We start from the raw sequence: 70,916 nt of genomic DNA on the forward strand, positions 1-70,916 counted from the left end.
CCAGTTAAGGGCTTCGAAAGGAACTGCAAATATACTCGTTTCTGACCTTATTTATAGTATCAACTTGCACGAATATGTTTGAAGGCAATCTGCAAAGTGGTGCAATTCATGTTTTCTGTGTTAATTTTACTTTGAAAATGCTTAGAACTGCTGCTGTACAGGGGTCATATTAGATAAATATTTATATAATTTAAATTTTTTTTTACTAAAAAAATATATTAACAAATTTTTTTACGTTAAAAATTTCATCCTCTGTATACACAATTGAACCATATTAATATATATATATAAAAAATAAAAATTAAATAGATAAAGAATATGAGCATTACAAATTAGTAATTACAGTAATCCAATTGTATTGCTTTAGCATTATCATATTAATTGTGCATGAACTGAATAAAAAATAGACCTTTAATTAATGAATAGTTTTATATTAATTAAATTCAATAATTCAGCTTAATTGGATTAAATTATATTATATTTTACAGAGGCTAATTTTGATCAGATCTTTTTTACAGGGGGTAATTTGAGGAATTGATAAAAGTACAGGGGCAATTATGACCATCCAAATCTAAATCCAATCCAATAACCCTAAAATCGAAACCCAGCCGCCGCCTCCTGTTTCTATATTTACACTGATGAAACAAAAACACAATCCAAGTTCAGGCAGTCTCTCTCTCCTGCCAATCCACGGCCGCAGCTTCCAACCACCAGGGCTTGTTGCCAACTCTATTCTACCCTATTTACGGCGTCAGTGACCATTCTACTTCCATCTCTTTTATCGGCCTACAGTTTCTCTTTATCTTTTGTTTGCTATACGAATTGCTCCATCTCCCTTTTCAGGTTCGTCATGCCACCAGTTTTCTTGTTTTCATTTTCTCGGCAACCATGGATTCATGCAATTAAGTTTTAAAAAAAAAAAAAATCTAGGTTTAATTAAAGTAAAAAATTTGCGCGAATGATTTTCACTGTCTTCACGCCATCGAGTACGGAGGTCACCATATTCATTAGGACGAGATTTATTTTCTTACATTGTGCATTATTCATCTTTTTAATCCAAAAATCAACTCAGGGTTAGTAAGATCTATGTTAGGGTCCTATCTCTATGTTAAATGTAGGGTAATAGAATTGATTGATGCATGACTCTTAAGGATGTCCCATGCGACATTCTTCTTAAGGATTGGATATTTATCATGGATTTTGTCTTTAAATTTGAATGATATTTGAGGTTGAAATATGATTTTTGGTGCGTATGGTTAATTGGAAAACCAAACCAGAACCTGCAAGTTCATTGATTGCCAGGTTTAGGTTCAGACTTGCAGAAATGCCTAGCCTGATTCCAGGTTCAGGGTATTGTCAGGGTACCAAACTCTGAACACTTCTACAGGCAGCAAATACTATAAAACTAGTTAGTGAAGCCAATAAACCCTAATCTGATTGTTAATTAGATTGTGAATTTTGGATTGAGTGTAGATCCGAAATAAAAAAGATGCCAGATGATGTTTGGGAAAATTGCGCAAGGGCTATGAGTTCCCCACTTTCACGTTGGGACTTTGATATAAACCAAAATCATATCTCCCTTCCTGATGGCAAAAGTCTGATCTAATATTTATTTAGTTTAATATCTTGTCTGTGTCTTCCAAAGACTCCTTTTTTAATTTACGTGAAAGCTTTGTTTGTTTGTTTTTTTCTTGGAGGATAGTGGAGGTCTTAGATGATGGCCATGGTCGCAGCGACTAAAATGATGGTCACTGTTATAACTTAATTTTGGTTATTCGTGAAATTTTTTTTTTTTAAAATAAAAATAAAAAAATAAAGGCTGGAAAATGTGGAGAAAACTGATAAAAAAAACTGTAAAAATAGATAAAAATCGAAGGTCAAATTAAATGCAAATTTGAAGGTCAAATGAAATGATTATTGGATGAACTTGCATAAAAATTAAGTCCAATTAAGTCCAATGATATAATTAAAATTTTTTAATCATGGGTCAAATTAAATTTTAATTATGTTTAAGAATTAATTTAGGTCCAATTAAAGGATTTAATTAAGTGCAAGGACTTAATTATACTTTAAACGGGTCAAATTAATTTGAGGGCTTAATTGGTGAAAAATTAAGGTTGAGAACCTAATATGGACTTAATTGAAAAGATTGAAATTTTAAAAGATCAAATTTAATTTTTACCAAGTGAATTGATTGAAATTAGAGGTCAAACACAAAAATTAAGGGACTAATTTTGAGGCTTGAAAAATATTTTGCCTATAAATATTAGCTTACAACTTAAATTATTTAGGGGTAATTTTAACAAATAAAAAAGAGGAAAAGAAACCTTAAACCTAACTCTTCTCCTTAACCCAGCCGCCGCCATCCATCAGAGAAATTTTTCTTCTCCGCACATAGCTTTCAGTGGTCTTTATTTTTCAGAAGAAGAAATGGTGGAACCAGCCGGGTCTGAAAAATGAAGACCATCGAGGGCTGTGTGCAGAGAAGAAAAAATTTCTCTGATGGGTGGCGGCGACTGGGTTAAGGAGAAGAAAGAGTTAGGTTTAGGGTTTTTTTTTTTTATTATTTGTCAAAATTACCCCCATTGATTTGAGTTGTAGGCTAATATTTATAGGACAAAGTATTTTTCGGACCTCAAAAATTAGTCCCTTAATTATTGGCCCATTAAAAATTTAATTATGTCATTGGACTTAATTTTTATGCAAATTCGTCCAATAATCATTTAATTTGACCTTCGATTTTTGTCTATTTTTGCAGTATTTTTTATTAGCTTTCTTCACTTTGCCAGCTTTTATTTTATTTTGAAAAAAAAAAAGAATTTTGGGGAATAACACAATGGCCATGGTCACAGCTGCTAAAATGATGATTGGGATATTGTGCAAGGGCTTTGAGTTCCATTTTAATGGAATTGATGAAATAATTCATGTTATACCCTCTGATTACCAGCAGCCAGCAGTTTGATGGGTCTTTACAGTGTATCCAATTACCTGTACTAACTTGGCTCTTTTGCCACTTCTTTGATCTATGATCTTATACATGCTCTTATTAATTCCCGGAATTTGCATCTTAGGATTGAAGATGACCCATTTGCCAGATTAACATTCTTATAACTATAAGAAACTAGAACAATTAACTCGTGGAGTAAACAACGTAGGTCTTATTGTTCAACTATCTATTTAGATTTGTTAAAAGAATGAGTTATTTTTTTCGTTATCTTCCTCAGAAACAGGAGTTTATGCTCGATACCCATCTAATGAAAGCATCTTGTGAGGATTGTGGCCATTTCCGCCTGCTGGACTGGGCTCTTGCAAACCAGCTTATTTTGGATTGGGCATATTGTGAAGATTATTCTTTTGCTTCCAATTTAATAAACCTCAATTTTTTTTTTCATGAATTTCTTTTATTGGGTTCTTTTATTTTCAATTTGATAATAGTAGAAATGAAAAATGAAAGAAATATTAAAAAGATGAAAATATAATATAAGAGAAACAATTCATCGTGGGTTCATGTTTTGTTTTGTTTTCGATTGGTTTTATACAAGCTTTTGCGATGTTGAGTTAGTGTATAATTTATTTCAGCTTTGGTATTTAATTTTAAACTCAAATAAATATATATTTTTATAAAATATATATTTATCTTCTTAATTTTTAGTTTTTTTATTTAATTGAAAGCATGTATAAAAATTTGTGTTTGCAATAATGTATTTTATGGCATTAACAATGCCATTTTATTTTATTTTTGCGCTGAAAGAAAAATCCATTCCACAGCTTGGCGCCGAAAAAAAAAAAAAAAAAAAAAAAAAAAAAAAAAAAAAAAAAACTACCATCTATCAAGGCATCAATATGTCAAGGTCGATGCTTTGTGGCTCATCCATCTCTCCACAAAAAACAACAAGACCTCCACTCTGCATGCTGTTGCCGAAATCAATCTCATCTCTCCATTAAAACTCGACGAGAACATCCCAGTGCATACCGTTCTCGAAATCAATCTTGGGTATTCCCATTAGATATTTATTAGATTAACAAGTTACAATAGGGGTCAATTTATCTAGCTCATTTCTCTAATTTCTGAAGGGGAAAAAAAAAAAAACAAGAGCAAGCCTCAAATTATCATTATTATTATTATTATTATTATTATTATTACAAATTACAACTACAATAACAATTTAAAAAATATATATATTGAATTTGAATCTAAGACAAATATTCAGTGTTTTCTTAATAGATTAGGGTCTCAATTGAGGGGGCAGGGAAATACCCCCTTTTCTTGGTTAGTTGAATTATATTGCTCCATTTTTTTCTTCCAATTGATTATTTCACTTTGAGTTTTTATTTTAGATTGGATTTGAAGGTTTGTTTTGATTTGCTAATCAATTTTGTAAAATAATTAAGTGTAATCAATTTAAGACAATTAAGGTTTTGGGGACAAGATTTAAGACCAAAACAAATGTTCAACCCTATTTTCTACAAGGTCAAGGGCTAAATTGAAAGGGCAAACTAAAACTTATTAGTGCGCGTAACACAAGTGCTAGCGTGTGAGGAAGGCCGTGACACTCTAGTGGAGTGTGCAGTGGCTACTGATCTCCAAATATTGTTTTTCTTGTTGGATTTGGAATCATTTTTGTGAAACCTTCATTTTTTTTAGGCTTGCATGTTGAGGAGCGGTGGTGTTGCTCCAGTCGACCACTCTTCTTCTTCTTCTTTTCTCTTCTCTATTCTCTCACCTATCCTTAATTTTCTCTCCTTACTTTGTCAAAAATATCAGAGTGGGATGTCAATTGTATTTTATGTAAAATTTAGTTTTTATTCTTTTGATTTTTATTTGTTAGGTTATTTTTTTTATCAATTTCATATTTCATCATTGAGTTAGTACGGGATAAGGTTTTTTATTTTTTATTTTTTTATAAGGTAATTTTAATCTCATGACTCGAATTGCAGGTTTGGAAGGTTGGCCCGAGTGAGCTCGGGCCATTGTTTAGGACCTTTTTTAATATTTTTTTTTTTTTTTCTAACTTGTACTGGTTGAAAATTAAATTTCATGATTTTTTTTAAATTTTTTCTATGAATTTATCCTAATTTTATGACCCGATCATAGGTTTGACAAGTTTTATCAGGTTGACTTGAGTTGTTTTTAATTTTTTTTAATTGATTTTTTGTTCTGTTGTCTTTTAATATGTAGTTGATTGGGAAGTGGATTTCATAATTTATTATGATTCACTATCTATGGAATTATCACAAGTCGAATGATTTTAGGTCATGAGTTTTACAAGTTAATTAGAATTGGCCAGTGTTGAGCTAACATATTGTCATCTCTATATTTTTTAAAAGAAGATGTTCAATATGTCATCATATCAATATTTATAAAAGATGTTGATCAATATGCATCATATTTTTCTGCTAGAAAACACGTTTGAGACGCCTTAACATTTTGTTTACATTTTAAAAAAAAAAATTAATCTCAACCATGATATAGTGTGAGTCAAGGATCTAGTTAACATACTAAACAAAGAGGTGAGTTCACTTTTCACCTCCTCACAAAAGCATTGTTCACTCAAACAATGCTTTGTTTTTTTTTTTTATTTAGTTTTTTTAAAATTTTATCATTTGATATTAGTTTACTTGGAATTGAGTTTTATAATTTATTTTATTTTTTTAATGAATTTATCCCTGTCTTATAACTCGAGTCACAAGTTTGATGAGTTAACCCATGTTGACGGGGTTTTTTATTGATTTTTTTTTTTAAAAAAAAAAATTTCATCCTTAACTTGTTGAATGGGATTTGAATATCATAATTTATTTTGATTTGTTTTCTATGGACTTATCTTAGTCTTATATTTTGAGTCATGGATGTGACGGGTTCACTCAAGTTATTCTTTGTTTTATTTTTTTTTCAAATTTTATCCTTTAACAATGAGTTGATTGATATTGAACTTTATAATATATTTTAGTTTGCTTTATATAAGATTATACTGGTCTCATGATTCAAGTTGGTGGTGTGACAAGTTAACCTATGTTGACTTAAGCTATTTTTTTTTTAATTGATTTTTTTTTAATTTTATCCTTTAACACTGGATTGATTGATAATTGAATTTCATATATGAAGTTGTCATTATCTTATGACCCGAGTTATCAATTTAACAAGTCAACTTGGGTTGACAAAAGTTAATCAAATATGTTGTCATCTCAATATTTTAAAAACAAATGTTGTCTTAAATATTTTTTTTTTAGTCAAATATGTTTTTATCGGTTGTCTGGATTGCTTTTAGACAAGCTAAGCTGGTTAGGTCATTTCAAGTCAATTTCCACATAATTTAAATTTCTTTTCTATTAGAAAAAAAATATTAGCAATACTTGGATTTTTTTATATTAAAAAAAAAAAAAATCTTGCCCACATTATAATACATTTAATTAATCTACCATACTCTAAAAAACTACGGGTTCTTCCCTAAACTTAAACCTAGAGAATTGTTTAGGGATAAAACTTAGAATACCAGTATAGTATTGGGAAATTTTTTTAAATTTGTCCTGAAAATAGACATGTAGATAGCATTTAATAGAGAGACAGGAAATAGGTGGCATGAATATCAAGACTAGACTAATTTGTGTTTGGTTTGGAGATAAGACATAATAAAATATTATAAATAAGTTTTTTAATTGTATATTGTATATGTTTCGACTATATTTTGAAGATGTGGTTTTTTTTTATTTCACCACCTCTTAATACAATTTAATTATTATTCAAATAAAAAAAATTATAATTTAAAAGTTAAAATTGAGAGCATCCACTCTATTAAAATTCTTTATAATAAATATTTTAAAAAAGTTTTTAAACTCTATTTTTTGTTCTTTTTCATTATAAAATGTTTAAACACTCCTCTAGACCTTCTAAGAGCAACTATAACCTCACAAACTCGAACTTTGATGATAAAAAATATATTCAAAAGAATGACAAATCGTTTTTCCAGACAAATGACATTTCGTTTGTTTTATTTAAAAAAACCCTTAAGAGAACGATGAGTATTTTCTGTCTTTATTGTTAATAAATAAATAATTATGCATGGATGGGATTTTCCTTTTATTGAACGGGCTTGACCTTTATTTTTTGAATTTTCATTAATTTTGTTTTTTGAATTTAATTTTTAATTAATATCTCCTCTCTCATTTTTTAAACTAATTAATTGAACTATTTTTAAATAGTAATTAATATTTTTAAATGGTTTCTATAATTTTATAATACCTTAAATTTGAGATAAATTAGTTGTATTTGCATGATGCATTTATAATAACAAAAATCTTATTTACTAAGAAGCTATAATAAACCTCCAATAAAAATAAAATAAAATATATAAAATAAAAATTATAAATAAGATAAAATAATCTATCTCTTATTTTTTACTAGAAATATCTCATGCTTTAATCTTTAATTAACATTCCCAACTATTTTTGCGATTTATCAGTTAATATAATTTTTAATGTATTGTATTGAATGCATATATTATTATTTTTATTTCTCAATTAATAAATCTTATAATACCAAATTCTTATTTTCTAGTCTTTTTTTTCTATATTAGAAACTTAAAAATTCCACTCGTAATATAGTGCGGGTAAGTTGGGTGGTGGAGATTTTTAAAGACTATTTGGCATTATAGTAGCTTTTTTTTTTTCTTAATAATAAAAAAAAACTATTTGATTAACTAAATAGATTTTATTTTTTGCACTAGACTCCATTCATAATTGCATTTCAAACCTTAATTTTGTAAAAATTAAAAATATCATACTTTTCATTCATGGATGCATTTTTTTCATTTATTTTCTTGTAAAAATAAATCTTATAAAAATTTTAATTAAAAACATATTTTTTAAAATTTATTTTTTAAAAAACAGAAATAGGAATTATTTTTTAAAACCTTTTTTTAAAAAAATGCCATCACAAAAACTACTATAATTTGAAAGTTACGTAATTTGACCAGCCTTCAACCTAATTAATAAAAGACGAAGCCCAGCCCAACAACCCGAACATGGCACTGGAAACAAAACCCTCCCTTCCAAGTTCCCATCAAACACCTAGAAAATAAAACACGCAGAACGCCACCATAGAGCAGAGAAGCTCTAAAAGGGAAACTAGCACAGGCTGAAAATCTTAAGAGAGCCAACCAAAGATGATTATCCCAGTTCGTTGTTTTACTTGCGGCAAGGTACTTACTTTATTAATTATCTTCTTTAATCACGAGGTGCTTTCTATTTCATTCAATTTCTCAGCTTATTCCTCGCCTGTCAAAATTTTATATCCGGAGAAAAAAATAATAATTTGTTTTCTTGAACAATTTTTGTTTTCTTATTGTTTAGCGTTTATGTTTTGATATTGCATTTAATTTCTTGTGATTATTTTTTGTTTGGGTTTTAGGTGATTGGAAATAAATGGGATACGTATCTTGATCTTCTTCAAGCCGATTACACTGAAGGGTGAAAAATGCTATTTATTTATTTCTTTCTTAAACTGAACAAAAATAAAATGCAAGAACCTGTGTTGTAATCTCGTATGACCCCTAGTTTTTGTATCCACATGGTCACACAGTGTACTCACTCTATTAGAAGGTAATATATATACGTTCTTGCTGGAAAATCGGTTGCAAGCTTTACTTTCCAGTAGCAGCCCCCCTCGTAATTATTCATGTTGAGTCTTCTTAAATACTTGCATGTGTATGCGAAATTCAGAATGGATGTAAAAAGTGTGTTATTCTAACATTATCAAGATGCTGTTAGTGTGGTTGTGATTTATGAGCTATGTTAGCATTTCATTGTGTAAGGTACAAAGCAGCTATCAAAATGTTGTTAGAATTGCTTTTAAATGATAGTTAACAGTCCTAATAGTCATAATATGGGATGCAAATAGTTAATTGGAACTCATAGAGAACATGTCGAATTCCAAACGTGTCTTGGTTCTTCATGCAGAGATGCTCTTGATGCTCTGGGGTTGGTTCGTTATTGCTGTAGAAGAATGCTTATGACTCATGTTGACCTCATTGAGAAGCTTCTGAACTACAATAGTAAGTCTTTCTCGTCTATGTCCCCTTTCCCCCTCTCACGTGTGCTGCCATTACACTCATGGATGAAACTGTATTTTTTTTGTTTGTGATGGTAGGGTATATTTTAGTCATTTTGCACTCCCTCCTTGGAAGAGGCCATGCTAGTTTAGTGAATTTTATTCTGTGAAAATTAACTAAAGCTCTTCCCTAATGGGTCTGGGTCATAATTCAATGTTTTTATGAGTATGTCTAGCTGAATGTGGGGGTGTTAATCTTGCTAAATGAGACAAATGGGTTCACGTTTATATTTTAATGTTGACATCAAGAAAATGAGATGGTGCTTTGTTTTATCCACAAATTGAATTTTTGAGCTGATATAATATACCAACTCTATTTGCCTCTGAATTTTTTGGTTCATTCTTCTTATCACTGACAAATTATGCCCGGCAGCTCTGGAGAAAAGTGAGGGCAGTTGAGAAGCTAATTTCATCACGGTTGACATGAAGCTGGTTATGGAAATTCATGATTAATTGTTGGATGTGTGGTGAATATGGTGAAAGTAGACATGGGACAAAGTTCAAATACTGTATAAACTTTTAACCACTCTTGCCTTGCACACTTCATTTTGGAACCTGGTCACTGTTTAAGACCACTGTTTTGGGAAGCTTATCAATCATTTTAAATGCCTGTTGTGCGATGCTGTTAGCAGTATTCTTTCAAATGTGATGCTTTCTACGATGATAAATATTTAGAGGGTGTTTGTTTAAGCAAACCACAGGAAAAAAACTATTAGGTAAAGTATAAAACATGATTTGCTGTTTGTGGGACCTAGTATATTTTACGTTTAAAACACAAGTTAATCGAAATCAGCTCCAAGCTGCTTCTCTGCTTATATGTTGTCTGTGTAGAGTGAATTAATTCACTCTACACACAAAAGTGAGCAGTAAAAATTTCTAATTTTTTTTTAATTGTGTTTTATTTGAAAAATTAGTGTTTAATATCATTCAATGACATTATATGATGGCGTAACATTTGCAGAATTTGATTGTAATTTTAATTTTATTCCTGATGATATTTTACTTAATTTTGTTGTATGGTCAAAAAACCATGAAAACTTTAGTTCTTGTCGAATGAATGTCGCATATGATGGAATTATAGATAGTTTAATGGAACAATAAAAAAATATTTATATAAAGTATTATTTATTTCATGATGTAATAGCAGTAGTTAATTTTATAATATTTAAATTAAAAACCATTAATATATATATATATATATATATATATTATATATAACCTTAATTTAAAAAGTATTCTTAACCAAACATATTAAATTATTTTTTGTTCAATTTTTATTTCAATTATAATTTTAACCAAATATATATAAATATTAAATTAATTTTAACCAATTTTTTTTTTAATTTTAACTACAAAAAATATCATAAGATCAAACACACTCATATCATAGTAGTCTGGTTGCAACCTAGTCACCGGTTACTAATAGAAGTGATGGATAGCTTTTCATGAGTATTTATAAATTGGACACTTTGATTTATAGACTAGATGTTTTGAACGATGCACTTGCTACTTTAGGTTATGATTTCTGCCAGTACAAAAAAAAAAAATAATAAAGTAAATAAAAAAGAGAGTTGATGCTATTAATATAAACAATCTAAATGTGTTTGTATTTTGTTGAATTTTTTCTATAAACATGCTAAAGAGGTCTATGATCCATATATTTTTTTTATTTATATGAGGTGTTTGAGTTAGTTTGCATATACCTTGATTAATCTCTATAAATTCTAAAGTTAAATATTTAATGTGACATGTTTAATATTACATACAAAGAAGGTTGTCAAATTCTAATACAAATTAAATCTCTTTTTTAATGATACACATATGAACTTTAATTTAATTATTATTTTCTAATTAGTTATTTTGTTGAGACTCAAAGAATATATCTTGTAGTTATACATGTTTTCTTTGATGATATTGACTTTTATTGATCACATAGTTGATTGCTCATTCAACTTTCCTAGTTCATTGATAACTCTTTCAATTCATTTGATTTTAGTTCTCTTCTTTGATTTTGTGATGCATAATCGATTATTCTTATGGATATTTGACACATGCATATTTATTTTAGGCATTAACAATAATCTAAAATTATATATCTCTTTTTTATTATTGCAAAAATCACAAGAAGCCTACTCCAGAATTTACATAGAATCTCTTATAACATTTTGATTCATACAATGATCCACCTGCTCAATTGTACTTTAATAAAAGTAAAAAAAAAAAAAACTATTTAGTAATTAATTTTTATTAATAACAACAACCAAATTAAATTATAATTAGTATTATCTAAGTGTATTAGTTGCCATGTATTTACATTATTTTCTTAGCCACGTCATTTATATATCAGTTATTAATCATTTAATATTATATTATTTCTATTCAATCCCAAATCAAGATCTTTTCAAATCTAAAAATTAAAATTGTTTCATCCTTTCATTACAAAAGCCTAAGTTTAAAAATAAAATTGGTTGTTAACTTCAGGGCTCATGAGATTAATCGAACGCGCAAGCTGGTACGAAATAGAAAGCGAATTAAAAGCAAAGAAAAGAAAGAAGAAGAGGGACTATGATGGTAATTTCTAAAATAATTTTGACATGTAAGGAAAGTGCTAGGCAGACACGTTGGCAATATTGTGATAATTAAATCATACATATATATATATATATATATATATATATATATTTTATTTTTTTTTTCCAAAACAGAATCCTCAGTTGATTGATTACAAGACCAATCTGCTGAACTGTCTGAGTTTGATGCCTACAAGTACTTGATTTCCTAATTTGCGTGTCAAATCCGTATTGGTGTAAGTTTGAGCCGAGAGGACCATGTACAAAATAAGAAATTGGTATCCCAATGCCAATGACCCATTCAATCATGAGGAGCAGCCTGGCATGGTATCCTGATCCAGGTATTATTTTTGCACGTAATCGTGGGTGCACCTGCGTAAACAAACCGTCTTGGCCGGCGGCTTTCAAAATTCATTTGCTGCACGTCACCTTCTCTTGATTTTATTGTTTTTAAATTATAGATGAGACATCTTTCTAAACCATGCTCGGGTAATAAGTATTGGTCGGGTTACCCAAATTAATCTTATTTTTTTATATAAATTAAGAGGGTATTTAGGATTATGTTTGAAAAAATATTAATTTTTTTTTGCTTTAAATTAATATATTTTTGATGTTTTTAAATCATTTTGATGTGCTGATTTTAAAAATTATTTTTTAAAAAATAAAAAATATTATTCGACATATTTTTCTAAATGAAAAACACTTTGAAAAGCAACCACAGCCACGCTCATAAACACACACTAAAACAATGTTGTTTTGATAAAAATAAAAAATAATCAACGGGTTACAACCGGGCTTGCCGGGATCAGCCTGCTAGGCGACCTGGTTTTAACTATTTCTATTTTTTTTTATAAACCCGGTCAGGTTATAGCTTTGGGTCAGCTAGATCTCGGGTCAACTTGTAAAATTGGATTGAGTTTTTAAACTATACTTAAATATATTTACGAAATTCGGTCTGGTTCGTAAGATAGATTAGTGTCTTGACTAGGTTTTAAATGGTTAAAATTTAGATTTATAATTGGTTAGGTGACTTGGGATGATAGCCAACTTTTATATTTATATATTTTAAAAAAATATATATATATAGTCTTCATTCCTATAAAAAATTTCTTAATATTTCTTTGTGTGTGTATAATATATGCAGTTTGAATACATATAGAATGTTTTTAAATTTTTTTTTACGTGGAATAATCGTGTAAAACTTACACTCACATGGAATTTTTATATTTTTTCGCGTCAATAACTATGTCTGAGAGTATATAATCTTGTAATTTATATATAGATTTTCTATTTGTATGAAATCAACGCAATGTTTATATACCTCAACCCCTGTATATTATGCTGCTGTCATCGATTCCTACGGGACTCCTTTCCCCACATGAAATTAGAGTCAAAACTACTGTACCTTTTCCAGTTCGACAAGTCACCCTCTGTAACCACAACTTCTGGTAGTTCCCACGAGCAGACACGGCATTGTCAGATCCTACTTGGTCTCATTAATGAAACCATATTGTTACTCCAAATTTAATTGTAATATTTATGCACTAAAATGTTTTTTCTGCTCTTTTTATATAGGATTAAAATAAGTACACATCTATTTCATATTCACACAGCAGTTTAATAATTTTACTGTATTTATGTTGGTGCCAATATTAAATATTAGTTACTTTTTATATTTATTTTAAAAAATTAAATATAAAGTAAAGAAATTTCAAGAAATTATTGTTCAAATTTTAAAAATCTCGATGATATATTTTAACTAATTAGATTATAAGTTTTTTTTCTAGAAGTCATCAGTTCGAGTCCCACAAATCTTAAATTATTGAAAATTTACATGATTGTTAATTTTAAAAGAGGCTGTAAAATTAGTTTAAATACATATAAATTGGACCGGAATATCCATGTTAATTCAAAAAAATAAAATTTAAGATCTCAATTGAAATAAATATATACGAGAACCGATTTTGAAGAATTATCCGGCACAATGTAGTAACCAGTAGTATTATAGTACTATTATAATATCCCATCCAATCGGCAGTATTCAATAAATTTTGAAGTATTTAAAAAGTAATTAATAATATCATATTACTTATTTTTTATACTCATTTTAAAAAAAAATAGATATAATTAAGAGATATTCTAAGTAAAGATATTTTGTACCATTTTTAACGAGTCATGGGCTTTATTTTTTATATTTGTATCTATTTTTTTTTAAGCGTGTTTGAGAAATAAGATATGACTTAGCATCATAAAGTTTTTTGTATTAAATCTCATGAAATTTATTTTATTTTTTTTCTTTGAAAATCAAAAATTGATTTTTTTTGTTTTTTTCTCTTAACTTTTAAATCATATATATCTAATGAATAACAAGTAATTTATAGCACAAGAATCACATGCACATAAATAAATATGGATGAAAAATTAGAATGGAATTTTCAGATTTGTTTTGCTTGTACAAGTTTACAACATAAAGTGATGATATAAACTGAAAAAAAAAAGAAACAATAAAAAATGTGTGGAGGTAGTAGTCATCCAAATTGTGGTTTTCATTTTTTTAATTTTTTTTTCTTTTCCATATATATATATATATTAGTTGTGTTCGTCAGAACAGCATATAAAAAAAAAAAAAAGTCAAGAATTTTTTTTTCCTTTTTTCTCTCGAAACCTCCCTGGTCTTAAATCTCTCCATTCTTCTCCGTGTCTAAGCTCGATCTTCTTCTCCTTTTCTCTCCTGCTACGCATAAGCAAATAGCTTCCTTCCTTTTGTTCTAGCTATCTCTCTCTGCCTAATTATAGCTCTTAATTAATTTAACGCTTCGATCTCTGCAATTGCGCTGTTAATATTTTGATTTGGAGATCACAAAAATCAAGATATATATTTTTCTTTGTGAATGGAAGGAGAGAAGGCGGAGGTACGGTAATAATAATAATAATTATTATAATAATTAGAGGAAGAAATGCTGTATTTGAAGCAACCAAGCTCCATTGTATGCAAAGGTTGTGATTCTTTATTTCAATAAATAAATAATTTATTTTCTGTCGTGTTGCATGTTATTGTGATAGATTCCCTGAGCCTGAGGCTCGGGGAGAGAGATCTAGAAAAAATTGGAAAATTAAAGAGAGAGATTGATTGAGAGAGTGTGTGTGATGGCATCGTCGACGGAGAATGAAGGACCGTCATACTCTCCAAGAATAAGTAAGACTGCAATTGATGATGAAGAAGCAGAAGAAGAAGAAGAGTTACTTCCGCCGCCTGACCAGGTTTCTATGCAGAAATTCAGGCTCTATAAGACTCAATCGGTAGGTGCTTTTTTCTTTTCTTTGAATTGCTTAATTTGGTTTCCGTTTCTTGATTCTGGATCGGTTGCAAGTAGATTGCATTGACTTGAAACGTTTTTGGATTTCTTGCATTGAATGATCAAATGGTGTCAGTTTAGCTTAGATGCTAACTGTACAGAGTAGAATCACTCTGTTTTCTCTTGTTGTTTAATGATTTATGCTTGTTACTATTTTTGGATGTGTGCTTGTGCTATTTGAATTGCATGAAGTCAAGGCACCTTGATCTGTTAGCAATGTTCTAGATGATTATTTGATTGATTTATCTTGTGTCTTGCAGAACTTTTACATGATAGGGAGGGACAAGAGTAGGACTTATTGGAGAGTGCTAAAGATTGACAGACTCGACCCTTCTGAGTTAAATATTCGTGAAGATTCTACCACGTATACGGAGGGGGAATGCTATGATCTGCTGAGGCGCATACATGAAGGAAACAAGGCTACCGGTGGGCTTAAATTTGTCACTACTTGTTATGGAATTGTTGGTATGTGCATTTTAGTTGCTTTGTTTTCTCTTTGTGACTGTTAGTGGTGTCGCTATTCTCATAGTCATTTTCTCTTTTTAGGGTTTATCAAATTTCTTGGGCCATACTACATGCTACTCATTACAAAAAGAAGACAGATTGGTGCAATCTGTGGTCATAATGTTTATGCAGTCTGCAAGAGTGAGATGATTCCACTTCCAAATTCTGCTGTGGAGTCCAGTATCAGTGATTCTATGAATGAGAACAGGTCTTTAGCCCATTCTTTATTGTAAATATAGCTCATTTATTCCAGTTGCTTGAGAAATCATGAACGGTAAACTAAAAGCTGCACTGGTTGTTATATTTTGTACAAGTTGTTGTGTCCTTCCTCATTATCAGACAGTTCTTTTGCACTTTATGGTTACAAGCTTGTCCTCGGATACATGTACTATTAGTGGCAATAGTAATGAATCCATAGAACACCTCTTCTTATGTTGTTCAGTTTCTTGGAACCTTTTTACGCTAGGCTTTTCACTATCTCCAGTAAGTTTTGAGTTTTCTGGAATACTTTAGAAGAGCTGCTCCTAACTGGATTTGCGTGTCTTGGTAAATCAAAAGGAGACAAAGTGTTCATGTCTCAAAAAAATGGAGGCGGATGTTGTGGAAATGTGCTCTCTTGCCATGATTTGGAATAGTATTTCACTTTCTCGTGGTGCTCTGCCAAAGAAGTTTTTAAGAGACATTTTCCAAGGAGATATGCAAAGAGACTTGAGAAATTTGGTGGTTTAGCCCTTTTCTATCTGGAGAGATTTTCGTCCTTTCACTCTGTACTTTTTCCTTATTCTAATAAAGCTTTGTTTTTTATTAGGGAAAAAAAAATGCTTGCCATTTTTAATGTGGTATCTTCATGAATTAAAAATAAGATGTAGCATTGGTCTCTGATCAACACTATTTTGCCTACAAAATTAGAAATTTCATCCTTTCCTTGTAGCAGATTAATTGTTTGAGTCTTTATTTCCTTTTCTGTATTTGTTGGTGCTGTGCTGGAGGAGTTATTTAGGATGAGAAGCATAATGCTTTTGCTTCTTATTGTTTCCTTTTATCCTTTTAGTTTTTCTCTGTGAATACTCAACTTTAGGTTTTATGGGAAAATGATATTCTTTATTCTTTCCATAGCTCATTTTCTTTTTTGTGGTTTCTTTCCTTCTGTAGCAAGAGTTTGAGCACTACTTTCTCAGAGGGTTTTGTTGTAAATTTGATTGTCTTTATTTCATTGATGATGTAGGTACAAGAAGCTTTTATGCATGGTGGACCTAACAAAGGACTTTTTTTTTAGCTACTCATACCATGTTATGCGTAGTCTTCAAAAGAACTTGTGTGATAGAGAGACAGGTCAGGTCCTGTACGAAACAATGTTTGTCTGGAATGAGTTCTTGACTCGTGGTATCCGAAATCACCTTCAAAATACTCTGTGGACAGTTGCTTTAGTGTATGGATTCTTTAAACAGGTGAATAGTGGATGGTAGCTAAGTTGCTTAGACCCTGAATTATTTTTCCCCTTTTCAGATGTATAGCTGTTCAAGCATGCTTATTTTGTGAGGTGTACTTTAATTGTGTTGTTTATTTCACTGTTGGCTTCATGCTATATAAGTGTAGGCTACACTTTTTGTATCTGGGCGAGAGTTCAAACTTACCCTTATTGCAAGACGTTCACGCCATTATGCTGGCACGAGGTAAGATAGCATGCCTATACATTTTTTTCCTCCCAAGTTTCTTTGTGCTTAGAATTGGAATCATAGGCAGCTGTGCTAAATATTATAATGGCTTCTTATATGACAGCCCTTGCTAAAAGAACTAGAGTAATAAGAATAAGAAATAGAGAAGGAAACGACTACAGGCACCAAGCCTAAAGAAGAATTAGGAATGTCTATTTTGTTCCATAGCTCACATCTGATGAAATTGATTACCATACATTGCAAAGCAAGCCTTTTCTTTTATTAGTATACAGAATAAGCTAAAATCTCAAATGGGAAAACTTCCAACTACACCATAATTCATTAAAAGACCAGGCTTCCTAAATAATATTATGCATCCTTAATAAACTGGGATTTCTCAACAGACTAATGATTTTTAGTTAGAAAAGTAACTACACAATACATAATAACTAAATGAAACAGCCCACGACTCGGGATATGCCAAAACCACTACTCTTCCCTTACAGAATTTACCCCCAGCTTCAAATTGAAATTGTACTAAGAATTTACCTTGGAAATTTATTCCTAGACCAAATACCTCGTTGTTGATAAAGAATCTACTACCTAGGTTTTTTTTTTTTCATGTTAGGTATATCTTCTTTAACCATAGATTAAGCAGGTTATAACTTTCTTTTGTTAGCATTTTTTATATAGAAATTCTGACTATTATTTGAAGAATATGGGCCATTCTGTTTTAGTGGTTACCAAGAAACCATTTTTCTCTACTGCCCTGTATTTTAATGTCATTTCAAATCCTTAATTTCCGGTAAAATAATAATCTCAATTCGGCTTATGAGGTTATGATGTTTCTCTGAATGTATGATACAACAACAAGAACACCAACCAAGTCTCAATCCCAAACTAGTTGGGTTTGGTTATGGTGTTTCTCTGAATGTACAATAATATAAAATATTGTTTGATTATCTGCTGGTTGAGTTGTTGATGGCTATCACGTGGTTACATATATTTTGCTGTTTCTTTATTAATTTTCATGTTGGTACACCTCCCATGGGTGCCTCTATATTTAGGTATTTGAAACGTGGGGTAAATGAGAAGGGCAGAGTGGCTAATGATGTTGAGACAGAGCAGATTGTTTTTGAGGATGTTCCTGAAGGATTTCCCATGCAAATAAGTTCAGTTGTCCAGAACCGTGGCTCCATCCCACTATTTTGGTCACAGGAAACCTCACGTTTGATTATTAAACCAGATATTATATGTATGTCCTTGAACATATGGTATTCATGGTGGTGCTTTATAATTTCTTACTTTCTGCATGGTTTATTGTCCTTTACCAGTGTCAAAGAAGGACCAAAATTATGAAGCAACAAGACTTCATTTCGAAAATCTTGCAAAGAGATATGGAAATCCCATTATTATATTAAACTTGATTAAGGTAAGTCTCTTATTCAGTGGTTTACATCTCTATTCTTCTTCTGCCTCAAATGTCTTGAACTAGTCTTCAAACAAGAAAGATCTCTAGATAATACTGGTTGTTTATTACAAAAAGTTGGGTGTTTCAGTTGCTTCTGTTAGTAATTTCTCAATTCAGATTTTGAATTATTTTTCTTTTTCTTTTTCTATCTACCATTGTTTCACAATCACAGAAACAAGAGAAGAAACCCCGAGAGTCAATTCTTCGTGCAGAGTTTGCTAATGCTATTGATCATATTAACAAAAATTTATCCGAGGAGAACCATCTTAGATTCCTTCACTGGGATCTACACAAACATTCTAAAAAAAGGTATCTCTTTTTAGCTTGATCATCTTAATATCATATTGATATTTTGGAGAAAAAAAATTGAATCCTTACTGCAATAAACTTGCTTTTTATTGTCCACTTTCAGGAACGCAACAAATGTTTTATTACTTCTGGGGAAAGTGGCTGCATATGCTTTGACGCTAACAGGTTTCTTTTACTGTCAAGTAACATCGGACTTGAAGCTTGAGGGGTGTACGGATTCTTCTTTTACTGAGTAAGTTGGTTCAATCACTTTTTCTGTAGCTTCCACAGTCATTCACGTTATTTTGAACAACATGACTCATACCTGAAGTTGTGGACTTAGCAATAACTTGAGTGACCATGTGCCACTGGTAAAATCCATTATTTTTGTTGTTAGCATTAACTTCTGTTATGAGGAGATCTAGTTTTAATCTTCTTTCTGTTGTCATGTATGTTGATTATGGTGCACCCTGCTTACTGAGTGCATGCTATAAAGTGAAAATCCTGGAAATGTTTGGTGTTGCACAGACCAGTGACAGTAAAAAAAAAAAAACCTATGGCTGGACCAATGACACAAACAAACCATAGTTTGGATCCGTGGATCTGGGTAGTGTATGCCAAATGGATTTCTAATCAATTTACCGTTTCACATCAGTGCTTGGGTCTCGGAAGCCATGTATAATGGGTGCTTGACAGATGTGATTTGATATGTGAAGACATTATAAAGTTTTTGCATTTATTTCTAAGTGACCTACTTTTCATGTTTTAATTATGGCAAGTTTGGGAATGCCCATGTGATGCAGGAATGCTGAGAATGGCAACTTATCTCCTCAGTATAACAGTAACGATGATAATGAGGATGGCAGCAACTTAGAGGAGAAATCTAATGGAGGGAACAGTGTTGTTAAAGGAAATCATTCTATCAAGTGCCCAATGTTCCAGATGGGTGTGCTCAGGACCAATTGCATAGATTGTCTTGATCGCACAAATGTTGCACAGTATGCATTTGGGCTGGCTGCCCTTGGACACCAGCTTAATGCTGTAGGAGTTGTAGATAACCCAAAAATAGAACTTGATGCACCTTTGGCTGATGATTTGATGGGGTTTTATGAGAGAATGGGTGACACACTTGCGCATCAGTATGGTGGCTCAGCTGCTCATAATAAGGTGATTCTTACTAGTAATGCTGATGTTATTAGTTCTAAAATTACAAAAAGTGTTCTCCTGTAGGTTTTGTTTGCTTTTCATTTTTTGTCTTGAAACTTTCAATGTAGACGTGTCAGTGGCTCAGATTTTTTGTAGAATTTAATTTATTGGTTACAAAGTTCGGAGACTTTATACTCTTGTCATTTAATTCATGAACTATGTTTTAGCCGTGTTGGAATTTGAGGAATGCAATAGGAGAGCATTCAGGGTGGAAGAGTCCTCCGTATCCTCTTTAATAAAATATTGGATTGAGAATTCATGCCTCGGCATGCAAGGAATCTTTCTTTCAAAGTGTAGATGATGCGAAGGAGTTGAGAGATCTTTGTGTATATACCATAAATTTAGAAGCTCAAGTCTGTCAAACTAGTAGATTTGTCACATGAAAAAGTAATGCTATTGAACAGTTCACTTTGGTCAGAGGTTATTAATAACAGATCTGATTGATGATGTCTGATGGTTATGTAAAGGCCACATCTTCGAAGAATTATGCTCTTCTTATGGAAGATGTTGGGGGGGGGGGGGAACTGTAGCAGAGTAATATCTCTCTTATTATTTTATTTGCATCTAGATATGCTATGGGTATGATAGTGGGCTTATGACTTTCTGTTGACTTTGTTGCTAAGCATGTACGTTTGAATCCTCCCCAACTGATAAATACTCTTACTGGTCTCCATAATTTTTATTGAAGCTGCTGCTTTGGTTCTTTATGTGATTCTTTATTTCTTAATTTTTTTTAAACTGTTGATAATATTAGATATTCTCTGAGAGAAGGGGTCAGTGGAAGGCAGCAACACAATCCCAGGAGTTCTTCAGAACCCTTCAACGGTATTACAACAATGCATACATGGACGCTGAGAAACAGGATGCAATTAATGTGTAAGTTGTACATTCTGTCTTATTCTCGTACTGCTTGATAAAAGCACAGGCTATCTTTGATAAGAGCTTATGCTGTCTTTAGTTGTACAAAATATAAAAGTTGGATAAATATGATGTGACTTTTTGAGCTAATTTAGGATTGTAATGTATTGATAAGATGGCCAATTTGTTCTCTGGCCTCTGAAATATTGTGGCTTGTGCTAGTTCATGGGAAAAGTTGGTGGGCATTGAGATAATTAGATTATTTCGTTGTCTTTATTTTCTCAGCTTGATCATCCTCAAGTGATTTGCTGCAATTGTTCTATCAATAATGACTTTAACAACTATAACTTGAGCAGATTCTTGGGGCACGTCCAACCACAACAGGGTAAACCTGCACCCTGGGAGTACAATGTTGGAAGGAATGGACAAACCAATGTGGATGGAGATGCAAGGTATTTAGCTAGCCAGACAAGACCTTGAACTTTATAAATTACACATCACACAGATGATACATGTAAACGTGTTTCTCCATTCATTGCTTCACCATTCCTGATCAATCTGACTGTATCTCAATCTGCTTGAATCATTTTTGAATGGTCAATGTTTTAAGCAAAGTATAATGCACGGGCATAGTGTTTAACAAATTTCTGCATCATTTGTGCTTGAGAGAATGCAAAAAATGCATTGATGTGTTACTCTCGTGTACATCTTTCAGATTTCACGATTCCATTTTCTTTTTTCTTTTCTTTTTATGGCCCCGGGGGATAATAATTATTTGACTAAATTTGTAGCTTTGTATTATCCTTTAGACTGTCAAATTTTATATTTAGGTCTATTTTCAAAAGGTCATTATCTGATGGAAATATTATTCGGGGAAGTGGCTCACCTTACATATTAAGTATGCAAGTTGTAGCTTTTTCTTATCCTTTTGACTGTCAAATTTTTATATGCAGGTCTATTTTCAAAAGGTCATTATCTGATGGAAATATTCTTCGGGGAAGTGGCTCGCCTTTGTCAGCCATGAATGTGAGACAGCAGAAATTTTGCAGATCAGCTTTTCCAGATCAATTTCAAGAGGAAAACAATGTTCTTTCAGAATCATCGCCTGAAATATCTACATGTGAAAGTGACATTGCATTTTCAAGGTATGATTGCTTCACCTTCTGTCTTTTTTGGAATAAATCGATTGTCTCTTAGAAGATCCATGTTTTTTTTTCCTATTAGTGATGGTACTCTGTTGAAAAGGAGGAAATCTTTCACTTGTAGTAAAAGTTGAATTTTGTTCAGTGCTTTGATTAAATGAATTCTTGGTTCTTCTTATAAACATTGTTCTTAAAGCTATTCTTGATTATGCTGCAATGAAAGTTATCTTTCACATTTAGTTTCTCTAATTTTTGCTCTTTGATGTGATGAAATATATTTAATTTGTTCTGTTTTGTGCCGCATTGAAATCCATCTTCCAAAAATGTTGATCGTGGTTTACTACAGTATTTTCCATTTCTTGTGTCATTTCTCATTGTTACATTACAACATTTAGTTACCAAAAATAATTGCATGCATGTTTGCTTGGTGAAAGTGATGCAAAGTTTTCCTTGCATGGAAAAGCCAAGGGACTGTTTAAAACAGTGTAATACTTCAATTTTCTAGAAAACTGGAGGGAAAATTGGTGTATAAGAAGGAAAATAGAAACTTTCTTTTCAAATGCAATATTTTTCTATCTAGAAAACTGGAAAACTAGTTTTCCAGTTTTTCAAATACCATGTTTGGAAAACACTTTTTAGAGGTTCTTCACATTTTTCCTTCACAAGTTTTCTACTCTTTTCAAATGAAGAAAAGACGGGAACACTCTAATTTTTTTTTTAATAGACAAGCACTTCTTAGCAACATAAAATGTTAAAATGATTTTTTTTTACATTTTAATGTTACTGTCATAAATTTAATTTTTATTATAAATCTAATGTATTTTTTTTTTCAAGTTAACAATATAACTATTATAAGTGATTTGTTTGATTTATAGTATCAATCGAGGAATAGAATTAGGCTATATGGTTTTTATTCATATCACTAAGGGGTATTTAGACATGATATACATGATATTATATCAACCATTTAGGTAAGTACATAAGTTAAAACATAGGAGTAAAAATTTAAGCTAAAAATCAGCTAATTAATCTGACAGCTGTATACATTAACTCCCCCCACAAGCTGGTACATAGATATCACACATGCCTAACTTGGATAGCGATATATGGAAGGGACCACTAGTGATAACATGTGTCATTATATCAGCCAGCTGATCCACTCTTCTACTCTTTTAATATAAGGGATCTCAACTACACTAGAGTCAGATTGTTGTTGATGTAGTTTCTGTCAAGTTTAATATGTTTGGCCACACAATGCTGAACCAGATTGTTGGCAATCTTAATAACCATTTTGCTGTCACTACATCGATTTTTTTGGACCGTAACCAAGTTCACTAAAGAGAATTTTAAGCTGAGTAAGATTTGTAATAGCTTGATAGAGGGCATGCTACTTGTACACTAGATAGTGATACCATAATTTGTTTTTAAGTCCACGTTACTGAGTTATCTCTAATAAATGACACATATCCTGAGATAGATTTTCTATTTAATGTGAATCCAGCAAAATTATAATTAGTATTTTCTATAATACCTATATGGTTATGTTAAGAGAATATAACACCTTTACCTTGAGAGGATTTTAAGCAAGTCAATTTATAACTCACTATTGTCAAAGAACCATCTCAACTCAATAGCTTAAGCTATTAAGTAAGGTTCCAGGATATGATTTATATTATTCTCTAACACACCCCTTCAAGTGAAAGCTCTTTGGGCTTGAAACTTGCACGGGTTCATACTACCTTGTGCTTAATTTTTATTAAATAAATAGGGATGGTGAGATTCGAACTTATGACCACTTAATCATTAAGGCTCTGATACCATGTCAAAGAATCATCTCAATCTAATAGTTTGACCTGTTAGGTGAGATCCCAAGATATAATTTATATTATTCTCTAACAATTACGTCTATATTTTGGTTACTTAGATTGTACACGAATTGGCTTAGAATACTAACTGCACGTGTTAGGTTTGGTATGAACTAGATAGACTAGCTTCCCTACCAACCTTTGATACCTTTTTTTATCCGTTGGAACCTCATCCAGGTAGAAAGCAACACCATGGTTTATCTCAATAGGAGTATCCACAGGTTCATAGGCAGAGTTACTAGTTTTAGTTAAAAGATTTGCATTTCCTCTAAGAGAGAAAAAGTCCTTGCTTGAATCTAGATATTTCAATGCCCAATAAATATTTTAAAGTTTCTAAGTCCATCTCAAATTTCTTGGGCAAGTAGTTTTGAAGCTTCTCTATCTCAGTTATATCATTTTATATAACAATCATGTCATCAACATAAACAATAAGCAATATAATATTGTTACCTTCCCTTTTATAGAATAAAGTGTGATTTGACAAGGCTGGTTTAAAACCATACTTATTCATTGAGTGGCTCAATCTATTGAACTAAGACCTCGATAACTACTTTTACCTCCTGTCATAAATCTTAGAAAAGGGTCCGTATACATCTCTTTCACCATATCATCATGAAGAAAGGCCTTTTTCACATCAAGTTGTTGTAATGACCAATCCAAGTTAACTACAAGAGAGAATATGACTCTTACGGGTGTTCATCTTGGCCTTATGAGCAAAAGTCTCTCAATAGTCAATCTTGTGTATCCCTTAGCAACCAGTCTAGTTTTGTACTTGTCAACTATCACATCGACTTGTACTTCACCTTAAACACTCATTTACATTCTATTGCTTTTTTTGCCTAAGGTAACCCGACCATCTCCTTGGTAGAGTTCTTCTAGAGTGCCTTCATTTCTTTTACCATAGCAGAATTCCACTTATTGTCTCTAAAAGCTTCCTAAAAATAACTAGGAATAGACATATAGGAAAACTAAATTGCAAAAGATAAGTGAGATTTAGACAAACAATGATAAATGACAAAATCATATATGAGATAAATGATGTTAAAAGATTATTTGGAGAAACAAAATCTACTATGCTCTTTATGATAATGAAAGGGATATCTCTGAATGGCGGACTCTAAATGTACATGTTATGAATTTATAGAAGAAAGGGACACATTCTCCGGGGTCAATCTCAAAAGAGTCCCGATGTCATAGTAATATCATCAAAAGGAATAATGGAGTCAGAAGTCGATTGAGCGAGTCTTTCGTCCCTACCCTCTTCAGGTTCAAGTGCAACTTCTTTTATAAGATCAAGAGATAGCTCCCTCTTATCCAAAGCAATTGAATACCCTCCTCCCTGAAATCCACCATCTCTTTTCTTCCAACCATAAGTGTTCTTCCTTACCACTAATCTCCCTTGAAAGAGGAATGAGAGACACATCCCTATAAAAATGAGACACTTGGACACAACTGAATATCCATGGACAAGTACTTGTCCGTAGAGGGATAAGGGATGAAAACTCTTGTACTTTTTTGAGAATTAGATTTTAGTAGATATACTAAGTTTATCCTAGTGCAATCATTAATAAATGGGATAAAATATTTATGACCTAAAGCAGAAGCAATAGAAAAAGAACCACGCGTGAAAAAGAATTTGAACTTTTATTGAAATCAACTTAAAAAGAACACTATGATTTTTAACATCAATGCATTGCTCATTTTGTTAACTAGAAATAGAAATCTCACTGAATAACTTAGGAAATTAACATTTTGAATAAGCAAATGAAGAACTCAATCACCAATGTCATTACAAAATAAATTTCCCTAGCATAATTCTCTTCATGTACTTCAAACCATTGGTTGGCCTAGGAATGTAATGCCCCAACTTCCTCTAAGTGGTAAAGACCTCCTCTCTCCTTATTAGTGCCAATGTAATGCCCCAACACACGGTGGATGTTTGGTGAGTTGGCTAATTAAAAGAGGGTTATTAGAAAGAGTAGGAGTAAGTAAATCAGAAGACATGGAAAGAATGGGAGAGAGTGAGGCATTCCCGACCTCAGTAATTAGCACAGGAGCCTCACTAGCAACCTCAACAAATTTGACCACATTAGCAAATGAAATAAGGAAGAATTGCAAGTTATGTGATTAGTATCCCCTAAATCAATAATCCAAGTGTTAGTAGAAAATGGGAAGCAAAAGATTAAGATGTGTCAGTAGCAGCAATCTGGGAGGACTTCCTTTTCTTTGTTCATATTGCTGAGGGTATTTATACTGGATATATATCAACCATTTAGATAAGTCAACTATACAATTGAATAGGATAAAATCTAGGAGCTAAAAGTTAGGCTAAAACTCAGCTAATCAATTTGACAGCTGTAAACTTTAACTGTATCACTTGCTGAATCCCTCCTTGACTACATTAGTGCTGCTATTATGTTAGCTGATGTTCCCTATTTGACATACTAGTTGTTCATTGCTACATGTAGGTACACTCCCTCAATGCCTCGCAGACAGCTTTTCAGATATGTGCAAAGAGATCGCTGCCTGGAAAGTGATCATGTTTTCTTCTCTGGGCATGGAGATACATTTAATTGCTCAAACTTTGTTGATATAGACTGGCTGTCTTCCTCTGGAAACTCATGTGAAGAAGAGCCACTTGAGAGGTATTTTTTTTTTATCAATCATGAGGATGGATAGTGCTGTTGTGAAATTTTATGGAACAGAAGTATGAAACTGCTGAGCATGGAAGTATTTATTTGTTAGAAAATGCCAAAAAATAGGGCTTGGTTTAACAAAAAAGGTGTTTTGTATGAGTGTGCGCTTCTGTCACATCATGCCCTAAGCTGGAACCAGTGATTATAGTTTCCTTCATCATGTTTTGATGTTTGTGCAGGTCATCATTACTCACGAACTATCCAATTGGTGGTTTGTCATCTGAAAATGTCAATGGAATAATGGGTGAAACAACCCCATCCACAATTGAATATGGATCCAGCATGAAGGTCAGTCCCCTCCGCCATTCTGTTGGTGCATCTTGCATGGTTTCTTAGTAATTCAACAATAGCTAGATATTAAGTGGAGTCAAACTCTGGCCAAACCCATAGATTAGCTCCCATGTGTGCAACAATTGATTGAGTGAGCTGTCATGTTTTTTCTTCCAGTCAAATTACAAACTTTGCCTCATTTTATTTTATAGTGTTAACTCAATTGCAATAAGTAATTGCCATTAAACTACACCACTAAGACTACTTTATAGGCTGCCTTGTTATTTTTAATTTGGCATAACAATATTGATTGCATAATAAATGATAAACTACACCAACATCAGTCTCCATTTTCAACTCTCATTGCCACAACGTTCATGTTTTTGTTTCTTTTTTATTTTGTTAACTCCTATTGATCCTCCAACCAATTCTCTCAAAATGTCATAATAGCATTTTACCATCCATTTGTAACTGCCAGTGCTCCTCCTTCACTTCACTGGCTTTACCTCCTGTTTTTGGAGTGCAAACAGAGGCCCCAACCTCATCCAACCGTACACAGGAGCTTATAAGCGTTGTTAAACCAACACTGCATCACCTCTTAGAACGACAATCATCCTCACTATCAGCTACTCAATTCCCCTATTCAGATGATGACCCGAGATATTGTCACATTCATCAATCAACATCCTAGCTCAAGAAAGACTAGTTCTTAAAATGAACCCTTTCAAATCACCAAAGCTAACGTTGCTGTCTCAAAATTGATTTCTCCCTCAAAACGTTCAAGCTTTGTGTGATTTTAAGCCTGCCAGGATTCTTTGCAAAGCAGTTTTCATCATTGATGACAACAATCGGGATTGTAGATGTAATGATGTTCAAATTGAACATGGATAGCAGAGGCCATGTTCAATACCCAGTTGAAAACATCTAACTTGTTTGTTTCTCAGTTTAAGTGGTCATAATCATTGATCTTTAGAGTTTTGGCTTGATGACGAGAAACATCCCAAACTGAATGTGCTAGAACTGAATGCATGGCTAGCAGTGTCTTTGATGACAATGCTGCTGAGGTGGGAAAATGGTGAAATCCGATGGTCGTGACAGTGCATAAATTGTTTATGAAATGTCAGAAATGGGTTTTGCAGACTATTGTGCGATGGTGTGGATGAGATTTTTTATCCAATCGAACTGCCATTCAATTTTTGTGCATAAGGTTTATGGAGGGTGCATTGCCTTGTCATCATTTCTTATAAGTGGGTCTCATGCCATCGTGTCATGTTGCCTCATTTTTGCTACATTACCTTTTTTTTCCCATTAAATATGCCACTCAGGCCAATTGGGCAAAATGTGGCCATAATTACAGTTCAACAAAGAAAATAGACAACATTGTTGAACCAACCAGTTGATGTAAAAAGAAGGGGCAATTTATATGCCCTTGCTACGATAAATAACTTGTTATTTTTAGTCAACAGAAAGTGCCGAGTTGCAAAGAAACAAGTAATGAACAGTATTTCTCCTAGCATTGCTTTTACTGAAAATTGAGTTGGAAGAACTTTGAGGTTGTAGCATTGCTTTTACTGAATGTTGAGTTGAAAAAACTGAGGTTGTCTTTCTTGGAACATTTTACGTTCTTGAAGAATTTCCATAATTTATATGATTGGCTAAACTAAATGATATATCTGCACATGACTCCTGATGATTGGCTAAACTAAATGATACATCTGAATTTCCCCTTAGGGTTCTATATGACAATTTCATAAATTAAAATTATAGAAGGTTGATGAACTTAATTTACAGAAGTTCACAATGACATGGTTAGAATATTTAAAGGATGTTAACTGCAACTGTCTGTGGTTTTTTTTTCAATTCCAGAAAAATTCAACCCTACTTTCATGTTTCCTGCTTTGTAGGAAAGTCAGCGATCAGGAATGGAGCTATCGTATAGTAATCCAGCAAATTCCAAGGAGTTTTCAGATAGCTTTGTGCAATGGGTAAACTGTGGAGAGACACTGCCATTGAAGTAGAGCTCATTTTCCCCTGAGTTATAATATATTTCAACCTCTTTAGGTTAAACCTGCTCTAAGATGCTTTTCAATTGATTTAAAGAGGTTGCTGAGAGGGCAGAAAGATAAATGAATGGCAGCTGTATCGGCATTCTTCTGTAAAATATATGAAATTTCGCTCGGCCCTTGTGCGTGACTCACGGCATGGATTCCACCGTGGAAACCTCTATGGAACCTGATACCAAAATACAAGAGAGTAAATAGCCAACAGTTGAAGGAACATTCTTTTTGGAGCTCTTCCCTCTTCTCATTCCTTACTAGCCTGTGGACCTTGTAGGTTTCTGTTCGTGTAAATATCATAACCGCGCTCAATGAGAGCTTCGTGTGTAGAAGAATTGAAGACCATCGATTCTTTATTTCCCTTCATGTTTATCCGCGGTCAGTTGTGATACTAACAACTCAGTGAAGTGTTTGGAGGAAAGTAGTACGATTATTATTGGACTGATGTTGTCTTAAGGCCATCCAGATTCTAAAGCCTCATTTCTGGTTTCTCCGGTTGATTGATTGTGAAAGAAAACATTTAGTTGAACTTGAATTTGTTTTCATCTGCAGCTCTTTTGTTGTTATTATTATTATTATTGAATTAGGGTTTTGGCATATTCTTTTGCAACCACAGCCCATTCATTGGTTCAGCTGGAAGGAATCACAAGCAGCAAAAGGATCGTTACATACTTCCTTCGCGCGCACGTCTTGCAAGGTTAGTTGTGATTGTTATTATTACGGGTAGTGCGCAAACAAGAGGATTATACAGTGAGTAAAAACTATCAAACAGCAATTAAATGAATTTGTCAATATGTGAAGTGGTTTGCAAGTGAGGGGGAAACATTCGACAGTTATCAACGATTTCTTTTCTTATATACAGACATGTCAACTCACAGGCTACAGCCACAATCAACTTCCTAACCAAACACACGGTTAGAGAGGAAATTAGTTCATTTTTCCCAATAATGATAGGCTATTATTATTGAATTTGATGGTATCAATTGGACGCCATAAGACATTGTATTTACCTAGGACCAATGGTTTTTCGTTAATTAATTGATATCAAACCATAAAGCAACAGTATTGTCTCATTTCATTGTATTTTCTAGATGGGAGTCTAATGGTGGTTTTATAAAAAATATATATTTTTGCTTTAAAATATATTAAAATAATATTTTAAAACAAAAAATTATTTTTGATATTAGTACATCAAAATAATCTGAAAATAACACAAATATTAATTTAAAATAAAAAAATTAATTTTTTTAAAATACACTTTAAAATATAAAAATTAAAACACAAACAAATATCATCAAATTCAGGTCTCACACATCACGTTTGCGTGTGAAAAATACAGATCTCGGTGCCTGCTGCCAAGATGAACATCAGACACAAACATCATATGTACATCACATACTTCTGCCTCGTGATATTTCTCCGCGACTATGCAAGCTTGAAACGAAATTTTTGGGCCTCAAAGCAGCCAACATATATGAAACGTCATGCACATTCTGGCAATGCAATGAAATGGAAGATGGATGCAAGTGGAACATTCAAAGCCAGCTTCTCAAAGTGCCAAAAGAGCCACTAAGTTGTCATCCACTCAGGTCAGATTCTAGATTTTGAATTACAATACGAGAACTGGTTGCAATTGGGTTCAAAATTGCATTGTATTGTTAACGTCTAAATCAAAGTTCTGCATCCAGGGCACACAACACATGCAAAAGAGAGAAGATTCATTACAAAGTTTATCAACTGCACGCTCCGTTGTTTGGGACTAAATCCCATATACTGAACATACAAGCCATGGGAGTGGTTACCGTAGCAACAAAATGATTTAACATCTAGTTACTGAGAGCTAGTAGTGGCTGCCCAACTTAGAGTCCCAGAGCTTTTGCTGAAAAGAGGAACCAAATAAAAAATCCCTAGCCCCTCGAAAGGGGTCAACCAAGAATGGGGAAGATGCGGGCAACATGCTCTAAAGGAATGCTATCTGCAGTGTTCTTCTTAAGCTCAGGATGATTAAATTCATTACTTGGTAGGACAATGAGCTGTCCCCGCCCATGGCTCTTCTCCAATATCCAACCACAATTGGCCACCTGCTGTTCTAGGAACTTGTCCAAGGATAGACCTTCGATGTTGATTGCCTGCCACATACATGCCCAGTTATGTAAGATTTTGGCATGGATGAGTTCAATGACAGTTTTAGCTCCTAAACTATTGAGGTTGCGGCACATAGAAACTTGTACTATTAATTTGATCATTTTTTTCCTTGAACTAATATGATTTGGACAATATTGTCTCTGTGTTTAAATTGGTTGTTGGGTCAACGGATAAAACTTTGACCTTGATCAAAACTCATCCTAAAAACTTCATATTTGAGTATTTTCAACTGAAATTTTTATAGATGATAATGAAAATTCAATCCACATTCACAAATAATTCAGGGGTAAAAAATGTCATTAAACCTGCATAGATGACATAACTAGCAGCTGGTCTAGACATAGAATATAGTTATAACTTCTTGGAATCTTTCTTATCACACAGGGCTGCCACATGTTTTCAGCCTTTTTAATAATAAAAGCTTTTCACCACCAATTTCATGCTATCAAACAAATCATACAGAGCAGACACAAAAATAGAGCAAAGTTCAACATATATATTGCATAAGAGTGCAAAGCATGAAAAAGAAGCATACCTCAGCTAGCACAGACCTAGGGACCTTTTGATAAGTCAAAGAAAGCAGGTGAATTGCATAGGCTTGGATTGCTTGCTCAAAACCTGCATTCCGACCTCTTGTAAGACAAAGCACACAGTACACAAACATACAAAAGGGAGATACAAGGTGGCATCAATAAAAATAGCAGGGGCCATATTAATCACTGACTTGGTAACAAAAGCATGGCAAGTTAAACTCCCTTTATTTCTAGAGCTGAATGAAGAGCATGACACTGTACACTAATCAACAACTACTACAACACATAATTACCAATGCAAGCACGTGTGAGCACAAACTCACTTACAAGACAGATTTTCCCCTAGCACCTGTATCTATATAGAATAGTAACCATGCCCATAAACATACTACTAAATCTGCCAATTGTTTGCTCCCGTGTGTGAATGGAATACCCCTAGTCGTATGTAAAGATGATCTAATACCTCTAAAATGTTAGTTCTTTGAACTTTACATGTCTATCTAGACAACTAAGCAACAAAAAGACAGCAAAAGGTAAACAAAAGAAACTATCAAAAAATTCATTAAAACCTGGGACAGCTTCAACTATGTGGCGACTCTTAGCAGCTTCATCCCAGAATTGACGGAACCTTCCTGTCTGCAGATGAAGAAGTAGGTGCTTTAAAATTCATCTATTTTACACAACTGTACAAGTCTAGTAACAGAATCAGAGATGTACCTCCAAATAATGTGAGAGAACAGTCAGTGTCTTGAACTGTTCCTCCATTTGCTGAAAGATACATTGCACGGATAAATTAAATTACCAGAAAACCAGCATACCAACTATATTTTCAAAGGAACTCAGAAAAAAGCCCAAAACTAACAGACCAACTTAAAAGAACATGAAAGCAAAATGATTTCGGAATCTGACATGTTATATGCTAACTCATCCAAAGATAGCAGACCGACCCAACCGTGATCACACACACACACACACAGATATATATAAGCTCATAAAAGAAAATAGTCAACAAATGTATAACTTTGAGCAATAATCCCTGATACTAAACAATTGGATGTCCTTTATAACTTGCCACATAACAAATTGAATCCCGCAATAAAGCATGCTCACATGTACTTGTATGACCCTGTGTAATATCTAAATGCATACGAGATTTCACACCTGTATAAAAAGAAGAAGAAAATAAAGTAACAGAAAGAAAGATACCACTCGCTCCGGGATCAAAAAGAGACAAAGGCTGAAATCAGGAGCTGGCATTGCCATGAGTGCCTGTTCCAAAAGGGAAGACACAAGCAAGCATTACAAATCACATGCCAATAATCTACCAAAGTCATACAAGCTTAAGGGAGGGCTTAAACGGACCTTAACGAGAATGCGAGCCACAATTTGGGTGCTCATTCTCTCCGGCTCAAACTGAAATAATTAATTAATAGATAAATAATAAAGCATCCACTCATATCAAATCTAAGTCAGGATTACTGAACCAATAAATACCTGATAGAGGCGAAGAAGGCAAAGATTTGCATCTAGGCTGTATGTTTGCGACGAAACCTGGATTTCATTTGTTTATGTTTTTAAACCAACAAAAAAAGAGGAGCGAAGAAGGAATTGAAAAGAAAAAAAAAAAAGGAGCGAAGAGAGAAAAAGAGACCTGTTCGTTAACGTAGTTTTCGAGCTCGGAGAGGATGTCAGGATTGTAGGGATTGACGGCAACCAGCTGCTCCACTGTGTATGAGATTACTTCTTTTTCTGATTTTTTTGGAACCTCTCTTTCCCTTCCCATTTTTTTTTCTTAGATAATTATTTATCAGTTATTGGATTTAATCTTTGAGACAGATATCGTAGAGCAAGAGAGATACAGAAAGAGGGATTCCGAAGACTATAATCTGAAGAAGAAGAAGAAGAGGAGGGTTTATTTAGGGTACGGTACAGAAACGTTACGCTGGCAATAATTACTCTAAAAGACCTATGTACCCCTGTCCACCACCTCTTTTTCCTTTTTATATTCCTTTTATAGGATTTCTTCTTTTACTTTTTTTTTTATTATTATTATTCTTTCTTTATTTTTTATACAAGTTACTAGTGTATTTGTGAATATATTACGTTGGGTTTTGATTTATAATTTTATTGCTGATAGCTTATCCATTTAATTATTTTTTTACTCGAGCAGGTTGGATTGAAATTTTATGAATATTTAAGGGTTGAATATATTATTTTTTTATTCTTTGCAAATCATAAAAGATACATATAAAACAAAACAAAAAATTATAGTTGAGCATTTTATTAAATAGTTAAGGTATAATATAATAAAATAGACATATAATACAAAGACAAAATAGCATGAAGAGAATATAAATTGCTTTTAGGTTTGTGATTTGGCTAATAAAATAGAACTTCAATCTGATTCTTGAAATTTTTATTTGTCTTCTCATTGTTTTTAGGTTCCTAAAATAAAATAAAAAATAAAGTTGTAAAATACATTATTACTTTACCGTAACAAACTTCAAAATCAATAGCTATAATTTATGTGATAGGGGGAAATACAGAGAATGGAAAGACAATGATAGAATAAGAGGTGGTTGTGAGTATAAAGACAAGAAAGGAAAATGAGAAAATAAGAAAATAAAAAATTTTTATTTATATAAAGAACTCACTTAATTATATTGGGTTATACAAATTAGATTGGGTTAAACAATTTTAAGTATTTATTTATTATGTTTTTTTACTCAATATCATTTATAATATTTATATTATCAAATTTTAATAAGTCGGATTGAGTAAGATAATAAAAATATTATATATGAATTATTTTTTTAACACCATGTAAGTTACAAATACATTCAAGAGAAAATACCTCACTTCCCTTTTACATTACATTTAAAAAACAAAAAACCTGAAAGAGATGGTGTTTCATTGTTCACCACTCACTAAAAAAAAATGTAAAATCTATGGTGTTTATGAAATTATCACCATAAATTTTAAAGTTATTACAGTCTTAAAAAATCATCCATATATTAGGTTATTTTAGTTTTTCCAAAAAAAACTTGGTTTTATTATTTTCAAAAGATTAAAAATGAGGGGACAAAATTAATGGTGAGAAAAAATGCAAGCTTTTTTTTTTTTACATTGTTAATTCAGCATCTTTTTAAAGACCTTTTCCTTTGGATTTTTTCAGTTACTTTTATGGTCCTTTAGCTTGACAAATATACGTATTGATTCAATACTTTATTTTGTTTATATTTTAATTTTTATATTTAAGAGAGGAGAGAAAGTCATTAAAAAAAAATACTAAAGGAAAAAAAAAAGTGATTAGTTTAGAAAACTTCATAAATAAAAAAAGTCAGATTTGATGTTAATGTGTTTCTCCTAACGATAGAAGTGTTATTAATGTATTTTTGAGTTATAATATTGTGTGAAAAATTAATCTGTATTGATAAGAATTTTTTTGTTTAATTTTATGTTTTGAATTGTGTAAGGATGTTTTAAATTGACAAATTATTTTATTGAGGTTTTAAGATTGTTTATTAAATATTTTAAGTTAAAATAGGTTAAAAATGAATTCTCAAGTTTTAAAAAACTATAACCTAATTTTTCAACCACCTAAGAAGTTGTTAGAACCTAAGAAATCAAATAATGCACCATCTTATTTATTTATTTTTAAATAGTGAATGACATATCATCCTTTCTTGTGAGTAAAAGAAAATGATGAAGGCTAAACATGTAAGCCTGATTAAGTGTCAACTTATACATGATTTTATTATTAAGTGTCAAAACAGTTTAAGTCATAACAAGTCCACTTATATATGATTTTATTAGAAAAATTAGCCAAGAAAGGAGCTGGATCAGCGGCTCTCTAGGTTGACCTGCTAAGTGAAATTAACAAAAAGTTTGATACGACAATGCATGAACAATGTATTATTTTTATAATTTTAATACATTCAATTTAAAATTATCAGAATATTTTCACATATATATAAAGAGATTATCATCATATAAATAAATAAAATTAAGAGCTCTCCATAAAATATAACCAAATATATTAATTTGCATCTATATTTCAGCTTTTTAATTTTTAGTTAGTATTGACAAGCATTCCAACTAACTGTTTTGCTATCAAGTGCCCAGTGCCACAACGGTTTTGCTGGGGAAAATGTTCGAACTTGCATTTCTTTCCAATTTCGACTTCCATGCCTGTTATCTGAATCTGATAAAATTCATACAACCCTAATTCCAAGTATAATCTCACAACCAAGAAATACAGTCCAAATACCCTGCTTATATACAGCATTTGCATGGCTAACAACTTTTCCCCAGCTCCACATTCCTTATCAATGATTTATCAAGTTCAATTTCAAAGATGAGGAATGAATGGATGAATAAATACTACCACCATGAGAAAAACTTTAAACTACAGATCTTCATTTCTGCTGCGAAAGAAAATTACAAGAGATCTGAGTTCCGAGAATTTACTTACAAAATGGTCATGTATTGATGATATCCTGTTTCTTCTTTCGCTACAGATTTAAAAGGCTAGATATCAAATTCCACCCCATCCATGTCTTCTTATCACAAGGGTTTGCAAAATTTAGCTCAAACATCTCCTTGCTGACATGTTCACCGGATTCACAAAACCCAACAAGCTTTGCGACGATTTCTGCGCTCTCTTTAATGTGTTGCATGTTAAGAGGGTCTGTCCACAATTTGTTCACCAGTTGAAGCCTCCTTTGTTTCCCTCCTTGTGGGATTTCCCATTTTACATATAGCATTTCTCTTTCATCTACTGTAAGCTTTGAATTCACCCTCTTAGCAAGATATTCTCTTTCTTGTCTCAGAGCTTTGATACTGCATAAAAACACCAAGTTACAAATGGTCAGTGGTCATATCATTTACTGAAAATAGATTGAGAAATGCAGCACGTGCATATTTGGTTAAAGACACCTGAGATACCTTGATGACACTGAGCTTGCAGGTTCATCACCTAGCAGTGCTGGGCTTGCATTGCCAAGTTCAGCCAAATGCTGCTCCAACCATGTCAACCGTCTAAGCTCAACTTCCAGATATATCTGATCACCAGGTTCCCCTCTGAATAACAAATAAAATTGTGTACGATGTATGATTGAAACATGGCACAAGTGCCATAACATAATAATTTGTTTTCTTTGATCATCAAAAACCAAGTGCCATGGCATGGGAGACTGGTCCATATTTTCTGTCTCAGTGGTTGCTTCCTCATTTGCCTCGAGCTCCAACACCTGTCAATGATAAAAATGCTTCATGTACCTCTATTTCAACATAATAACCATACCAATCATCAATGGACTGCAAACTTTTCTTTTCTTTTTTCTAGTTCTCTCTATTGCACTGCTTTGCAGGGAGAACACACCAGAAAGCTAAATATCCTTTGGTATTCTTGGCGAAATTAGAAATCAAATAAACTGTTCAATTTTAGTAGTGATGGTCATAGTACGATTATCATTTCTTCTTTCAGGATTGACATATATTATCATGCATATGGTTGGATGGCAGAAACCTAACAATAGAATGCAAAGATTAAAGAGAATTAAAGATCAAGCAATTGTTAGACCAGAGGACAGAAGGATAAAGGTTGTTTCCAATAACTAGCAGTGTCATAGTTGCAAGTAAGAAAAAATCAATGCCTTTAAAACTTGTTTGTCTTATTGGCCCAAAACTAGTATATTCATTGGCCCTAACCCATGAAAATGAAATCAAAGAACCAATTATTTCAAGAGATGTGAGATGTGAATTAAGAATAAGGAACTTCAAGGCACGCAAATAGTTTATACCTGGCAAACTAGAAGTTGCTTTTGATATTGCAACTTTGCCACCCTTTCTTTTAACTCAGTAACATAAGCTCTAATACTCCGTATGTTCTCTTCTGCAGCATTCTTGAACATCCTCTGCATTTTCTTCACATTTACCGAATTAGAACCAGATGCTGGAGTTACCTCCCTTGAAGGAGTACTGTTTCCATTTTTACCACTCTTCAGTGGAGTAGCTTCAGATGGCCTGGCTAATGAATTGCTACAAAACAATGCATTACTGTTCTCAGGGACTCTGTTCTCAATCTCATTTTCCACTACCCCACCAGAAGAGGTCAGAGGTGAGCATGGGGACCTTATTATGTTTTGCATGCTTGAACTATTGTTCAATGCAAAAGGAAAGATCTTCTTCTTTAATTGGACCTTGGAGTTTGGAGTCTCCTCAGTACTTGAAAAAGAGGAAACCAACATGTCAATGGATTTCTGAACATTATCAAGCTTCCTTTCTAGAGACACTATGGTACATTCATGGGAGTTCAACCGAGTGATCTCTTCTTTCAAGCTGGCAGCGTTGGCCTTCTCTCCATTAACAATTTCTCCTGCAAAAGTGGAAACTACTTGCATTTCCTTGATATCAGACAACATATTTGCTATGGTTTCAGCAGTTGCTTGATTACCCAGTCTGTGGGAAGTAACCTCCTTATGAAGTATTTCAAGTGCTCGATTCGCTTCCACACCCAGTTGCCTCTGTCGCTGCTCAAGCTTACGAATTTCTTGAACAAGCATGGAAGGATCTGTAGAAGTGACTGACTGTCGAACCATTGCCTGCCTTCCAACCACATTCCTCTGTTGTGCTTCTGTAGGCTTACCACCAATAACCTGTCCACTCTCAACAGGAAATGAAAGGCACCTGGCTACTTGTCCAGAGGGTCCACATTGATTTGTACCCTGGAAATGTCAAAAGTTAGAAACAAAATGGAAGCTGAAAAATAGATGCCAAGGTAGTCACTAGAACAACCTTTTGCTCCTTGCGTGCAATTCTTTCTTGTTCAAGTTGGGATTGCGCATGGTCTCTCTGCCGCTTCAGCTCTTTCATTTCTCTCTCCATCTGCATAGAAGAAGTTATTTACAAATGAACCCTATAAAGATGGGAAAGTAGCATGAGTCATTCTACAATATGAACACCTTTGGCATTTTGTTAAGTTTTCATTCCAGCTAAAACAATTTAAGAAAAAACTATTATATGCAGCTATGAATCAAAGGTGAAACAAATGAACCATTTAGTGGATGAGAGGGAAAGCACTTTAAATTAGCATTATATTTTGCATATAATAGATGTATAAATTTCCTACTCTATGCTCAAGAAATTTAAATTTAGAGAAGGATTTCACTATAGCTTAGAGATTTTTCATCAGACAGTAACAGAACATGCAAAATCAAATAATTGTTAATGTCAATGGTTCCATTCTACTAGCTGGACTAGTAATCTACTTCCAATCAGAAATCCACTATTCCCAACTAATCATTGAGATGGAAATCATTTACTTTTGCATTTTTCCAGACACTCATGTACCTGCTCAATTTGTGAATTCTTTTCTATTAGTAAAGACTGCAAATAAGAAGCTGAAGAAGGCTCTGGACTCCGCAGCACTGCTTCAAGTCTTTCCACTTTCTTCTGCAAATGCTTAACTAATTTCTTGTCTGAAACAACCTGAACCATTAGAGCACCTTTGAGATTTGCACAAAACATATAGATAAGACAATCATAGATAACACAGTATGTAAATCTTATACTTAGTAGTATGAAAATAAAAAAAACAATATTGAAAAGACACATGCACATATATGATGAAAGTAAGCTACATTATTTGAAACCACATTCAATAAAGAATGGTTTCCAAAGGGTATTTGAAATCAGCATGCTATACAGACTCATTTAATGAGACAGCAACTGATGAATAGTTGTCTGATGACAATCAGAATAATTGCTCTCTGCCTACAAAATAAACGTTAAGACTCTGTTGATAAGCAGCTCAAATTTAAGATGCTGTAGATTCATGGTGATACCAATGCTAAGCACCCAGCAAGTTAATCCACTATGGAGACAGAAAAATCTTGTGATAACTGAAGGATAGTTTGCTAATTCTCTGTAGGAGGAAACTATAATTAAAACAACATACCATATTTATTTGGGCATTGTTGGTAACTTCCTTTGCACTAGTTGCAAATGAAAGTGTATTCCTTGTTTGTTCCACATGACTTAAAGCCGGACTCATGGTGCATATAATTGCTGTTCTAGCATTACCCCCAAGTGAATGCTGCAATATCCGTGTGAGCTTTGAGTCCCTGTATGGTATATGACCACTCCTCTTTCCACCACTGCAAAAATAAATTAGACAAGAGAAAGAGTCCAGGATGCCTAAGTTTTCATCAATTCAAAATATATTTAAATTCTCTAATTGCCAATGCTCAGAACAAATGGAAAAATATTAACACTCAACTTAACTCAACAATCTCAATCAAATTGCTTCATTTTTAGTTCATTTTTAGTTATTTTAAGGTTCTAATGAATGATCTTGAAATTTGTAGTCATAGAAAATACAAAAGCGGTAGAGAGATTTGGATATTTATGGTAAGTTTGTTTATTAAATATGACCAGATACATAGTATAGAATCCGAAGTCCATGATGCATTAAGTTTGGGTCCTTAGCACTAACTGACCTTAGTTTTCTGATCACTGTTGTGAGTGTCAACAAGCTGCGGTTAATATGACTACCTTCCTTGAATCTTGCACCATCAGCGTTTGTTTGTGAGGCACGCTCACTACCAGCAAGGTCCACAAGATTCTGTAGAGCTTCCAGCACTTCAGTGAATTAATCATGCTACAATGAATCTTGATAGAGGAGAAAGTCCATAAACATACCAAACTTGCTAGGAAGGACTTCACACACCCTGATTTTTCCCTGAGACTGCTTTCTACGGTCTGTTATTCGAAACAGTCATGCATGCAATAGAAGATGTTAGTGTCATGAGTGAACATTTAAACTTTAACCAAGAAAGTAACAAATGATTACAGATACAAGGAACCTGATTCCCATGAGCTATTTGTATACTTGAAATAACAGGTAATTTGTAAAAAAAAAAAAAAAAAACCTAGTTGATTATGAGATGAACACTTGAGACTGCGAGTCTCATTAAGTAACAAAGAACAACTATAACTAAATCTAAGCACTATTAAGTAAAATTCACAATGTGATTTAAACTCACCAACCGAATTATCTGATGTGATCTAGAGCTCTTATCATTCAGAGAAGTTTCTCCTACTTGCCTTTGAGCTGCAGTGGCCAATGTTTGTTAGGATTATGTAATAATGCATCATGGGTTTCATGTTCTCATATCATGATTTAACTGCAACTTTTTCCAGAAATATGGTAAAGCCATGATGGTGGATAGTACAGGGATTGAAACATCTGAACCAAAGAGATATAACAGACATGAATAGTAAAATTACCTTCACAAATGCCAATCAAGTGTCTCAAATGATGAATGTCCTTGACAACTTCTTCAACTAGCTTTTCCACAATGATCCCTCTCTGTTTACCAGAAGAATGAAAAAATTATTAGCCATGCTAAATCCATTGGAAATATTCATCAACATTTTCCAAAAACCTGCTGCATACCTCAGGATCATCCAAAAGCCTAAGGTGACCAGATTCACGATTCAAAAGATCTATAACATTCTCATTGTAGATCTCCAACGCAGACACCTTTAGAACAAATACCCTCTCCGGAGTCTGTAGGTTGAAAAATGTCATCAGCATACAAAATGAAAAATACATTCCATTCCACTCCACCTAAAAATCTCTTAATCCCAACAATTCGTAACAATATATATATATATATATATATATTGCATAACAAAAATTAAGCAATTACAAGGCCTTTCACTTCAAGCGTGGAAATTCACTAACTATTTCACTTATAAAGCACAACTTACATTTTTTATGTGCTCAAAGATGTCCGTAACAGCTTTCTCCGTGATTCCTTTCATTGTATATGTCTTCCCACTACTAGTTTGCCCATAAGCAAAAATTGTCGCTACAAAAATCAAATTTCCTTACTAAAACTTGCCCAAATATCTCTAAAAACAGAATAATAATAATAATAATAATAATTACCGTTGATTCCGGTAAGAGCAGACAAAGCAACATTCTTAGCTCCCTCCTCATAAACCTTGAGCGTCGAACAACTCGGATCAAAAACCTTATCTATCAGAACATAATAATTAATCCACCAATTAATGCAAACTAAATTAATTACCAATTTCATCATCCAAAATCACAAAAAAACTAAATAATTATAATTACCAAATTTATAAGAAGTAGCAGGTCGCTCCTGATTAGGATTCTTGAAAAGAATAGTGTGATCATCCGGACAATCCCAAGCAATTAAATCATACAATGCTTGTTCTCTCCTGCTTAACGGCCGAACCCTAACTGTTACTAGAATCTTCTCTTCGCGAACCCTAGTTCCACCGCCTGGAGTTGTCGACGGCGTTCTCTGTATCATCTTTGATGCTGGTGTTACTGGTGTTCCTACCATCTTTCTTTAGTAACATCCAGAGAAAACTGCACCGTTTTGGTCGCAACAAGTGAGAGAATCAAGAAATGCACAGGCTTTGGTATCTGAGAATTAGAGAAATCAAGAAGTGTAGCTTATATGCTTTATTATTTCTTTTCTTTTTTTCGAAAATAGAGAAAGAAACCAACAAAAATCACATGAATTGAGAATTACAGAGGAGAAGTTGAAAGATTTGTAACCGAATTTACAAGAGAGAGAGAGATGGCAAGGGTTCTTGGGATTTGTTAGTGTTAATGGTACAAGCAAGAGAGAGGACATAACGGCTATTTTTGTTTTAGTGATTTTTGTTTTATTTATTTCCGGTTAGTGCGCGCAGAACCTGAAGACGATCAAATAAGTATAATATTTTGAATTCACAGAGGGAGCGGACCTCACCCTTATTGTTTTTTTTTTTTTTTGTCTGTGGAATGAATGTCCCCCGTTCCCTTTTCTTTTTTGTTTTCACGTGATCATGATAATGATTTTGTTTGTTTTTAAAAAATACTTAAATTTTTTATTTTTTTTATTTTAAATTAATATTTATTATAATTTTAAATTATTTTAATATGCTGATGTCAAAAATAATTTTTTAAAAATAAATAAATATATATATATATATATATTATTTTGATATACATCTGAATAAAAAAAATATTTTGAAAAGTAATCATTATCAGACTCCCAAACACTTTTAAAAATAAATATTAGGTTATAAGTAAGTAATAAAAAAATTATTTCAAAGCAAAAGAAATATTTAGGTGAAAAAAAAAGTTATTATTATTATTATTATTATTATTATTATTAAACTCTCTTAGAATGGATATTTTTTAAATCTCCGACTTCTTATTTATAATGTGTTTAGAATTAAATTGTATGGTTAATAGACAACTTCGAAGACAAGAAGAAAGCTTTATTTTGTTTTTAAAAAATCAAAATAATATATTTTTTAATATTAAAACAATAACATATTAATTTATTCAAGTTTCATGGCTTAATACGTCAAATTTATAACTCAAGTTATGGACTCCATTGAATTTGATAACTCTATTCTTTAAAAAAATTATTTTACTTAATTATACGATAATAAAAAATACACACTTGCAAAATCAATTATAAATCAAATATTAAGATGCTTATTTGAAACTATGATAGTTTTATAGAAAACAAACTAAAATAAATTAAGAAAACCAATTCAAAATTGGTAAAAATATTAAAGAATAAAAAAAAAAAAATATATGTTCAAAGATTTAATTAAAGAATTATAAAAGTTAAAGGACTATAATGTAAACTGTCTATGTCATGGTCAAATGAGATGCAATGCCTGGCCCAACCAAATAATGCACTGGACGGACAGACTGTCTAGCTTATAAATAATGCAAATTACTATTCAATATTAACCACACCCACCACCTATATACAGATTAAGAGTGTGTTTAGTATTGTGGTAGCTGTTGTGGTTATGGTTTGAAAAAAAGTTGTTTTATAAAAAATATTTTTAGTTGAGGTTAGTTTAAAAAAATATATGTTTGGTTAAAACTGTGGTTGAAATTTAAGGTTGAATAAAAAATAGTTTAATGTGTTTGGTTAAAAAAATGTTTTTCAAACTGAGATTATAAAATAATTAAATATATATATATATATATATATATATTGATGATTTTTAATTTAAATATTATAGATTTAACTATTGTTATTATATTATGAAATAAATAATATTAATATCAAATATTTTTTATTGTTCGATCAAATTCTGCAAATGTTATGTCATTAAACGATCTCCTTCTAATTTTTTCGCATAAAACACAATTAAAAAAAAATAAATTTTTTTAATTGAATTAGACCCGATTCAATGCATTTAGTTTTGAACCGGACCGGTTCAGCCAGAACAGTAGAGAGAAAAGCCAAGTATTTTGCCCTTGTGTTAACACCCCTCCCCTCCTCTCCACCAAGATATTATATGCCTCTCTTTATCTCTTCTCTTCTATTAATCATACCTCACACTGATTCGGGTTTTATTTCCTGTGATTTTTATGATTATGGCTGAGTAATATTGATTTTCAACATGGCGACCATTTTCTTTTATCTGTATGTTGATGATGATGACACCAAGCATTCAATATTCGTAAGAGGGTGGAGGAAACTCGATTGTGGCATCCATATAGCTTTTTTTTAATTACCAGTACGGAACAAAAAACACAGCAAAAAGCATGAAAAAGTTGCTTCATCAAAACCTGTGGTTAAACCTTATTTTTCATGCGTCCCATAAGCCAAACCACAGCTGCTTATTTATAACCAAATGCTAGTTTTATTGAGTTTGAAAAAAATACGGCAGTTACCACTTAGCCAAACACACTCTAATTAACACGGCTACAAACAGTTGAGGAAGGAAGATTAAGAAGAAATAATTGAGGCAAAGAAATCCATGTTACTGTTCATTAGAACAATAACATTTTTTTTTATATTTTAACATTTGATTTATTAGGAATTAAACTTTGTTATTTATTTTTATTTTTTATACAAGAATATCATGGTATCGAAAAAACATCTCGACATTGGTTTGTTGCTAGTTTTACGATAATCTACTTTTTTATGTCATACTGTTAAATGAAAAAGGGTATGTCATATTGTTAAATAAAAAAATGGTTCATAAAGAAACGTAATTATTATGAATTGAGATTCATAATTTTTTGGTTTCTTTTCTATAAGGTTATTGTGATTTTAAAAAACTATATTGATGCTGGGTTGGTGCTTGGTTTTTTTAGAATTTGTTTTTTTTAGCGTGTTATTAAATAAAAAGTGATTCTAGAAAAAAAAATTAGTGAGAATTAATCTTCATGATTTAGTTTTTATAGGGTTATCGTGGTATTAGAAAAACATCTCAATATTGAGTTGATGTTCAGTTTTGCAAGCATTTATTTTGTATCATATAATTAAATAAAAATAATTTAAGAAAAAATTATTAAACTCAATGGAGTTTGAAACCCAAGTCGCAGGTTTTGCGGATTAATCTAGGTTGACCTGAATTGATATAATGTGTCTCTGTCTCAATATATTTTTTAAGAAAAGATGTCATTTTGAAAATATTTTTAAAGTCAAAACATGTTTTTACCAGTCATCTGATTTTTTTATAACCCACCAAATTAATTGGGTCATACTAACTTCTATACAGTTTAATTTGAAACTTGAATTAAATAAAAAGTATAATTAAAAGGTTTCAAGTTTGATATGTTGAGTTCGGTTTAATGATATCATTAAAAATTTCCCTAATCTAGAAATTATTTTTTTATATATAAGAAAAATTTAGTCCCATCATAATATAGCGTGAAGAATTATCTAGTAATATGCTATATGAGATCTGGGGAAAAAAGGTTCACTAGATTATTGTAGCCTGAATTTTCAATCAAGAATTGTCATATTGTTGATGAGGGATAGGTCCTAAATAATGCAAATCAATACCGACTATCTAGACCCATCTATATGTGTTGGAAAATTTTGTTGAAGAACATATTTAATAGGTATATCTGAGGTCAAATTAAAAATAAGATTCATTAACTTTTTGGATTGTATTGGAATTTAATATCCAATAAATTAAATCAAAGAATAAAATATGAAATAAATAAAATAACAATAAAAAAAATAAAAACTAAATTTGATATAAATATCAAATAGAACAAAATGCTAAAGGATGAAATTGAAAAAAAAAATCAAGGAATCAAAACAAATTGAAAGCAATAAAAAGAATGAGGGTCGCAATTAAAATAAAAAGAAATTGGAGGACAACTTTTAATTTTGGTTGGGCTACCAAGTTTTCTGATGGAAAAGAGAGAAAACAAAAGGGAGGAAAAAAATTCAACCACCGCCTAACCACCGAGAGATGCCTTAAAAGTCTCCCTGGTGGATGCGCTTTTATGTGCATCGTTGGAAAAAATGGCAATTGCTTTTTTTTGTTCATTGGAAGGCGCTGCACACGCCACTCAAAGGACATGGGCGCCTACCACATGTTAGCGTGTGCATTACATACACCAACAATTTTTTTTTATTTAATTTATCAAAAGACCTAAGTGTCTCTAACCCCACATGATATTAACAGAAAAATAGAAAATGACCAAAAATATCATTGACCTAAGCTATAGATTTTTTTTCTTCTAAAGGTATCTTTGTAATTACACTATGCTATGAAAGATTAAAAAATAAAAACCAAAAATGCACCTAACAAAAAAGTTGAGCAAATTTAACTTGATATTTAAAACATTACAATGGGCAAATAAAAGTTCTACACCCATTCAATCTTGTAATGATAAATGATAAATGGGTTACGTGGAAAAAGAGAATTTTACCCTTGAAGCAAGTTATATAGTTTCAACTAGCTTATTGGCTTGTGCTATGCTGTAGGTCCTAGTAAAAATGATTTTGAATGTAAAAAAGAAGTTTAGGTATTGTTAATGTGTTTTCTAAAAAAAAAAAAATTAACCATGAATTGATTGATATTTCAATCAAATACTGAGATGAAAAAACATTTGATTTACTTGGGTTAATTTAGTCTAACATGTGAAACTTGTGGGAAAAATCTTAAAAAAACAAATTGAAAAACTCAATCCTTAACTAACTCAATGTTGAAGGACGAAACTAGTGAAAAACAACATTTGATTAAAAAAACCTACGTGAACATGAATTAACCAAGCAAACTCGCGATAAAAGTTGTACACGTCATAAAATTCAATAAATCTTTTATCTCATAGATTATTTTTCATTTATTTATACAACATTAAGGCGCATTATATTTTTTTGTTTGAAACAACATATTTTTTAAAAGTAAAAAACATGATAGGCACGTGGGGCTGAGATAGCAAGGTAAATCAATGCAACAAAAGGTGAAATTGCATTCTTTTAGATTCGAGTTAAATAAAAAAAAAATGTAGATCGTTTATAATAAAGTGTGAAATTGTATTATTTTTTAAAAAATTAAGGGATAGAAAAAGCATTAAATAAAAAACAAATAACAACCTGGATGTCATGGATTAACTTATTAAACCTGCTTTCTGGATAATGAATTAAATTGAGTTCAATGCTTTGTTTTTATCAATTTTTTTTAAATTCAAATATAAAATAGAAAAAAAAAAAAAGAGCCCAGTCGCGTGGGCCCGAGCATTAAAAAAAATAGCCCAAGCACATCTAGGCATGTTTTATATTTTTCCCTTTTCTTAAAAAAAAAAAAAGACAGCAAATGACACGCCATCTACTTTATGTAGATTTCGGCGACCAAGGGTCGCTGGAAAATCAGGGTTTTTTTCAATTTAAAACCTATTGTTTATTCAAAACACCCAAAAAACACCTTAAACACCTTAATAAATCTATTCATGACCACAAAAAAACCAAAATTAACTCAAAAACCAAAATTATTCTCGTGGACAGATCTATCTCCTTGAGCTAGGAGAAAGGGGGGAATTTAGGTCAAACCCCTCTCATAAAATGGAACCTATTAACACTAAAATTGACTATTTTTATGGCTAGAATCGTCATTAATGATGAATTTCTCTCTGTAATATGGAATTCAATGAGCCTCTCTCTCTCTTCTCTCACAAAAAAAAGGTTGAAAAATAAGGAGAATAAAGTTTGGTACTAAATTTGAGTTTTGGGAAACTAAAGAGATTTATCACTAAAAGGTTAAAAATAGGGGATTAAAATGAAGTTTTCAAAAAAAAAGTCTTAGACGCTACCCTTTGCACTTTAGTTTGTTGTCTTTCAATTCAACCCTTCCTTTGAAAAACAATATGCAATTGAATGCTAATTTGGGCTAAAAATGGCTTACTTGTGCAAAGAAAAAAAAATTGAGGATCAAATTAAATTTTTAAAAAATTTTAACCATTCTAATCCAATGATTTTTTAGATGATAAACAATAAAAAAGTTATAGTGTTTTGGCCACACAACTTAGCGTTTGTTAATTACAAAGGGCAAAGTGATAATTTTACTGTGTAAATTCATAACAAATTGTAAGTATATGTATAGTGAATTCCTATGTCTTTTAGCTTTTACTGGCTGTTTGACCCGTGGTTCGTAAATTTTTCTTGTAAGAAAAGCCTTGGGTATGCAGGTTGTTTTCTAAAAAAAATTAAAGTACAAATGAAAAAAAAAAAACTCATGCAGGTATTTAATCAAATAAACCAATAACTATTTAGAAAACAACTTGAAAAATTAAATAAGAATAAGAAAAACTTAAAAAAAATAAGAAATGGATATAGGTTAGGATATTTAATATCGCAATACAGGTCATTTATATGGTTGTGTTTAATGAATTTATTTATGTAAATCAATCTATAACAGAAATCGACACACACAAAAAATTTATTGAATAAATTAAAAAAACAAATTTATACAAGGCTGCATATATTAAAAATTTTGTAAAAAACAATAAATGTTTTTATTTAAAAAAAAAATTTGATCTCTATAAAAATATAAAAAAAATTTATAAATGAACCACATTAACCCCATAAAAAAAATAAATGCACTCTATATAATTAAAAAATAATTGTTATTTCAAAAAGTCTAAATAAACCCAAAAAATCACATAAAAGGGGTATTAATCAAAACACAAATGCAAAAATTATTTTGAAAAATACATATAAAAAAGTAGTAATTTTTTTAAAAAAAATTATAAAAATAAAAAATAGAAAAAAAAATAAGGTCATGCATTATGGTCCTGGTGAGCCAGGCCTTACACGCAAGCCTGCAAGTCTAGGCCCATGCGGGCCTCTTTTTTTTAAGTGAATAAGGTGGACGACACATCGTGCATCTTATTTTTTGTCCCAAAAAAAAACGACGTCATTGTCTGTTAATCTCAGAATCCAAACAATAGTGTGGCCGGAAAAATTAAGTTTTTATTTACTAAAAACCCATTTCAAACTTATTTGTTTACTAAAAATATCTAGAAAATACCTTATGAATCTTATTAAATCAACTCATGGCATATAATATAACCAGAGAAAAAGAAAGTAAAAAAAAATGCGAATAGTAATGTAATCTACAATACTAATGGGCATGGAAAAACACTATTTTCTTGTACCTTTTAGCTAATTAGCTGTATACTTAGTTCTTAATTTTAATTTTAATTTAATTATACCGCAAGTCCAGTGGTTGGTGTTTAGCTTGCCCACTCTCTGATGTTTCCACATGAATTGTCCGAGAAGGCCAGGCCGCCTACCTTAGATTTAAACTTATTTATCTCCAATGCTGCTATCCGTAGCCCATTTGTACCCAAACTGAGCCGGGGGTCCATGCATATCCTCATCAGTCCTGTAATTGTAAGCATATATTATACTACCTTGACAAGAACAAATGGTAGAGACAATACATGGTTCGTTTCACTTGAATTTTCCACGCCACCTTCCTACAGATTTCCACTTAGCTACTTGTAAATTATCATATTTTTCATTACACGGACGTGCGATGCGTAGATCAATATTTTTTTTTTTTTTGAATTCGAGAAAACTCTATCCTCCAAAAAAAACACTTTATAGGCTCAGATGAGCGAGTAAAATCCTGGCTGTCCTAAACTCTTGCAAGAGATTCATGCCCTGACTCGAACTCAAAACCTATTATGTAAATCTCAAGCACTTTATTATTATATCATGCTTTCTAGAAATGATACATAGATCAAGCAATAACTAATAACAATAAATTGAACTATTCTATATCACTAGTTTACAAATCCACCAGATTAAAATTTTTGTAAGCTTATAAAATAATATTCAAATTTTTAAAAATTATTTTGATATTATTATTCAACTAACAAAGACAATCGCTCATGAGGTTAAAAAAACAAGGAAAAAAGCAAAAGACCAGGCTCAGCACCTGGTCTCCTATTAGGCTAGATACACATGCCTGATTTATTATTTTTTTTGTCATTCATCTTTTTATTTTTTTAAAATATATTGATTTAATTTAATATTCACATGAACAATTACACCGACATGCTAGCTCCTTTAGCTTTTGTTAATAGATCCAATTTGGCGTCGAAATTCAAACAAAAAGTTTGATGAGATGAGAGTACAAGGTAACTCTTAAGCAACTAAACAAGAACTAACTCCCATTTAAATCGTGTCATTACAGGATAACTACAACCCAACAATAGTAGTAAGTTCAGCCATCTAAAGGAAGCTCACCAATCCAAGTCCCAGCTAAAAGGTAAAATCAATCAGCGGAGATGGAGGACACTTGGAGTGTAAGAAAAGTCATCTTATCAACAACCATCTAACCGCTAAGCCCATCATCACTTACGCACAGCTTGCCTATGCCCTTTTGCATCATTTTATTTTTTTAATATTATTATATTGTTTTGATTATTTACTGTTACTAGAAAAATCATAGAAATTATTTTTCAAAGAAATACTATGAAATCGTAATTGTTTTTTATTTTAAAAGTATTTTTAAAACAAAATTAAATTTTTTTTTACTTTAAATTAATATGTTTTTGATGTTTTTAAATTATTTTAATAAATTAATATTAAAAATAATTTTTAAAAATAAAAATTATTATTGTAATATATTTTTAATTAAAAAAAAGACACGTTAAAAACTATGTTTCTTTTAATAAACAACCTGATTAGGAGGGTAATTAAGAGGTCAACGACCTAACTATTTCTTAATGGCCCATCCATTCTCTTCGAATACGTACATCTTTGCGTGAAAAGCACGCGGGAAAAAATGCTCCGCCATCTTGACCTTAAAACCATCAAATACTAATCTAAAACCGCCTTTTGTTTTAATCAGTTGTTCTTCCTTTCATGCATGAGCTGGCCTTGCAGCCGTGAATCATTAAATTTCAATGCACATACTTTGAGGGCACCAATCGACTTGAAAATTAGAATCATCTTTTATCCCATCCAACATTGTCCATTTCTATTGTCACTTTCATTTCACTAGATATTTTTTTTTTATAATTAGAATGGAGAGTATTTTGATGTGTCGTTTTGAGATTATATATATATATATATATATATATATAATATATATATAATACAAACATAATGTCAACCAAATATAATTTTAAAATTTAAAATATTTTTAAATAATTAAGATTAAATAGATTTTTAACTTAAAGTAATTCAACTTAAACAAAATATCAAAATATTATAAAAGTAAAATATTTTAACACAAATAATTAAAATATAAAGTTAGGTCAATGTTATCAAAGACTAATGGGATCTAAAGCATTTATTATTTTGCTCAAATTCCTACAAAGTATAAATAAGAAAAAAAAAACATGAATATAAAACTATATATATTTGATAAATCTAATTTTAAAAAATTAATATCATTGTTAATGAAAATAATAATAATAATTTTCAATATCATATTAATATCATTGTTATTGAAAATAGTAATGAAAAAGAGCTTTTTATACTTGGATGATTTAATTAATTAAATTGAACTGGGTTCACTTTAATTTAATGGTTTTTTAAGTTTAGAACGGAACATGTGAAATGAAACCGGAATGACATGTTTTTGTTCAACTTCATCATTTGAAAATATTTAAAAAGAAAAATCAAATAAAAAAAATTAAATTTTAAAGAAACATTATTTGGACCGCGTTTCCAGAAATTGCCGGGAATCTTGAGAGCTAAAATTTAAATCTAATTAATAAATAGATAAAATACTTAGTTAAAATTGAAATTTGTTCTAATAACCAAGTAATGAAGCTCCCGCTATAGCTAGTTAATACAAATAACTATTTCGTAAAGAAGTTTTTGTGATAATATTTGGTATAATTAATGACACAGATCAATAGCTGGTTAATGCAAATATAACAGTTAGTGAACTCCTTATAAAAATACTTTAATAACTAATTAATATAGTTATAAAATTAAGAGTTGGAATCTCACTTTCTATGTCTTCATATATAATTATAGTTATTCTGAAAAAAGCTTAAATTTAAAATAAATAAAAAAATCAATGCCACAACTCTATAAAATATCATAAATTTCCTAAAGAGTTTGGCTGCAAGGCGAGACCGCTCATTTGTTCGCTATAATTGAAAAGCGTACGTTTCCACTTTTTCAGTATAAGACAAGATAGGCGAGGAAGAAATTCCAATGTTGGCTCCAGCTAGATGCAAAGAGAAGAATGCAGAGGGTTTGATCATGGAACAGAGAAATATTCGGTCACTCTTTGTTTTCCAACCGGACTTTCAATTGAATAATCTAGCAGTCTATAGCCATCCGCAAGTCCTTGTGACCTTTGCTTGTAATTGTTTTTGGAGTATTTCTGACGGTAAAGATTATGATCTAAAATATTTTTATTTAGAAATTTATTAAAATAATATTTTTGATATTAGTATATTAAAGCAATCTGAAAATATTTAAAAAATTAAATAAAAAAATTTAAATTTTTTAAAAATATGATTTTAACGGTATCCCCCATTTCATTTACAAAAGAAGACGGTATTTCCAGTAACTCGACATTGCCTATTGCTTACCACTACTAATCTAGTTGCCAAACACATGATACCATAGGAAAATGTCACATTAAAAGGAAATAAACAAGATGATGTTACTTCAATAAGGGATTTTATTTCAACTTAAAAAATAAAAAGAAGGGTGCAATATCATCACTAAATATTTGCTAGAGTTTAAGGTAGTATTTAGTTGCTATTCTAGGATAAAAAAAAAAGATAAAAATAATGAAGACATAAATGTGTTTGGATAAATAGATAAAGACAAAAACATAAAAATAATTTTATTTTTATTGTATTTCCAAGATACAAGATGCAAAAAAAAAAAAAAAAACACTTCACAAAACAATATTTATATTAACCATAACCAAACATGATATATTAAACAAAAACAATATTTTATTATATTTTATCTACCATAACCAAACATGATATAAAAACAATAATTTTATATTAAACATCACTATTAAATATAATTTTTTCCTGTTTTTTTTTTTTTTTCAATCTTATCTTTCTTGTTTTTTTTCTTTTCTATTATAAAACAATAACCAAACCCTGCCTAAAAAATCGGAGAAAAAGAAAAGGTGAAAATGTAACATCAATTTATTTTCGGCACATGCACGTATTCAGTTCTTCCCCGCAAGCACATTATTGATTTGCATGTCTGTGATCTTCCCCGCAGGCACATTATTGATTAAAACAGTTCAATAACTTACGAAGGAATGCGATAAAGAAGACAAGATTGCTTACTTTGGAGCTGGACATCATCCGCTCGACCTCATCCATGGAGATTATAGTCAATAATATCCACAATTTTGCAGTAAGTGGGACTGTGGGAGAGTTCAATCATGCCTTGACTTTACGTTAAAGAGGGGGTTGTTAGCGGACCATACCACGTCCTTAGATTGACAAAGCAAACAACCTATTAACGCACATTTTGTTTCTGATCCTTGTTTTGATTTTTTTAATATATTTTTATTTTTTAATTAAAAATTTTGATTATTTTTTATATATATATTTTTATATGTTAATATCAAAATTAAAATTTTTTAAAAAAATATTATTTTAATATATTTACAAACAAAAAATACACTTTAAAAAACAGTTACCACTAACTCATTGTCAACATTACCTAAAAATCAGATTTTAGTCCAAAAATGTCCCACCCATTTTTCTCCTTCGAACTTTACTTTTTTTCCCACCTAACCTTTTTTTGTTTATCAGCAGGGATGATAAAATATTTATGTTAACCACTTTGTCTTAGATAACTTAATTAATAATAAATAAAATATAAATGTTATTGAATTCAATTTGAAACATGGTTGAAATTGAGTGTGACTGTGTATACTCACTTAAATGTTGTCATAATACACACACATGATATTTATATTTTTATAATTCAATACAAGTACATATATCTTAAATACATATTATTATTATTATTTTATATTTAATAATAAATAACACTTGAAAAATAAATATCTAAATGGATACTCAAAATCTAATATAAAGTATAAATATTTAAAAAATTTATTTAATAAATAGAATATAAATACATACTTGACTTTCTAGATATCCCTATTTATTACATAACATGTATATGGAAAACTATATATTCTCCTCACGTGAAACTTGATAGTGCATTGGTTAGGTGGAACGTGGTTATGACGCAATTAGTGAGACATATATAATCTTTCTCATTGGATACTAGCACCTGTTTGCTTGATTTGAAACTTGGGTGGCCGTTTGGTAGAGAGTATTTACAAGTGGATCAATTTGGACTTTGTGCCAATTGCCACGGTATTTATGGTATTTTTGGAGATATTGTGAAAATTATTTTTAAAAATAATATTTGTTTGAAAATATATTCAAATAATTTTTTATTTTTAAAATTTATTTTTCATATCAATATAATACATCAAACCAAATCCAAAATCACAAAACACATTAATTTAAAACTAAAAAACAGTCAAAAAAACAAAATCAAAGAGTAGCTGGACCGATACCAAATAGAACCTTTTCAATTTCATCCCTTTTAATTGATTTAGTACATCTTGGATGGTAGGTATGCCTTTTTAATTTCATTCATTTTAATTTTATTTTTAAATTTGATTCTCTTTCTTTTAATTGATATATTTTTTATTGAAATTATTTGTTAAATTGATTTTCTTTTTACGATTTCATCCTCATTTGATTTTTTTCTCCTATCAAATTAAATTTTTATTCTTTTGATTGCAAATTCCTTTTCCTTTACAAATTTTTTAAAATTGATATTTTTAATTTGGTTCATAATAAACATTTTAACTGGACTCGGATTCAGAGTTTTATAAGTTGTAAGTTTTTAAGACTTGACTGAGTTTACGTTGTTTGCCTGAATTTTCTTGTTTTTTTTTCTTTGTCTAAGCTATTTTTTTTCTCATTCCATCTTTCAATATTTATTCTATTGAAGACTAAGTTTTTTTTTTTTTTTTATTAGCTTGATTTATGTGGAATTTTTTGTTAATCTTGAAAAAGACCAGATTATTTTAGGTCTTTTTGTTTATCATTCTTTGTTGGGGTTTTTGGGTAATTCTTGAAAAAACAATTTTCCCAGCCTTTCCTTCAATATTTAAAATGATTTTTTTTTAAAACAAGTTACAAGGTTAGAATTATTTTTTTATTTCATCCCTTTTTATTTTTTTTTTAAATTTAGTTATTATTCTTTTGATTGTTATTTATTTTATTTAAAATAAATTTTTAAATCATTGTTATTTGTTTGCTTGCTTTAAGATTTTCACTAATTTTAAAAACAACCCAGGTTTTCTATAGTTTTTTTTTTTTTTTAATTTTTGCTCTTTATTAGATTTTACTTTGATTAATCAATATTATATTTGTTAGGAATTGAGTTTCTTGATTTAACCCGAGTCTAGAATTTAATGAGCTATGAATTTAAAATCTTTGCCTAGGTTTAGAAGGTTTATCTAGGTTTTCTTCAGGTTTTTTCCTTTTTTAAAGTTAATTTTGCTTTTCAATTTTATACTCAATATTTATATAATTAGTGATGAGACTTTTTTTTTTTTAGCGTCTTCAATTTGATTTTCTTAACCACCCATTTTTATTTGATCCCCCTCTTTTTTTTTGTTTATCTATATATCAGTTTTTTTTTCCCTATCATGTCTATGACCAGAGTCATTGATTTCAAAGGTTAATGGGTTGACTTTAGTTTTTTTTGTTATTTTTAAATTTATTTATTTTAATTTTATCATTTAATATTGATGTGTTGAAAATTAATCTTAGTGCTTTTTTTGTTTACCTTTCCTTTTCAAGTGAATCTTTTTTATTGCTTTTTTTTTTTTTTTTCAATCCTATATTTTTTTTTTGAGTTAACCCAATTTAACAAAAAAAAACAATTCTTGTTTTTTTTTTTTTTTCTATAATTTTTTTCAGTTTTATCATTCATTAAGTTTTTTTATACTTTAGATAGGTTTATATCAGTTTTTTTTATATCATTTTTTTATTGTTATTATATTTTTTTAATTTATATTATTTAAATTACAAATTAGTCCAGTGACTCGATCTTATAATTTTTTTATACCAAAAACAATTAACAATCCGAAACAAATCACGAGCCACAATCTAGCTATGCCTAAAGAAATGGTAACTGTATTCGTCCCTAGGGCCTTGAAGTGGAAGAAACCTCGGCCGATTAACAACTGAAGAAAATTAAAGTGAATAACTCATTAAGATTCAAATATTTCATTAAAAGAAATTATATATATTTATTATTTATAACGAGGAATTTGATGTAACAATGAAGAAAATTATAGTCAATAACTCATTAAGATTCAAATATTTCATTAAAAAGAAATTATATATATATATATTATTATTTATAACGAGGAATTTGATGTAATGAAGAAATAGTTTTTCTTTCATTTTTCTTCCATTTACCTGGAAAATTTGCACTTGATAGTTAATTTGTAGAAAGAACATTATGCAAGCAATAGCCATGACAATATTCCGATAGGATAGAAGAAAGAAAAATATTTTTGATTATTAAGAATATTAAAAAGTAATATAAAAATATTACTAAAATAATTTTTTTATATGGTAATTAAACCTTGTTGACCAAATAATAATGAATATAAATCTCATCAACCTTTTTTTTTTTCCAATTAAAATTTAATATCAAGAACAAGATAATAGTGAATTTATGTAAATTTGAAGTATAAATGATTGCTACTTATTAAAAAGACGAATTAAAAAGTAACATAAAATCATTATAAAATGATATAAAATTATTACAAGATCTCATTTAATGTCTTTAAATTCTGATTTGATATAATTTCTTAATAAAAAAGACATTTACCTCTAATAACTATAAAAGTTAAAACTTTAGATCTAACCATACAAACAAAATAAAAATTGATGAATCCCTAAGCTCAACATTTGGTTTGTCATGAATGGGATAATAAGCTCAACATTGGAAAAAAAATTGAAGGAAAAGTCAACGATCGCGAGTCTTTTTTCTCATATAATTTCGTGTATTATGGATCAACCATGATCCTAACAAGAAAAAAAAGGGCCAGAATTTAATTAGAGATAACGGCAACGTTGAACCTACAATGCTGTGCCGAGCCTACCTGTCAAGATTTGACAACTCCAGGACACCAATGTAGAGAGCAGCATAATATCTTGTCACGTTTCCATCAGAACTGATGAACTAGTATCTCTAATGCGTTCATATTTTTTATGTGGCCTCACATTTCTCTCTCTTTCTCTTTCTGTTTTTTTTTTTTTTTTTTTTTTGTTTTTTGTGTGCTATCTCTCTGTTTCATCATTTATTTTGGATGTGGAAGGAGTTGGTTTTTTATTTTTTATTTTTATTAATATATTAAGATAATATTTTTTTTATTTTTTAAAAATTAATTTTAAATTCAAATTTTAATAAAAAAAATCAAATTTTTTTTTTTGCTGTTGTTGGCTGGCTCGGTTTCACCCTCTCTTTTTTTTGGGCGTTTGAGAATACATTATATTTTTTTTATTTTAAAAATTAATTTTTATACCAACACATAAAAATAACTCAAAAATATAAAAAATATTAAAAATATATATATATATAAAAAGAAGTTAAACTGCCCTGCCTAACACACTCTTTCATCAAATTGCAGAGGCCGATGCAGGCATGATGGCCAAAACTTGCTAACCAAAAGGAGAAAGTACACAAGTAACATGCACAAACGCCAAATAGCAACCCCCGTAGTCAATCCCAAAGCCATGGCTATAAACAAGTGTTTGTACATAGTATTACCATGGGCCGAAAACCACAAATGCGTAGCCACCAGCAGAGCCAATGGATTCTCTTAAATTTGAAGCAGCTGTGCGCTGTCTGTCACCGGGGTCGCGTCGCAGCACAACTCTTTCTCTCTCAATAGAATCATATAAAAATATATATATTTATTTTTATACATCTAACTTTAACTTTAAAAATCATCTCATAATGTACGATCTTTTAACCTCTTCAAAACAAACACTAGACATGACTGTATGGAGATGTTATGACATCCATCCATCCATCCACCAGTCATAGCTTATTACTTCTTCGTTTCTTATGTCTAAAAAAATAAAAAAACAAATCAAGGGATTTGGATAAGCTTTGTAATAAATTAAGCAATGTTGTCGGTGATGGTGCCATGTCAGACTGTTGATGTCCTAACCAATGGCGATCCAGGCCTCGCTGTCCCCCACTCTCGTCATAGGTTGACACGTGGGGGCCACACATCATCCGATAATTAGCTCAGCCTTCCGTCCGGTTCCCTCAGGTTCGAATATTAATCCAATCAGAAATTACCACGTCACAAAGTGCAGGATCTCCAGTTTTGTTTTCGTATCTTCTACTCATCCAGAGGCTTGACCCCACCAACGTACCGTAATTGGCGTACCGTTTGTTACTTTCACCTAAATATATATTAAAATGATGAAAATTTAATCCAAACACAAGACATACCCAACTTAACCTGAATAAAATACATAGATATTTTCTTTGGATAGATACTTTAGTTGACATGTAACGAATAAAATACGAGCATGGTTAAATCTATTCAAAACTCACTTGAATTTAAATCAATATATATATATATAGAGAATTGTGTCTGTGTTAAGGGACCATTTGGAATTGCATTCCAAATGACATTTTTTAAAAAATAATTTTTTATATTTTTAGATTTTTTTAATATAAAAATTAATTTTTTTAAAAATTATTATTTTAATATATATATATATATTTAAAAAAAAAAAAATTAAAAAAAACAGTTACTGCCGCTCTTTCCGTGCCATATATTGACTTGATAAAAACCAACTACAAGGGAGCAAGCACCTATGAGTCAAAGGCAACAGAGTACCACAGAAAAACAAGTTATAATATTAGAGTATTAGGTACAAATCAAATTCAGCAAGTAATTAGAAAAAAGGGGTTTTATATTCTAAGGGACTAACTTTCAACGAACAACACTAAATAATGATACATTAAAAGGAGAGCAAGTTGATACGATAAAGAAAGAAATGGAGAGAAAAAAGAGAAGCGGTTTTGTGAAAGGGACAAAGAAACCACAGGAAGGTTAAGCAGTATTGACGGAGGGTAGTTTTCACGAATAGAGAGGGAGGCGCCACCAGTAGTCTAATTATTTTTATTTTTATTTTTGTCAAATTCATGCATCACATAAACCAAGAGCGAGCGAGGGAGGGAGGGTGGAAGGTGTAGGCAGGCAAGGCCATCTTCTCGTCTCTCATCTTGTATAAAAGGGTCTAATTCTTCCCTCTTTTCTCCATCCTCACTTGCCATTGCAAGCTCCTCCCCCTTGCTTTCTTGCTTGCGTTTTTTCTGTGTATTTTTATTGTCCAAGATTTGCGCCCCTTCGTCTCGTCGAAGGCTTTGTTGTTAATTACCTACCTATACCATCTCCTTCAAGTAGTTTCAGCTTATATATATATATTATATTATATATATATATATATCGTGGCATTAAGCTCAAGGTAAAGATCCTCAACTTTCTCGAGCAAAGTATTCTGCTCTTTTCTTCTGTGTATAAGATTGTAGTGAAATTTGTTCTAAAAAGATTTTTTTGGTTTAAAAATATATTAAAATAATAATTTTTTTTATTATATATTTTTTTTATTTTTTATATTAGAATATTAAAATCAGAAAAAAACACTAAAAAAATAATATAAATTTTTTAGAACTAATATATTTTTTAAAATATATGAAAATATTTTTTTTTATTATATATTTTTTATTTTTAATATTATTATATTAAAAACAGAAAAAATATTAAAAAAATAATGTAAATTTTTTAGAACTTTATATATTTTTGAAAAACACATCAAAAATATAAACTACGGTACTCTCTAACTATCCTAAATGTTTTGATCTTGGCAGGAAATCTTAGCTGCTTCTAGTTATAAGATGTTATTTGCAACGTACTTTTCAAGTGATGTTTTATTAAATTTTGATTTTTTTATTAATTTTAGATTGTTCTGATTGGCTACGGATGAAAATAACTTTTAAAATATAAAAAATATTATTTTAATATATTTTTTAAATAATTATGTTTTTAAAAAAACCATCACTGCCACCAGATATAAAACTGAATTATTTTCTACTTGTCATTTGGACCATACTATAGAACTTTACAATATATTTTTTTAATGTGAGATTCCCTGAAAGAAAATGCAACGGCAGGTAATTAACACTAACACCTAAAAGTCTTTGGTTGATTATCAACGCCAGTAAAGCATCATTATCGTCATCATACTATGTTGTACCCACCTACTGCCAGCAGCTTTACTAGTGTCCCTACATTATAATCCCACTTCCTAATTTCCATTTTTCACTCTATTTTTTTTTATATTTATTTTAATACCTTAATATTAAAAATAAAATTTAAAAAATAAAAAATATTCATTATTCATGATTACTGAAGTGTTTGGAATTTGTTTTAAAGATATATTAAAATAATTTTTTAATAATTTTTAAAAATTATTTTTTGTATTAGTATATTAAAATAATATAAAATCATAAAAAAATTAATTGAAAATAAAAAAATTTAAAAACACAAAATTACATAAAATATCTTTCATTTGGCTTTAGCCCACGGGCTCCCTGAGTGGCATCTGCTGCATTAATGGAGAGTGAAGTATTTATAATTTTCTCCATTTATTTACTAGTAGCATAAAACGGTTAATGCCGTACAGATTAAATCACTTTATTATTTGTTATTATTTTATCTTAAGAAAAAGGTGAAAGAAATTACAAGAATGCTTGGGAGGGTGATATATATTATTTTTTAAAATATTTTTAAAATAATATTAATATATTAAAATAATAAAAAAAAACATTAAAAGAATGTTAATTTGAAGTGTTTGTAAATAAATTTAAAAAGTTTTAAAAACATGATTGAACCCTCGGTGAACAGGGTGTTTCAGAATATTTTTATTCATAGGTTCTTTTTAAAAGTATAAAAAAACATTAAATTAATTTTTTATAGTTTTGATGTTTTATATAAAAAATAAAAAATATTATAATATATTTTAAAATAAAACATTATTTTAAAAAACACTCGGTAACTTTCAAATACACACAAAATCTTATGAACTGTGAAACTTCAAAGATTTACCTCCTTCCTTTTCTTCTCAAGCTCTTTTCTCTATAAATTTGAAGCAAAGGCTAGCCTTTGCATCATTCATTCCACTTCTTTCTCTCTTGCCTTTGTTGCGTTTGGTTAGTTTATTTTTCTTCCTTCTTCTGGTCTCACAGTGTTCCCAAGTGTTTTTTTTTCCTTTCCCTTCTTTCGATACAATCTTATAGTTTTATTACAAGAAAACATTGAATTACAGCTTGGTCTTTTCTTCAGCAAAAATGTCTAGGTTTGTTTTTAGAAGAACTTGTGCAGATCATGAGTCTGCATAATGCTGAACTAGTACTGTTCATCATGATCCGATGAAAATGCAGAATAATGTTGTAAGAACTAAAAGCTGTTGTACCATGACCTCCAAAAATGAAAAGAAACTTATAATCCTGTCATGGTGCTGACAAAACTCTGCTGTGTTTTCAACGTTCGATGTCAAGAATTCAAGTTTAAATTCCCTTGTTATGTCAGAACTATTAATTTATCGATATTTGACTGAATCAAGCTTTAAATATTCCACAAGGAGAATTTTCTCTCTTTACTTTTGATGATTGATGTGTTTTGCTTCTTGCCGAATAATTTTCTCTGCTTTCTTCTTGTTGCATGAGAGCTTTCTGCTATAATCAGCAAGGTTTTTAGGAATAACCCCTTATTTGTATTTTGCACCTCCAACTTTATTCCTACTAGCTACAAGTAATATGTTCTGCTTTCTTTTATTCCTTTTGTTATGGAAACCTATTGAATTCCTTAGTCACTGGTTGATTTTTATTTTTTATGTTAATTGTTTTCTAGCATTATTTAAGATATGTGATCGTAGTTCAACCATTCACTCTTAACCCAAGTATTAAATTTTTTTTCTTAGTATAGTGGGTGAGGTGAGAGGTAGGTTTGGAAATTTCTAGTCTTCTAGAATAATGTGGTTTTTCCTCAGTTGTTCTTGACTTTATTCTTGTTGATCACCAGCTATTATAATCCTTACAAATAGTTGAGAGTTCTTGCTGATTTTTTATTCTTGTATCTGTTATTACTACCTAGTACTAAAAACTTGATTTCTGTTTTTCTTAAGGAGCTATGGCTGCACTTACTCGTGTCCAAAGCATTCGTGAACGTTTGGATGAGACCCTCAAGACTCATCGCAACGAGATTGTTGCCTTACTGACCAGGTAACCATGCTTTCTTTTTTGGTTTTGATTTATGGAGTGGTGTAAAGAGGGTCATGCTTACATTTTTGGTGCTAGCTTGTTAAGGATATAGATTTATTACAGCATATTTTGGACAATTTGTGTTCCAGGATTGAAGGCAAGGGAAAAGGAATTCTTCAACACCACCAGATTATTGCTGAGTTTGAAGCAATCCCTGAAGAGATCAGGAAGATATTGGCGGGTGGTGCTTTTTCTGAAGTTCTCAGATCCACACAGGTGACTCCCTTGATCACACATGCATTTTTTTTTCCTGTTATATCCTAAGTTTTGGGAATTTTCTGTAACTGTTTTTTTTTTTATATTATTTTTTTTATTCTGTTGTTTTAGGAAGCAATTGTTTTGCCTCCATGGGTTGCCCTTGCTGTGCGCCCAAGGCCTGGTGTCTGGGAGTACGTCAGAGTGAATGTCCAAGCACTTGTTGTTGAGGAGTTGCGTGTTGCTGAGTATCTTCATTTCAAGGAGGAACTTGTTGATGGAGGGTAAGTCAGAGTATTGATTTGACGCTAGCTTTTAATTGATTTCTCTCAATTTCTTGTTCTGTACGTGCATGCTTTGATTTTGACATTGTTAGTCGATCTGATAATGCAGCTCCAATGGCAACTTCGTGCTTGAATTGGACTTTGAACCATTCAGTGCATCTTTCCCTCGCCCAACTCTTTCAAAGTACATTGGTAACGGTGTTGAGTTCCTCAACCGCCACCTTTCAGCTAAGTTGTTCCATGACAAGGAAAGCCTGCACCCCCTGCTTGCATTTCTCAAGGTGCACTGTCACAAGGGGAAGGTATGCTTGATACAGTATCCAAGTTCCAGCTTTTAAAGTAACTCCCTAGGATAACTTGCATAGATGAAAACTTAAACTCCAAGATCTTGATTTGCTTGGATCAAACTTCAGGATATAAGCAACTGATGGCTTTACTAGGATCTTGTAATGTCTGATAATCATGTCTAGAATCTGTAATTTAAGCAAGGATAGCTTACTGCGGAATTAGATCCTGTAAAACCTGATAACATTTTGTATATTCTTGTGCAGAACATGATGCTGAATGACAGAATTCAGAACCTAGACTCTCTGCAATATGTTCTGAGAAAGGCCGAGGAGTATCTGTCTTCTCTGAAACCTGAGACTCCGTACTCTCAATTCGAACACAAGTTCCAGGAGATCGGGTTAGAGAGAGGATGGGGCAACACTGCTGAGCGTGTTCTTCAGATGATTCAACTTCTTTTGGATCTTCTTGAGGCACCAGATCCCTGCACTCTTGAATCTTTCCTTGGCCGAATTCCTATGGTCTTCAATGTTGTGATCATGTCCCCTCATGGATACTTCGCCCAAGACAATGTTTTGGGGTATCCTGATACCGGAGGCCAGGTTAATTCACAAGCCTAGTCTAATCTTTCGCTTCATGCATACTCTAATAAAACTTACCTGATCTGGCTTGCATATTACTTTCTACTAGGTTGTTTACATTTTGGATCAAGTTCGTGCCTTGGAGAATGAAATGCTTCTGCGTATCAAGCAGCAAGGACTTGATATCATCCCCCGAATTCTCATTGTAAGTTTAATTTCCAAGCTTTACGAAGTATTTTAACAGTTTTTCCTTTGTATAAAATGTTATTACATTCTTTGGTGCTTAATCTGTCTTTTTTTTTCCCGTGTTTGCAGATTACTCGACTGCTCCCTGATGCAGTAGGAACCACTTGTGGACAACGTCTGGAGAAAGTCTATGGATCGGAGCATTGTGATATTCTTCGAGTTCCCTTCAGAGATGAAAAGGGAATGGTCCGGAAATGGATCTCTCGCTTTGAAGTTTGGCCATACCTAGAAACTTACACTGAGGTATTATTTCTTTATTGTTTCCCCGAAGTAATCCTTGTTCTCAAAGTCTCACTACATTTATCTTCATGTGCTAAGATAATATCTTGTTTTTTTTTCAGGATGTTGCTGCTGAAATTGCTAAGGAGTTGCAGGGAAAGCCTGATCTGATCATTGGAAATTACAGTGATGGAAACGTTGTTGCCTCCTTGCTAGCACACAAATTAGGTGTTACAGAGGTTTGCCCTGATCTTTTCTTGTTTTTGCAGCGTTTTTTCTTCATCCTGCAGCATAACAAATTAACAATTCTCTTTGTTTTTGCTATGTTTTCTGCAGTGCACTATTGCACATGCTCTAGAAAAAACAAAGTACCCAGATTCAGATATTTACTGGAAGAAGTTTGATGAAAAGTACCACTTTTCATGCCAGTTTACAGCTGATCTTTTTGCCATGAACCATACAGATTTCATCATCACCAGCACATTCCAAGAGATTGCTGGAAGGTGACATGATGTCTCCCCTGATTATTATTATCGTGAATGATTCTTCGATTGCATCTAACATGTACTGTTCCACTATTTCAGCAAGGATACTGTTGGACAGTACGAGAGCCACACAGCTTTCACTCTCCCTGGCCTCTACAGAGTTGTTCATGGTATCGATGTATTTGATCCCAAATTCAACATTGTATCCCCTGGTGCTGACGAGAGCATATACTTCCCTTACACTGAGGAGAAACTTAGGCTGACTTCTTTCCATGAAGAAATTGAAGAACTTCTTTACAGCCCCGTTGAGAACGACGAGCACTTGTAAGTCTCAATCTCTTTCACTTTCCACATAAATTACTATGTAGTTCTTGGAAAAGTTCCTGGATAAAGAAGAGATGCAATAACTCATCACTTATTTTTATCGTTCAACAGATGTGTGCTAAAAGACCGCAACAAGCCAATTCTATTCACCATGGCGAGGCTGGACAGAGTTAAGAATTTAACTGGTCTTGTAGAATGGTATGGAAAGAATACCAAGCTGCGCGAGTTAGCTAATCTTGTTGTAGTTGGTGGTGATAGAAGAAAGGAGTCTAAAGATATAGAAGAGCAAGCTGAGATGAAGAAAATGTACAATCATATAGAGAAATACAACTTGAATGGCCAGTTCAGATGGATTTCTTCTCAGATGAACCGTGTGAGGAATGGAGAGCTCTACCGTTACATTTGTGATACCAAGGGAGCTTTCGTGCAGCCTGCTTTGTATGAGGCTTTTGGATTGACTGTTGTTGAGGCCATGACATGTGGTTTGCCAACCTTTGCTACTTGCAATGGCGGTCCTGCTGAGATCATTGTGCATGGAAAATCCGGATTCCATATTGATCCTTACCATGGAGTACAGGCTGCTGAACTCCTTGTTGACTTCTTTGAGAAGTGCAAGGCTGATCCCACTTACTGGGACAAAATCTCCCAGGGAGGCCTGCAGCGAATCCAAGAGAAGTAAGCTCACCACCACCTTCACTCTGCAACTCTGTTTCCAAGCTGTTATAATTAAGTTTGCTAAATTGTCTTTCATTACTTGCTTTTTCAGGTATACCTGGAAAATTTACTCTCAAAGGCTCCTGACTCTCACCGGAGTTTATGGCTTCTGGAAGCACGTTTCCAACCTTGATCACCGTGAGAGCCGTCGCTATCTGGAAATGTTCTATGCACTCAAATATCGCAAACTGGTAAGATTTATTCTCCAATCTCCAGGGTGTGCAAGCATTTATGATTTACCATTCACTCTTGCAGAGGTTTATTTGTTGATGATACTGATGAATATTCTTTCATTACCTTCCAGGCTGATTCTGTTCCTTTGACTATCGAGTAAATGGAACTGGAGAAATCAAGGAAACATGGGTTGGTTTGAGTCGGGTTCCGGGTCTTTAGTCGGGTTCCGGGTCCAGAATAATGGTCATTTCACGATAGTGATTGGACAAGAAAGGCTTTGATCTTCTTTTTGTTTTTTTGTTTTTCCTTTCTGTGTGCATCTTTTTTGTTTTCCCTTTTCTTTTCATCTTGCAGCCTCTTGAATTTCAGTAAAAGATTGTGTCTTTTGAGTTCATCATCCCTTATCTGATCTCTATCCATTTCTTGCAAATTCTCTTTTCCAACATCAATTCCTGTATTTCTCCTCAGTACTCGAGATTGGAAGTTGATGGCTATTCTTCATCATTATATAAAGACAAATCTGCACTGTTCTTTACAAATCCTCCAAGGCTCAAAGGCCAAGATCTCTAAGGAAGGCCAAGGGCTCAAAGGAATGACTAGGACCTATTAATTGGCTAAATTTAATTATTTTTTAAAAATAAAAAATATTATTTTAATTTATTTTCAAATAAAAGATACTTTAAAAAATAACTAATTATTATTATATTTTTAAATACATTTTTAAATATTATTTTTTAAAAATAATATTATCATATTTTCAATAAGTTGGGTGCTATAAATGAGAAATGCCTTTCACTCAGTAAGTTGGGTGCTATAAATAGAAAATGCGTTTCTTATTGTCTTTATCATATTTTCAATAAGTTGGGTGCTATAAATAGAAAATGCCTTTCACTCAGTAAGTTGGGTGCTATAAATAGAAAATGCGTTTCTTGTTGTCTCAAGATATAACTGTATTGTCAAAAACAATTTAAAAAAGAAGACGAGGGAATTCTTTTCAGCTGTTTTCTGCTGAGAATATTTAAATCTAAAATCTATTTGCCATTTTCTTTTTCTTTGAAATAATCACCAAAGACATTCTTTCCAATAGATGGAAACCAATTTCAGCAAGTGCTGAAGCCTGAGACTGTTAAGCAACAACAGATCATGAACCAAAAAATTATCATGTATAAATAATGATTTCAAAAATGTTTGCAAGGATGACGGTAACAAACCCATCTACCTGTTTATTGATGACGCCCTCAGGGTAGAAGTCAAAACTTTTATATACAAGCTACTTGGAAAAATGCATTGCTTTTTACCTTTTGAGATTTACAAGCTGTACGCCGTATACAGCAATGCCTCCTGCCTTTTGTGTTCTCTTTTTCATGGGCAGTATCTTGCTACTAGGTTTAGTGGTATTTATTTATAAACAACATGGGAACCGAGCCTTTTTTGCTCTTCCGCATGCTGGCTAGCATGTCTCCGTTTCCTTTCTCCACCACCACCTTTTTATATTCTTTCAAACAATCTCATCATTCTGGAACGCAAATCACAAATGTGGGGGCATTACCCATAATCCGCTCTTGATTAACAAATTTCGCTATTCATCCCTGCGTGGCCCTTCCCAAGCTCTTCTCTTCTAGAGGTTGCCATGGATAGAGAAATATGGCCATCAATAAAGAGAATGCAAGACCAATTGCCCCACTGAAAGGTTGTAGTGGATGAGTCCCAGTTACCCAAACAGGATAGTTAGGCTTATAGGTCAAAAGGCCTCCTGTTTGTAAAACAAAACTCGAAGCCATTATCCCCGTCCTCAACCCGATTGGAATGGACAGGCTGCCTTTGCTTCTTTGCCGAAATCCTGCGAGAGCCAAGGAAAAAAGCCAAAGCCCTGGCATTGCCCAGACAGACCTGAAAAAACAAAATTGGAGAAAGATTCTCACGTGGCTGGCAATGACCATCTGACTTTGAGATTTAAATTCCTATATCTGTAGAAATTTTTATTTTAAGAAAATTGTGTCTACAATATCAAAAATTGATGATCATGCAAGAAGGAACTTTTTCAAAGGAACATCTTCCTTTCAATAACAATTCTTGTCGCGAGTACTGGCTAACATCGTTGGTAAAGTCACTTGATGCAATACAACGGTGACTTGGGATCAAATATTGCCTTCCAACAAGGATGGGAGGGATTAGAGAAGATACAAATAAGGAGTGTGAAAATGATTGCTTTTCACTTAGAAATATATATTTTTTAAAAAAAATTATTTCTAAAATTCAGCATCAAAACGATATGGAAAATACTATAAAAATTTTTTTTTTGGAAGAAAAATAAACAATTTTTGAATTTTTTTAAAAATACTTTTGAAATACAAAAATAAACAGGTCTCATTGTGTAGTATGCTTGAGGTGCGTCTTAGGGAACCAATCATTCACCATAAAATAACAGGATGAAAAAAGCTAGGGTGGGAGAGCTAGAAGAGAAGAATATGGCGATTATATCCCAGACGGAAAAGGAGCTGATATTCTCTAAATGGTAATAAATAATATACCTCTGGAAAAGAGAGAATGCCAGTCCTGAAATAATAATTGCTTGATGATAGCCAACATCTGCTGCAATTTCTTCAGGCAACCATGACCTGAAAAGTAATTCTTCAACCAGCACAATGCCTGTTGCTGTTATAATTCCTCGACCAGCTAGCATAATCATTTGCACATACATTTTGAGCCATGTCATGGCATCTAAGGAAGATGAAGGAATGCTTGAAGGCCAAGAGAAACTCACACAACCCAGTAAAGCATTTAGGGACTGTATTGATACAACAAGCAGGACTCCTCCAATCAAGCCCCACAAATATTTTTGGATCTGCAAGCAATAGCCAAAACATTATGAGATCACTTTTTTCTAATTTAAATGGTTCCAAAAGAATATTAATCTGTTTTCATCTGTTTCCAGGACCTCAACTTCGCCAGAATTCTAAAGGAAAGGGATATGATACCAAAACACTTCCATCACGGAACTGGGGATGCACAGATTAGTCATTGATGAATAGTGAAACTGATGAAGAGCATGTATCAGAAAAGCGCACGATACAGAAAGGACAACATGGTAGTGGATTTTGTAAAAAGAAGCAATAATTAACAGCAACTTGAAAGGAGAAGAAATAAAAACGAAAGGGTAAAATGAGCTGAAATCTTTCTTGATGAGTTGTCCATTGTGCAATCAGGAGACAACAAACTTGTAAATACTTTTTTTAGCACAATTGGGAAAGACAGCTAAAAGTTTATCCCTGGCATAAAAACCTAGAGCTTACAAGGCACACAGTTAATTTACAACCATACCTTAGGCAATGCAGTTAAATCTAACCCGTACTGCTCTAGTGGATCTTCATATCCCCGTATTCTTCTGCCCCATAACGTAACAAGTATCATAATAGCAGCATAGAGGCCAACAATGCAAACAAACTCAGCAAATCTGGAGGGGTTGCTTGTTGTCCAGCTCAGTACAAGAGTGGGAAGCAATGGAACAATGACCGGTGACCATAGAACAAGCACCATGCCAGCAAACCCAAGAATCCTTAACAAAGAAACCATGAGGAGAAAAGATTCAGTAAAAACAATCTTGCTCACTAACATGATTAGCAACACAAAATACATTCATTAAACTTGTCAACTAATTTAATATGCTAACCAAGCAATCTGTTAAAACAAAAAATATTCAACATGTTACCAATTCATCAACTATTTTATCTAACCAGTGAAAAAAAACAAAACATTGATAATAAAACTATAAATTTTTTCAAAGACTTCCTCCTCGAGCATAAACAATTAGGAAAGGCTTTATACGCTCCATGGGAAAATCCCAGTGAACCAAAACCATTGAGCAAAACTTTCAACCTAAAACTCTAACCACTCTACTAAACAAGCATAACTCAGAATATTTATGAAATTTCTACCTTAAAGGGAATTAACCCCTTCTATCAAACCTAACACAAGTCCGAAGATTACTTTGCAAAATCATATAAACTCCTCGCCAAAGATTTTTTAATACATACGTTCAATTTGCCAGAGATTTTAATAAAGTCGGCAATAACAACATTCACCTCTTATGTTCAATTATTAAATTAACATCATGTTATTTCAACACAAATTCCTAAAGGGAAAGGTCGAAGGAAAAAAAGGACAAACAGCAGACAAGGATGTTTAGAAAACTAGCTCACCTCTGGTACAAGGGGCGTTCAGCTATATGCAGAAACAGAATCAGTTTGTCTGTCAGACTCATAGCACCCCGTATACCACCCCAAAGCAAAGCAATTTTACCAACTAGCTTCAACATGCCACCCTTTTGTCCCAAGTCAGCTAACATTGCAACCAGCCTATTGACATTGAAACATCATATGAACTTCAGGAATATAGATACACCGGTATGTAAGTTCACCGGACTAATATGTAGAGGATATAATTATAATACCTTTCTTGATCTACTCCACCATCTTCCTTCGTAGGAACCACCGGACCAGCAACAGACATGGCCTTCTCAGCAAGGCTCGTTACTATGTTCGGGTTTTTTTCAGACTCTGCTACCTCCAGCTTTTCAGCTGGCTCCAGAAGATTTCCTCTTTCCTTCAAGAGTTTAGATGAACTTTCCCCACCTTCCTTGGAATTGCTTGGATCCTTAGCAGTTAAATGTAACAATAGGCATCAAGAAATTTGCAAATATCCAAAAGAAAACAGAGAAGGGAAAAAAAAGAGAGAAACACAGTTGATATAAACAATGACAGGTAGTTCCTGGATGCTCCTTAACATGCAACCAACGATACTATTTAGGTTTTGAGCTTAGGTGCAGCTTCCAAGGTGGAATTACTATCTGCTATCACTCTTTGTATATTTTTTTGACATCTACTGTCCTGGTACTCTATTGGGTGCTTTTATTATATTCAAAATTTTAATATTAATCTCAAAATTGAAGATGTTACAATTACAAACACTCAGTTATTT

General features: G+C 31.8%; 6 protein-coding genes and 1 long non-coding RNA gene across 14 annotated transcripts in view; 4 read left to right on the top strand and 3 right to left on the bottom strand.

Moving 5' to 3' along the window:
- The first annotated feature begins 604 nt into the window (after positions 1-604).
- Positions 605-3,502, top strand: LOC118048513 (uncharacterized). Its single transcript, XR_004687483.2, has 2 exons — positions 605-843; positions 3,225-3,502. It is a non-coding gene; the product is annotated as an uncharacterized lncRNA (long non-coding RNA).
- A 4,534-nt stretch (positions 3,503-8,036) lies between these two features.
- LOC118048512 (DNA-directed RNA polymerases I, II, and III subunit RPABC5) lies at positions 8,037-9,777 on the top strand. The gene is made up of 4 exons (XM_035058232.2): positions 8,037-8,195; positions 8,405-8,463; positions 8,953-9,047; positions 9,477-9,777. The coding sequence occupies exons 1-4, from the start codon at positions 8,160-8,162 to the stop codon at positions 9,500-9,502; spliced, it is 216 nt and encodes a 71-aa protein (XP_034914123.1). The 5' UTR covers positions 8,037-8,159; the 3' UTR covers positions 9,503-9,777.
- Positions 9,778-14,280: 4,503 nt separating this feature from the next.
- LOC118048510 (phosphoinositide phosphatase SAC3) lies at positions 14,281-32,699 on the top strand. Of its 5 annotated transcripts, XM_035058224.2 has the most exons (19): positions 14,281-14,585; positions 14,737-14,973; positions 15,290-15,494; positions 15,576-15,741; positions 16,759-16,981; positions 17,130-17,206; positions 18,256-18,443; positions 18,523-18,620; positions 18,832-18,968; positions 19,072-19,200; positions 19,751-20,114; positions 20,908-21,029; positions 21,368-21,463; positions 21,965-22,156; positions 26,487-26,663; positions 26,894-27,002; positions 29,658-29,738; positions 30,381-30,630; positions 30,730-32,699. In XM_035058224.2, exons 2-18 carry the CDS (start codon positions 14,821-14,823, stop codon positions 30,612-30,614), a joined length of 2,751 nt encoding a protein of 916 aa, XP_034914115.1. In that variant the 5' UTR covers positions 14,281-14,585; positions 14,737-14,820; the 3' UTR covers positions 30,615-30,630; positions 30,730-32,699. The 5 variants fall into 5 exon arrangements, with proteins under 5 accessions (XP_034914115.1, XP_034914114.1, XP_034914116.1 ...); XM_035058223.2 differs by having other exon boundaries at positions 14,281-14,973; XM_035058225.2 differs by lacking the exon at positions 30,730-32,699 and having other exon boundaries at positions 14,281-14,973; positions 30,346-30,515.
- LOC118048511 (eukaryotic translation initiation factor 3 subunit K) lies at positions 30,666-33,622 on the bottom strand. Its single transcript, XM_035058230.2, has 8 exons — positions 33,371-33,622; positions 33,214-33,270; positions 33,082-33,132; positions 32,926-32,988; positions 32,437-32,487; positions 32,289-32,355; positions 31,722-31,804; positions 30,666-31,170 (listed from the first exon to the last, which is right to left on the bottom strand). Exons 1-8 carry the CDS (start codon positions 33,500-33,502, stop codon positions 30,967-30,969), a joined length of 708 nt encoding a protein of 235 aa, XP_034914121.1. The 5' UTR covers positions 33,503-33,622; the 3' UTR covers positions 30,666-30,966.
- Positions 33,623-36,116: 2,494 nt separating this feature from the next.
- LOC118048508 (kinesin-like protein NACK2) lies at positions 36,117-42,521 on the bottom strand. The gene is made up of 14 exons (XM_035058222.2): positions 41,867-42,521; positions 41,678-41,767; positions 41,497-41,597; positions 41,180-41,293; positions 41,011-41,092; positions 40,767-40,834; positions 40,423-40,482; positions 40,221-40,345; positions 39,680-39,878; positions 39,073-39,210; positions 38,518-38,607; positions 37,524-38,447; positions 36,667-36,971; positions 36,117-36,561 (listed from the first exon to the last, which is right to left on the bottom strand). Exons 1-14 carry the CDS (start codon positions 42,099-42,101, stop codon positions 36,234-36,236), a joined length of 2,859 nt encoding a protein of 952 aa, XP_034914113.1. The 5' UTR covers positions 42,102-42,521; the 3' UTR covers positions 36,117-36,233.
- Positions 42,522-59,369: 16,848 nt separating this feature from the next.
- On the top strand, positions 59,370-66,336 carry LOC118048507 (sucrose synthase). Of its 3 annotated transcripts, none has more exons than XM_035058215.2 (14): positions 59,370-59,578; positions 62,297-62,393; positions 62,522-62,648; positions 62,760-62,911; positions 63,021-63,213; positions 63,463-63,798; positions 63,887-63,982; positions 64,093-64,266; positions 64,365-64,481; positions 64,579-64,745; positions 64,827-65,051; positions 65,163-65,726; positions 65,818-65,956; positions 66,070-66,336. In XM_035058215.2, the coding sequence occupies exons 2-14, from the start codon at positions 62,302-62,304 to the stop codon at positions 66,097-66,099; spliced, it is 2,412 nt and encodes an 803-aa protein (XP_034914106.1). In that variant the 5' UTR covers positions 59,370-59,578; positions 62,297-62,301; the 3' UTR covers positions 66,100-66,336. The 3 variants fall into 3 exon arrangements, with proteins under 3 accessions (XP_034914106.1, XP_034914105.1, XP_034914104.1); XM_035058214.2 differs by lacking the exon at positions 59,370-59,578 and adding an exon at positions 61,275-61,322; XM_035058213.2 differs by lacking the exon at positions 59,370-59,578 and adding an exon at positions 61,819-61,861.
- A 1,152-nt stretch (positions 66,337-67,488) lies between these two features.
- LOC118048111 (uncharacterized) overlaps positions 67,489-70,916 on the bottom strand; it is a 9,964-nt gene continuing 6,536 nt past the window's right edge. For both annotated transcript variants that reach the window (XM_035057659.2, XM_035057661.2), the window contains exons 7-11: positions 70,390-70,592; positions 70,139-70,294; positions 69,261-69,495; positions 68,471-68,784; positions 67,489-67,829 (exon numbers count right to left, since the gene is read on the bottom strand). In XM_035057659.2, the coding sequence (XP_034913550.1) occupies positions 67,523-67,829; positions 68,471-68,784; positions 69,261-69,495; positions 70,139-70,294; positions 70,390-70,592 (1,215 nt within the window). In that variant the 3' untranslated portion in view covers positions 67,489-67,522. The remainder of the gene's footprint in view (positions 67,830-68,470; positions 68,785-69,260; positions 69,496-70,138; positions 70,295-70,389; positions 70,593-70,916) is intronic.

This window comes from Populus alba, chromosome 6, assembly GCF_005239225.2.
Source record: "Populus alba chromosome 6, ASM523922v2, whole genome shotgun sequence".
In the NCBI taxonomy this organism is placed as follows: domain Eukaryota; kingdom Viridiplantae; phylum Streptophyta; class Magnoliopsida; order Malpighiales; family Salicaceae; genus Populus; species Populus alba.

Excerpts from the sequence above, each read along its gene's own strand:
- LOC118048507 (XM_035058213.2), top strand. The coding sequence starts at position 61,834 with ATGAGAGCTTTCTGCTATAATCAGCAAG. Across the intron at positions 65,052-65,162 it reads GTTGAGAACGACGAGCACTT|ATGTGTGCTAAAAGACCGCA; the intron begins GTAAGTCTCAAT and ends ATCGTTCAACAG. Across the intron at positions 65,727-65,817 it reads CTGCAGCGAATCCAAGAGAA|GTATACCTGGAAAATTTACT; the intron begins GTAAGCTCACCA and ends TTGCTTTTTCAG.
- LOC118048511 (XM_035058230.2), bottom strand. The coding sequence starts at position 33,502 with ATGGGAAGGGAAAGAGAGGTTCCAAAAAAATCAGAAAAAGAAGTAATC. Across the intron at positions 33,271-33,370 it reads AAAACTACGTTAACGAACAG|GTTTCGTCGCAAACATACAG; the intron begins GTCTCTTTTTCT and ends AATGAAATCCAG. Across the intron at positions 33,133-33,213 it reads GCCTTCTTCGCCTCTATCAG|TTTGAGCCGGAGAGAATGAG; the intron begins GTATTTATTGGT and ends TAATTATTTCAG.
- LOC118048510 (XM_035058223.2), top strand. The coding sequence starts at position 14,821 with ATGGCATCGTCGACGGAGAATGAAGGACCGTCATACTCTCCAAGAATA. Across the intron at positions 19,201-19,750 it reads ACGGATTCTTCTTTTACTGA|GAATGCTGAGAATGGCAACT; the intron begins GTAAGTTGGTTC and ends CATGTGATGCAG. Across the intron at positions 21,464-21,964 it reads AATGTGGATGGAGATGCAAG|GTCTATTTTCAAAAGGTCAT; the intron begins GTATTTAGCTAG and ends TTTTATATGCAG.
- LOC118048508 (XM_035058222.2), bottom strand. The coding sequence starts at position 42,101 with ATGGTAGGAACACCAGTAACACCAGCATCAAAGATGATACAGAGAACG. Across the intron at positions 41,598-41,677 it reads TGCTCTTACCGGAATCAACG|CGACAATTTTTGCTTATGGG; the intron begins GTAATTATTATT and ends TGATTTTTGTAG. Across the intron at positions 40,483-40,766 it reads CACATCAGATAATTCGGTTG|ACCGTAGAAAGCAGTCTCAG; the intron begins GTGAGTTTAAAT and ends TTCGAATAACAG.
- LOC118048512 (XM_035058232.2), top strand. The coding sequence starts at position 8,160 with ATGATTATCCCAGTTCGTTGTTTTACTTGCGGCAAG. Across the intron at positions 8,196-8,404 it reads GTTGTTTTACTTGCGGCAAG|GTGATTGGAAATAAATGGGA; the intron begins GTACTTACTTTA and ends TTTGGGTTTTAG. Across the intron at positions 8,464-8,952 it reads CAAGCCGATTACACTGAAGG|AGATGCTCTTGATGCTCTGG; the intron begins GTGAAAAATGCT and ends TTCTTCATGCAG.